Below are 71,009 nucleotides of genomic sequence, written 5' to 3' on the forward strand. Positions count from 1 at the left end.
CATGAAATTAAAAGACGCTTGCTCCTTAGAAGAAAAGTTATGACCAACCTAGACAGCATATTAAAAGCAGAGATATTACGTTGCCCACAAAAGTCCATCTAGTCAAAGCTGTGGTTTATCCAGTAGCCATGTATGGATGTGAGAGTTGGACCATAGAGAAAGCTGAGCACTGAAGAATTGATGGTTTTGAGCTGTGGTGTTGGAGAAGACTCTTGAGAGTCCCTTGGACATCAAGGAGATCCAGCCAGTCCATCCTAAAGGAAATCAGTCCTGAATGTTCATTGGAAGGACTGATGCTGAAGCTGAAACGCCAATTCTTTGGCCACCTAATGGGAAGAACTGACTCATTTGAAAAGATCCTGATGCTGGGAAAGATTGAAGGCAGGAGGAGAAGGGGACGACCCAGGATGAGATGGCTGGATGGCGTCACCGACTCGATGGACGTGAGTTTGAGTGAACTCCGGGAGCTGGTGATGGAAGGGAGGCCTGGTGTGCTGCAGTCCATGGGGTTGCAAAGAGTCGGACACGACTGAGGGACTGGGCCGAAGAGTAGGAAATGACTTTCTTTTCTGTTTTTTTTTTTTAAGTTTTCTTGGAGTATAGTTGGTTTACAATGTTGTTAATTTCTACTGTACAGCAAAGTGAATCAGGTATGTGTATATAATACATATATCCCCTCTTTTTTGGATTTCCTTCCCATTTAGGTCATCACAGGGCATTGAGCAGAGTTCCCTGTGCTGTGTAGTAGGTTTTCATTGGTTATTTATTTAATAATATTTTGTTTTCAAGAGAAGAGGAGGAAAAGAAGTTTTCTTTTCCTTTTCTTGAGGATTCCTGTTCCTGTGGAATTACTTTCTTTTGGGATTTCTGCTTCTCACACATTTTTCATCCTTTTATTTTTTTTATAGGTTGCCAAAGTCTCTAAAAGCTCCACTATTATTTTTTTGTTGTTAGTAACTCTTGCCTGCTCTACTAGCCTCACTCTAGGCTTCATTGTTCGGACAAACATAGTAATCGTGTTTCATTAATACTAGGCACTATAAGTAGAGCTAAGAATCTTGACTTTGGAACCAGAAAGCTCTGTGACCTTGGACATTTTCTCTAAGCCTCTGCTCCTTATTTGTTAAATGAGACTAATAGTAGTTACTATCACACAGGGTTGATGGGAGGATTAAATGAGAGAATGCACAGGAACCCAGGCCTGGGGCCTGGTACATAAGCACTTGGTATTAGCTATTAATAGCAAGAGTAATGTTAACAGTTAGATTCTCTCTCTCTCTCACTGTCAGGAATTCCCATTGATTTTGGAGTGCAGTAAGACGGGGAAAACTACCAAATTTTAAATTAATGTAAGTAAATGAAGACCAAAAAGGTCACTTAGATTTATCAGAACTGGAATGGAATGTAGAAGTCATCTAATTGGAAACTGCTAACCAACTCTTAATAAACATCTATGTGGAAGAAGTAATATTTATAGAAGTGTCTGGAAGAACAAGTTGTCTACCTGGTCTTAGTTTTATCCTTGATTTAAGTTGGGCCAACTGAAATCTGCATGCTTGGGCCATGTTAGCTCAGCCCCACCAGAATTACTTTCACTGAGATGAACTTGAGATGGGTGTCCTGCCCTTTGCTTTATGGACTGATGCTCTCCAAAATAGCTTTATGTAACTTGCTACTATATTTCTTGTAAGAGTTCATAGTTGAAGACAAGCTACAGCTTCACTTAATGTCTCTGTTAAGTTAATTGGAGAAATTTTCTTTCAGAATCTGGTGCCAGGAAAAGCTTTGCTTCTCCCAGGGAACTGGCATGACTTTCTTTTGTGGATAGTCGGGTGTAACTGATCATGTTTCTCTTTTCACTTTGGCTGCCAGGAAGCAGAGAAACAAATTTGTGGCTTGACTTTAGTAACTGTCGGGCCCTGTATCCCAATTTTTTCCAGTGGTAACTTTATCCTCTTATTTTCCCTGCTTTCAAGCTGATGGTTTATAACTCTGTATTATTTAGATATTTGCTGGATTGGGCATTCAAATCCTTTTTAGGTGTTACATTTTAGAGACACAAACGTTGAGGCTCAAACAGGCAATAAGAACTTGCTTATTAATACACAGAACTAAGTAGGGCACAGGATAGACTGTAAACTGTATCTTTTATTTCTCAGGTCCGGGCTCTTACAACTCCTGTGCATTCTGGAAGAGTACCAACTCCTGACTTAAACTCTAAAGAACTCATAATGTCTCAATACTAGGCCAAGCCTTCCTTCTCTCTTGGGATGGGGCTGAGCAGCATCTGCCAGTGAGGTGTGGCACTGCCACCTGAATCCCTGTTTCCTGGCTGGGTCACTGACCTCTCCGGTCTCCTGTGTTACGGGGCAGTCAGGCCTCCCCCGTGGTCTTGGGAATGCAGTATGTCCAGACTTAGAGGGCTTTAGCTGAAATGAGAGTCCCTGCTCAGGATGAAATCATCCTCTAGTGTCTGGAGTTCCCTTGGCTGTTTCTTGCCATGAAAGAAAGGCTTGATATTCAGATGGCAGATGGGTGCCTGATGCTGTTTACTCGCCAAGTCGTGTCTGACTCTTTGCCACCCCATGGGCTGTCGCCCACCAGGCTCTTCTGTTTTCATGGGATTTCCTGGGCAAGAATACTGGAGTGGGTTGCCATTTCCTTCTCCAGGGGATCTTCCCCACCCAGGGATAGAACCCATGTCTCCTGCTTGGCAGGTAGATTCTTTACCACTGAGCCACTGGGGAAGCCAGTTATGTTGGAAAATTTTGATTCCTTTTTTGAGATAGAGAAAAGGAACCTCTGGTCTGGGGCTGTAATTCAACCTTGGTTTTATTTTTCCCTGGGTAATCATCATTCAACAGATGATAAGACCTTTGGGAGAAAAAGATAAGTTATAATATGGCCCCTAAGAGCATATCCTCAAATAGGAGTGATTAAGGCATCTCTGTCAATAACCAGGGTACAAGGTAGAAAGAGTTTAAAGTCCTTACAGCGATACAGAAAGAAGGGTAGGCATTTTGGAGATAGGACTGGGAAGAGCGAAGGGGATTTCAACATGCAGAAAGAAACATGCCAGGGGAAAAAGTATGAGCAAAGGCAGGGAGGTGTGAACATGAGAGGTAATGTACACGGAATGCCAGGAGGCATGTGTGATACAAGGAGAAATTGCTTAGGCTGCCATTGCCGTCGAGTAGCTCCACGGAAGTGGACTGTGACTTACATTCACAGTAGAACTCTGGACGATGAAGATCTGTGAACAACGGGCTGCTGCTCAGTCACTTCAGTTGTGTCCGACTCTGTGCAGCCCCATAGACTGCAGCCCACCAGGCTCCGCCGTCCCTGGGATTCTCCAGGCAAGAACACTGGAGTGGGTTGCCATTTCCTTTTCCAATGCATGAAAGTGAACAGTGAAAGTGAAGCCACACAGTCATGTCAGACCCTCAGCGACACCATGAACTGCAGCCTTCCAGACCCCTCTGTCCATAGGATTTTCCAGGCAAGAGTACTGGAGTGGGGTGCCATTGCCTTCTCTGGAACAGTGGCCTAGCTGACATAAATAATTGTCAGTTGTGTCTGACTCTTTGCAACTCCATGGACTGCCACACTCCAGGCTTCCCTGTCCTTCACAATCTCCCTGCGTTTGCTCAAACTTCTGTCCATTGAGTGCTATCCAACCATCTCATCCTCTGTCACCCCCTTCTCTTCTTGCCCTCAGTCTTTCCCAGCATCAGGGTCTTTTCCAATGAGTCAGCTCTTCGCATCAGGTGGCCAAAGGATTGGAGCTTCAGCTTCAGCATCAGTTCTCCCAATGAATTTGATCTCCTTGCTGTCCAAGGGACTCTCAAGAGTCTTCTCCAGTACCACACTTTGAAAGCAGTTCTTCAGCGCTCAGCCTTCTTCATGGTCCAGCTCTCAGCATCCATACATGACTCCTGGAAAAACCATACATAGGTAATCGGCATCCTCAAAAGTGAAACTGTCCATAGGGATTCTCAACCTTGATTGTCCTAAGAATTCCTGGCCCAGCTAAAGACCTATAGAATCAGAATTTTCAGGATAGGGAATCTAATAAGAATAAGCAAATAATACCCTTGCATATCCCCATTTCCTAGATTTTTCTACACAGCCCATCTCACTCTGTCTGGAAATCACTAAGGCAGTTGGTCTCCCAGGCAGAAACCAGCTACTAAACCTCCTTAACCTTTGGCCCCCTTTCCCTGAGTTTCTGTTTGCCTCTTCCTAATCTTCTTTCGTCTGTATGTCCCTGTGTATCATCCATTGTATGTGTTTCCCCTTAATCGTTCTCTTTGACCACTTTCGTCTTTGTTGGTGTGTCCCTAACTAAACTGACCCACCTCCAAAGGGAGCATAAGGTAGAAAGGATTCGCTTTCAGTATTAGCTGTGCTAATGGTATAAACGTGTATTATGTAAATATATATTAGATAGGGCTTTTGGTTAGTTTTGCTTACATGATTCTTAATTTGTTTTCTTCAGGATTTGAGGGGAAAAGTATTTCCACCCGTGACTGCAACCTGAAAGCTAAATATCCCGTTAGCTTGAAGGGATGATAAGAACTGAAAATGAGCTTTTCCTGCCTAATCTGTTGTCCCCAGAGAAGGCAATGGCACCCCACTCCAGTACTCTTGCCTGGAAAATCCCCTGGCCGGAGGAGCCTGGTGGGCTGTAGCCCATGCGGTCACTGAGGGTCGGACACGACGGAGCGACTTCACTTTCACTTTTCACTTTCATGCCTTGGAGAAGGAAATGGCAACCCACTCCAGTGTTCTTGCCTGGAGAATCCCAGGGACGGCGGAGCCTGGTGGGCTGCTGTCTGTGGGGTCACACAGAGTTGGACACGACTGAAGTGACTTAGCAGCAGCCACAATCTGTTGTCCCACCTTCTGGTTCAGGTTATTCTCTGCCCTCATTTGTTTTCTCAGGTTGCTGCAATTAAAGGTTGACGTATTGGGCCAACCCTGGGAGTCGGAAGATGTTTTGAGAGAACTTGACATCTTTGTTTCCCGTTGTCATTAATTGACTTAGTCTCTCTCTCCGGGAGGTATTGTCTTAGAGGGCTCAGGACCAAGAATGAACCTCTTCAGATGACTTTCTGTCATGTCTTGGTTGAAGGATCCCTTGGAGGCGGGGTGGTTCCCAGATTCAAATCTCAGTTCTGGTACTTTCTATCTAAGCCACTGGTGGCTCAGACAGTAAGGAATCTGCCTGCAGTGCAGAAGACCTGGGTTCGATCCCTGGTTTAGGGAAGATCCCCTGGAGAAGGAAACGGCAGTATGTTTGGTTGAAGAATCTCATGGACAGAGGAGCCTGGGGTCCTGTGGTCACTGGGGTCACAAAGAGTCAGGTACGACTGAACAGCAAACACTTTGAGTTCACTTTTTGGTACTTTCTAGCATAGTGACCTTGGAGAAGGCCATGGCACCCCACTCCAGTCCTCTTGCCTAGAAGGTCCCATGAACAGAGGAGCCTGGTGGGCTGCAGTCCATGGGGTCACTAGGAGTCGGAGCCAACTGAGTGACTTCACTTGCACTTTTCCCTTTCATGCATTGGAGAAGGAAATGGCAGCCCACTCCAGCGTTCTTGCCTGGAGAATCCCAGGGACGGGGGAGCCTGGAGGGCTGCCGTCTATGGGGTTGCACAGAGCCAGACCCGACTGAAGCGACTTAGCAGCAGCAGCATAGTGACCTTGGGCAAATTGCTGAACTTCTCTTGGGCTTTTTCATCATCTTTCAACTAGGAGTAATCATAATAATACCTGCTTCTCTGGGTTGTTGTGAGGATTGAGATAATACATATCAAGTGCTTTACCCCTCATGGGCCCATAGTAAGAAATTAATAAATTGTGGAGTTCTGGAGAGTTTCTGACAGTTGCTGAAAGGCCTCAGTGACTCTTCCTACCTCCTTTGCTCATTTCCTACCTTCCTACTCTGAGCTCTTAGTGCCAGCAGGGCTTTGGGCTAGCTATGACAGATAATGAACCGGATATGGTTCCTGGATGTGGTCGGGAATGACAGACAATCTAGTGGGAAGGTTAACCCATAAACTGGTAGCTTTGTGGAGGCCTCTTAAAGTATATGAGAAGGCTGCACCAGCAATAGGCTTGGCCCCCCTTAGTATGCCAGGCTGAAAAGGAGATGAGGCTGTCGTTCTTACTAAAATCTGCCATTTCCATAACAGGAAGAATCCAGAAATTTGCTCTAGATGAATCTGTCTCCCCTACCCTGTTCTTTTCCATTCCTTCAATAAATGGCCACGCTAGGTGACAGTTTAATTCTTAGAACAAAATGCATCCATCTTTGGGATGGTGATGGCTGAGACAGGCAGCCTTTGGAAAGCGCCTCTGCCCTTTTTTTCTCCTGAGTTTTAAGTCCAGTTTCCAAATTCCAGTCGTGGAAAGGCAGGGAGCCCAGCCACAGATGTCAGAGTCGAGTTTTGGATTTATTTGAATTGGGAGATTAAAGTGAGAAAGCCAAAGGCATGCTGACAGTGGAACAATAGAATGGTATTGGCAGATTTGGGATGGATGGTTTGTAGCTAATTGGGGCCCCAGCTGTGCCCTAGGGGAGCAGCAGTTAAAGAGAAATCAAGGTCACACAGTGCCTGTGTTCCAAAAGACATTCATTTATTCAGTAAATAATATTGGACCTTTGAGTGTATGAGACACAGGCGACAATCAAATAATCATCTCAAGTGCTATCACGTGGAGTTGGGGGCCTGTCCTTGTGGTGATTGGAGGAGTCTAAGGTGAGGGTTCCCTTGGGAAGTAATCTGAGGACTGGCCATATCTCTTATTCTGCTTTCTAAGACGTTTTCTTTACAAATCTTCTAAATGGCTGCTTTACATAGCAGTTCACGTGTAGCCTTGTCTGGGACAGAGGAATGGGCTGGATCCCTGTCTGGGCCCCAGATCATGGGAGGAATGCATTCATTTTGTTTTAACCAGGATTATCCTCTCTGAGCATGGCCAAGCACAAAACGAAGGACTGACACTGAAGGTAACAGCCCCTGGGGACTGGCAAGTGGGTAGATCTGGTTTCTTTGGAATGTGGAGCAGAGGCAAGGTCAAAGGACCCTTTTCTTCTTGGCCTGAACCAAGTCTGACACTGCATTTTCTCTGACTCATTCTTACCAAGTGCAGCAGCTCAGACTGCCCTGGGATGTTAGTGGGGACCATCCTGAAAGAGAAGGTTCCTGGGTGGGAAGTCTGGGGGTTTCTCTAGGGGTCTGGAAGCCACTGCCAGCCTGGGGAGGGTGCCTTAGGAAGTTTCCCTAGGTGGGCAGTGGTGGGAAGGGCCAGGGGAGGCTGAATGGGAAGTATTTCTGCCAGCAGACAGCAGCTGGGTAAAACCATCAGAGGTTTTTATGGTGGGGCCTATCAGAGATAGGGCTCCACAGTCCTGAGTTTCAACCTGCCTGCCCAAGTGAGTTTACATCAGAAGAGTTTGTGGAACATTAATGGTGTGTGAGTCCCATGTAATGCCCAGAATTCAGTATTTTAAATGTACTGGATAATGGCAAAGTAAGGAGACTATAAAAAAATCAGCTTTATAGGGTAGCACAGAGCCAATGACAGTCATTCATTTTACTCGGTTAATTAACATTTATCAAAAATCTCCAGTGTGCTGGATACCAGGAGTCCTTGGGAACCAAGGAGGGTGGGTAGAGACTGGACCTCTGATTGCAGGAAGTTTCCAGTCTGAGAGTGGAAAGGTCCCATTCCAGAGAACAGTTTTTTTGCATGCTGGATGAAGGGGCCCCCTAGCTCTGCTTAGGCTCTCTTTTTCTTTTGGCCTGTGAGACACGTGAGATCGATCCTAAGCTCCCCAACAAGGGATCGATCCTGCGTCCCCTGGATCGGCATCACTGGACTGCCAGGGAAGTCTCTTTTCAGGGTCTTATTTGAGCTGGGTATTAAGGGATGAGTAGGTATTTACTGGGCAGAGAAGATAGGTTAAGGCTTTGCAGGAGGCTGAAATAACTTGAGAAAAGGTAATGAAGGAGCTCGGTCTGATGGGGAAACAGGTTTGCAGCAGTGTGGGAAGCTGACGAGAAGATACAGAGAATTGGGCCCAGGTTTCAGTGCCACCTAACGGGGGTTGAACCTTGTCTTGCAGGCTGCTAGGAAACCGCTGGAGGTTTGAAACAGGAAAGCACTGTGATCAGATTGTGCTGTATAAATAGAGTTCTAGAACTGTTGGGTTGGCGAGGTAAGAGCTGAGTCAGGGGGCCTAGTTCAGGAAGTGCAGGGTGAGAGAGAGCCTGGCTCGCAATGCTGCGGCTGTGACTGAGGGCAACAATGGGAGGGTGGGCTGTCGACGCAGGCAGCTGTGTAGGGGACAGACAGGGTGTGTGTGAGCGACAGAAGGGAGAGAGAAGAAAGGGTGTTTCCTGCCTGGGCAGCTGGGCCTCCAGGAAGAGGGGGCAGAAGAGGGGGACAGGGCGATGGGATCCGGGGGAGGGGGAGAGATGGTGCTGGCTTTGGGGATTTGAAGCGCTTTCCTAGGAGCCAGAAAGGGGTCCCCCTGTAGAGAGGAATCCTCGGACTTCCCTGGTGGTCCAGTGGCTAAGACTCCACGCTTCCCCTGCAGGGGGCCTGGGTTCAATCCCTGGTCAGGGAAGTAGATCCTGTAACTGAGACCCAGTGCAGCCAAATAAATAAAAATAAATAAATATTAAAGAAAGAAAGAAAGGAATCCAGAGAGGTATTTAGAAGGCTTGAGTGTGGATGAGAATGCTGGAGGGGGTGGGGGGAGGGCAGGCAGGTAGGCATATGGTGGAAGCTCCTCCAAGGAGGAGGAGGATGGAAGAGCTGCCAGGGAGACGGGCTCAGAGAGGCAAGAGGAGGCCCGTAAGGGAGAGTTTCAGGGGAAAAAACAGCCCAACGAGAGAGCTGAATGCAGCACCAGGGCCAAATAAGTGCTAGCATTCAAAAGTATTAGTGTTTGGACTTGGCATGTTGCAGGCTGCCCATATTTTTGTTACTCAAAAGCCTGGTTGTGATAAATGATATTCGTGGAGCGCTGCCAGAAGGCTGTGTAGCTCTCCCATTCCTCCGGAGAGTCGATATCGCTGGATCCAGCCAGACCATCCGAAAGCCACGTTCTTGGGCCGCCCTCATTTGACCCCGTGTAGAATCCCAGTTACTGAATCGCCCTTCAGTGTTCCTTACGCTGTCCATTTTCATGGAAAGGCCTCTGAGAAAGTCTTGCAAGAGAATTCCAGGGTGGAAAGGGCTGGTGCACTGGAGCTCTATCCCCTGGCTTGCTCATTGTCTCCTGTGACCACCCAGGAGAGAAACATCTCTCAGAGAATCTGTATCCTGAACAACCAAGATGCTTTTATTTCATAGAAAATACAAAACATCTAACGGCTGGTATTTTCTTTTCCTGCCTTGGTTCCTGGGGAGCTCAAAGCCAAATTTGCAGTTGAAATTCAGTAAATCTTTAGCAATTTAATAGCGTGTGTTTGTGTCCTAACTCTCTTTGTGTTAATTCTTCTGACCCTAATTTCTTAATTTATTTTAATAGCATTGTATGATTTGTGCTTTTGTAAAGCCCCCTTAAATCCTTTTTGGATCTTGGTGTTGTATAAGAAAAAGAAGGAAGCCATCAATGAACCTGAGCCAAATGTGCTTGGTAAGGAATCTTCAGACAGATCATATTTGGTTGGAACTGTAGAAACAACCCAAAGTAATATCTGATCTCTTCTTAGCCAGCTAGCAACAGCTATTTGTATGTAATGACTAGTAAATTACTTGGAAGTTTCAGAATATTCAAGAGGAAGTGCCTCTTCTCTATGGAGGTGTTCTAACAGATGTAAGCCTCACATGGGGGCCTCCCAGGCAGAGTGCTGAACTAAGGGCCGTGTGGTAACAGATGTTGCAAAGCACTGTCCAGCCAGTGGACTCTGTGAGGCTGGTGTGTTTCTGTGACCTCACGAAACAGAAGGTTGGCGGGTGGGCACTTTCCTCTGGGGGCAGGGTTCAGCTGGCAGAGACATCATTGCAACATGAAATCAGGATTTTAAGAGCTGAAGGAATCCTAGAGATCATGTAGGATTATCATCTGACAGATAATCCCCCTGAAATCAAGACTAGACCCTGTATCCAACATAGAGATGAATGGTTGGTTTTACTTATGAAAGAGTGTTTTCCTGAATATATCCAAATGATTTGTTTATATATTTATTTTTTTCATCAACTAGATGGATTTAAAGTACCACCTGAGTTTAGAGGTATAAAGGGGTTAACCATGAAGTGATAGCATTGTTTTTCCCACGTGCCTTGCACATCAGCTTGTGGCAGTTTTAATGCAGAGTTTCAGTAAGGTTTTCAGTAGCAGCCCCCTCCTGGGATTAGTAGAGTCAGTGCAGACGGCAGAGGTAACTTCATTGCATGAAGTGATGGAGTGGTCTGTTGTTCACAGTGACACAGCAGTAATGTCAGATCCCCGGCTAAGCCACCAGAACCTGCTTAAACCACAGTATACCTTTAAGTGGATTAATTTAGGCCTAACCCTCTAACCACCGTGAGTCAACCTGGCAGACAGGAGTACCGCTCATTCGGGTCTTGTGGACAGGAAGGGTTCCTGCGTTTTTTTCTCTCTTGCTGGTGAGGATGATCGCAGCTTATCAAGGTTACGGAGTACCAGCCACATGCCAGGTGCTCTGCTGAATGCTTCGCTTGCATTATGTCATTTGATGCTTTTGTCTCCCCCACGAGGTAGGCACTGTCAGCCTCTTTCAGGCAGCTTGCCCAGTGGCGATGCAGCTAGTGAGAAGAACCAAGACAGAAAATCCAAGTCCATCTCTGATCCTGTCCTCCTCGCCAGGGGAAGGTACCACCACCCACTTCTCTCAGGTGGCAGCCCAGGGAAACTGGGCCCCCCTGCTCCCGGGTCAGGGTCGAGGATTCTGCTGAGATCAGGAAAAAGGGGAAGAGAGAGGAGTATCTCCTGGGACAGAGGTTTTCCACAGCCATTCTGTCTCTTCGTTTTCTCTGTCTCCAGTCCCAGAATGGCTCACCTGTCCCCTTTCCGCTGCAGCCTATTTATTGCCTCCAGTTGGGTCTTCTCTCTTTCCTCCTGGAACAAGCTAGTCAGTCATGCGCCTACCCTCTTGTCCTTAAAGCCAGCATGAAATCCTCCTTAGGATTCCTAATAGTTGCTACAATAAGTGCATCCGTGCTTAGTTGTGTTTGACTCTTTGCGATCCCATGGACTATAGCCCGCTAGGCTCCTCTGTCCATGGGATTCTCCAGGCAAGAAGACTGGAGTGGGTTGCCATTTCCTCCTTTAGGGCCTACAATAACTATAAGATGGAAAAGCTGGAAAATGGTTAAGCTGTAACCTCAACAGATATATATATATGTATGTATATATGTATATATGCATTTATATATAGATAGACAGCTTCCGTTGGTGGCTCAGTTGGTAAAGAGTCTGCCAGCAATGCAGGAGACCCGGTTTCAGTCCCTGGGTTGGGAAGATCCCCTGGAGAAGGAGCGACTGAGCGACTTCACTTTCTTTCTTTCTTTACTATGTGCCAGGTACATATGTTAAGTACTTTATAGGTTTTAGCTTAGTTAATTCTCACAAGACCCTTATGAGGTCATTATTAGTGTTCCTAGATTTTGATGAAGAGAGCAAGGTCCAGAGAGTTAAAGGTCACACAGCTAATAAATTATTGGACTGAGATTTGAAATCCTCGGAGTCTGGTTCCCAAAACCCTTTTTTTAAAATAGGGTTGTAATTAATTACATATTGCACAATATGATATTAATTTCAGGTATACAACATGGTGATTTAATATTTTTATACATTATGAAGTGACCACCACAGCAAGACCTGTCACCATACAAAGTTATTACCGTATTGTTGACTGAATTCTCTGTGTGTACATTTCATCCTCATGACTCATGTATTTTATTGCTGGAAGTTTGTATCTCACCTGTTTTATTTGTGCCCCCACACCTCTCCTCTTTGGCAGCCACCAGTTTGTTTTCTGTATCTGTGACTGTTTCTGTTTTATTATGTTGGTTCGTTTGCTTTGTTTTTAGACATATAAGTAACATCATATGGTGTTTGTTTTTCTCTGACTTATTCTACCTTGCACAGTACCCTCCAAGTGCAACCATGTAGCTGCAAATGGCAGGATTTCATTCATTTTTATGACTGAGTAATATTCTATTGTGTGTGTATATAAATAAATATATATATTATATATACACCACATCTTTATTCATCCATCAATGAACACACTTTGCTTCAATATCTTGGCTGTTGTAAATGCTGTTGCAGTGGACATAGGGGTACATAGATCTTTTTGAACTAAGTGTTTTGGTTGTTTTTTTTTAAAATTTCAGTTAAATACCCAAATTCATCTGTTCACCCACTGCCTCGTATTGCCTTTATGAAGGACATGAAAGTGGTGAGGTGGTCAAATCTGCTTTTTAAATACTTAACACTGGCTGAAATGCAGAAGGTGGGTTTAAGGGGGAAGGCGACTCAGCTGCCTGCCAGGGCTGTGTGCATCAGTGATGCTGTGTTCCTGGCAGTGCTTTAGGGCCTTTGAGCATGGCCACGAGGGAAATCGCCCCTCTAGGGGAAGGAACACTGCTGCGGTTCCTCCAGTGTGCTCACCACCTTGAGAGGAGATTTCTAGTTTAGAGAAATGTCGTCCCAATGATCCCAATGATACCATCTACCTTGCTCGAAGACAAGCTAGACAGTCCTAATGAAGCGGCAGGAAAACCATGTCTGTCTCTGAACTCTCTGGCCTCCTTTTTCTTTTTCTTCTTTTGAAGCAGCAGCATCTTTTTTTTTTTTTCCCTAATTCATCAACCACTAAAAATAGTAATAGCTGCAGTTTTGGTGTTTTGTGTGCCAGCACTATGCATGTACTTTGATCCTCTCATTTGATCCTCCTCACCCTGAGTATGTCGGTTTTATTAGAATTGGGGAAGCTGGGGGTAAGAGGAGTTGAATAACTTGCCACAGTCACTCAGCTACAGTGGAGCAGAACCAGTCTCTCTTTTTAGTTTACCATTTTCACGATTTTATTTTTAGTTTATTAAATTTATATTTTTGGCCAGCCTGTGGGATCTTAGTTCCTCGACCAGGGATTGAACCCACACCCACTTCATTGGAAGCAGGGAGTCTTAACCGCTGGACCACCAGGGAAGTCCCCTACCACCGGTTTCTGATTGCAGAGCCCACTTCTTTTCCAGGCAGTCTTTGCCTGCCTTCCTCCAGAACAACACCCCACGAAGAAGCGACAGCACTGACGCACACCTCGGGGTGGTCCTGTCCTGTGGCTGGGAGGGGAGCAGCCTTGTTCGACCAGAGGGCTCGGGACCTCCTTCCCCTCCCTCCTGGGGACATGCAGAAGGTTCTGTTTTGAGTTCCACCTGCAGTTGTGGCTTCTGGTGGAAAAGCCCAGTCCATGAGGTGGGATGTCTAGGTTCGCTGTGTGCTCCCTGTGAGTTTGGCTCTCAGCGTGGTGTATCTGAGGTCTTTGTTTTTAATCATAATAGTTCACATCTTTTCTTTCCACACCGACCAGCAGGGGCCAGCTGGAGGTGGTAGCAAATCTCCCTTTAATTTCCACTGTGATGGATTATTACTTCGCTTAAAATGGTGTTTAATTTGTACGCGTGCCCTGAGGCTTTTAAATATTGAGCTCATTTGATTATTGTTGGAAATCAATTTAAACTCCACAATGTGTTCAGCAAGGTGGACTCAGGAAGCCCCATGGAGCCTGTGGCCCCATTAGCAGATACTGGAGTCCAGAGATTAAAATGTGGTGAGCTCTAGAGCCCTGTAGCCTTAATTTCTTCCTTAAAAAAAAACAAAAACAAAGCTATTTCATCTTCCTTCCTAACAACTGACTTCTTTTTACTTCCTTTTAAAAAACTGACTCCTTTTTAAAGAAGCAGCTTTTAATATTCGGCCTTAAGAGGGGAGGAGACAGTAAGTGGTGATTATTTTTTGGTTTCCAGCTCTTCACTTTTTCTGACTCAGCCCATTCTTTCCTTTCTTCTCAGGCTCAAGGACCCAGCTCTTGATCCTCCTTCACCTTGCTTTCCACTTTCCCCCTCTTATTCCTTCTCGTTTGCCCTGCAGCAGTTGAACAAGGTTCATATTTCAGCAAGCCACTTTTTCTTTCTTTCTGTCTTGGGGAAGGAGTCACCTTTTGTGGGTTCCTGTCAATTCCTAGGAATGAGTGGAGACTTTGCAAGGAGCAGAGCAACTGTAGAGCAAAGTCCAAGGCTGTTCGGGGCTTTTCCAGCACCAGGCAGCCTGTGATGTTGCTTGCATAGTCCATTTTTCTCTTCTTAAGTTCTGTGCTGGATGAATGTGTTCGTATGTGACGCATGCCTGATTAATGCAGACCGTGAATGCCAGTTTCTCCAAAGGTTTGCGTAAGTTTTGAGATTCACATTTGAAGCTGAGCAAAACCAGAAATCCCTGCCTGTGAACTTTTTTGGGGGGGTTTCCTACAGAAGAGAAGTGAGAAAAGAAATAATTCTGCTCTGGGGAAATGCATAATTCAGAAGCCGTCTGCGTGTGTAAGGAAACAGACTCTGGGGCTGCTCTGTAAACCCAGACTGGCAGCCAGGGCTCACTGTTTCCTCGCCTTCCCGCAAGTTTGGATAAAAGGCGGACAGGCCAGCTGGTGCTCCTCCTGCTCTCCACTGGGCAGCGGGGGCCCTGGCCTTCAGGAGCTCCTGGCCTGGGGCAAGCCTCCCGCCTGCTTCCCCTGCCCTGGCTTTCCTGTTCCTGACCCCTACCCCCTGACCTTTCACCACTTCCTTTCCTGGAAATGCTGCCATTCCTGAGAACGACACAGGAGTGTTGCAAAGTTCTAGGATCTTTCAGGGAACCCCAAGCAGGGTCCTTGGCCCTTTCTACCCCCTGTAACACTTCAACAGCCAACAGCCTTGGTCCACCGTGGGCTTTGGTTTGGACCACTCACCTTAGCGTTTGCAGAGTAAGCTTAGGGTGAGATGCGGGGGCTCTGATCCAGGGGGTCGTGTTGTCTCCTGTTATGGCCAGGCCGCACGCCGAGGCAAAGCTGAGGTGAATTCTGACCGCCATCCATGCACGTGTGCTGAGTCGCTTCAGTCGTGTCCGACTCTCTGCGACCCCATGGACTGTAGCCCACCAGGCTCCTCTGTCCATGGGGTTCTCCAGGCAAGAATACTGGAGTGAGTTGCTGTGCCCATCTCCAGGGGATCTTCCTGATGCTGGGATTGAACCCTCATCTCTTACATCTTCTGTGTTGGCAGGCAGGTTTTCTTTTTCTTTTTTTTTTTTTAACCACTGGAGCCACCTGGGAAGCCCCTCTTACCCCTGCCCCTCCCATATTCTTCAAGTATTTCTATGATGCTGTTTAATCTGATGACTTTTTTTTTTTTTTTAAGATTTATTTGGCTGTGCCAGGTCTTAGTTGCTGCACATGGGTTCTTTTTAGTTGCGGCATGTAGGATCTAGTTCCCTGACCAGGGAGCAAACCCAGGCCCCCTGCATTGGGAGCGCCAAGTCTCAGCCAGTGTCCTGCCAGGGAAGACCCCGATTACTCCTCTTTAAAATTAGCGGTGGGAGACTCAAGCAGCCAAGACCCTGTGCCTGGGCCCCTCTAGGTCTGAACCCCTTCAGCAGTTGGACATTTCAGGTGACCACTTGGTCACTCTGGATGTGGAGCTTACTTGGCTCAGCTCTCAAGGGACATGCAGGGCGAGAGATGGTGACCACTGCTGTCCTTGAGCCTAGTGCTGGCCCGGGGTGTTAGCCACTCAGGAGGCTATAGAGTGCCCCAGGGGCATAGAGGCCTGCAGGGACGCTGCAGCGGGAAGGATGCCAGGGAGGAGGGCGGCTTTCCTGCTGAAGCTTTGGTTCCAGTGGAGGTTTAGAGGGAAAAGACTGTGATTGGCGGGCTTTGTCCGAACATCCAGATGGATCCCAGGCATAATGCAGCAAGGAAGATCTGAGATTGTTTGTCTTCCTCCCCCGTGTCTCTAAATAATTTTATCTTCAAAGCATGACGCAGGCGTTAATTAACACTCTGGCTCTCCTGGGAGGTAGGCAAGTGGGAACACCACCCCCGTTTGTGAAGAGTGTTAGCCCAGGAAATAGGTAGATCCAGAAGCCTCAGGTATGTGAGCCACAGAGAAGCAGAGTGGGTCTCAGAGCTTGGGGTTTGCCCTCAGACCTTTAACTGGACATACCCCGGGAGCCACCCCTCTTTGTGTCCTTGTTCCCCATGAGAATCACAAAGCTGAGGCTGTGGTAGGAGAAGTGCTTGCTACTGTGTGGTGAGTAATGGAAAGTTTGAATGTTGAAGAGAAATTCTGGTCAGATTCACTGTTATTGTAAATTTGAGATGCAGGAGTCTGATTCTGCCATTAGTTGCCGTCATTTTACTTGGTTAAAAACAAATGCGCTGAGCATCTCCTTCTGGGCAAGGTATTACAAAGAGAAGCGAAGCTAAGTGAACTCGCTCAGTCGTGTCCAACTCTTGGAGGCCCTGTGGACTTGTAGCCTACCAGGCTCCTCAATCCACGGAATTCTCCAAGCAAGAATACTGGAGTGGGTTGCCATTTCCTTCTCCAGGGGATCTTCCCAACCCAGGGATTGAACCTGGGTCTCCTGCATTACAGGCAGACGCTTTACTGTCTGAGCCACCAGGGAAGCCCTTATATTACAAGGAGAATCATTTCTCAAAAGGACTGCCTGGCCATGAGGGATCCTCTTGGTTGGGAACTTGATCCTTTGTATCCTGTGTTTCCTTTATACGCAAAAGAGACTTGGGGTTTGTTGCCTCTTCAGATGGTGATTTCAACTGCTGGAGGACTCCTGGCATTTGGAGATGAATACAAATCTGTTTGTGATTGTTGACTGTAGGAAAGTCATTTATCTTGGTTGGATCAGGAAAACGGGACTCTCGTGGGGCTGTAGGTGGCATGTCTTTAAGCCTGGCCTTTTCTATAGCTGTGAGTTTCCCTCATCAAAGAATTCGCCTACAATGCAGGAGATGCAGGTTTGATCCTTGGGTCGGGAAGATCCCCTGGAGAAAGGAAATGACAACCCACTCCAGTGTTCTTGCCTGGGAAATCCCATGGACAGAGGATCCCAGCAGGCCACAGTCCATGGGGTTGCAAAAGAGTCGGACACAACTTAGCGATGAAACAACCACCATGTCTAGGGCTACCTGGGGGGTGGTGATCGTGCCAGTTTGCTGGACATTGGCAGGGTAGCTCCTGAGAGCCCTGAGGCTACACTGAATCTCCAGCGCTAGAACTGCAGCAACAGTGGGATCTCCCCTGGTTTCTTTCTTACCCACTGGGCATCTTGGCACAATGTAAGAACACAGAAGGGGGATCATTTTATGCTGTAAGTGTTGCCCTCTCTCAGGTGGCAGTTGGACTCTGCTGGCTCTAGAGGAAGCCCGGCTCCATCTAGCTAATGATGGTTGCTTATCTTGGCCCTGCAGGCTGCTGAGAACCAGCCCAAGACCTCTGCTTGAGGGTCCTTCCTCTGAAGACATCACCAGTGTGTGGAGCCTGCCGCACACCCACCCCCCGCCAAACCACGGCCTTTACCTGCGTCTTCCGGTGTTTCCCGTGCGACCCGTCCTGTGGGAGTGCCTCGTGGGCCACCCCAGAGTTCACCCCCGGCTCAGCGCCAATGGTGAAGATGACCAGATCCAAGACTTTCCAGGCTTATCTGCCTTCTTGCCACCGGACCTACAGCTGCATTCACTGCAGAGCCCACTTGGCCAATCATGACGAACTTATTTCCAAGGTACATGTTCGCTGGAGGCCTTCCTTGCCGACCTCGGGGGAGGGGGCTTCCGGGTTTGCAGACGTGGACAAGCTCTCCCAAAGGGCCCGGGACGTTCGTATTCCTCCTTTTGTCCAGGGAGGGCAGATCTGCGTGGCCGTCTCACTCAAAACTAAGAAAGAACTCGGAGTTGGGGGGATACAGTACTAGTTTAATCTGTAACTGTGGAAAGTGGGTGTCATCCCTGTTGACATCCCCAGGTCGTGGGGAGAGGGGCCAAGGAGTGATTTGAAGCCTTGCACCCAGGTGGCCTGGCCTGGGTTGGCAGATGAACTCACCGTAGGGGGCTGCCTGCCTGGAAAGGACTTCTAAGAAAAGTGGTAGGTAGGAGAGAGAAAGGTAAGGGCAGTTAATGGCTGAAATGAGAGAGGGAATATTGCTTTTTAAGCTCCCAGGGACAGTTACCAGATGATTTAGTTACTAAAGTGGGTGACCTTTGGGTGAATCACAAGTGGCTTGGTGAAGAGCTGACACACTGGTTTGTGGGTCCCTGTAAGGCTTCTACATGAGGTAACATGGCATGACATTTGATCACAATCAGAAGAAAGACGGGAACCCCATTTTCCCTGAGGAGCCTTGGCAACCGCTCCCTAAAGCTGGGGTGGGGGATTATTATTCATAACAAACAACCGAGTGTCCCTGTGGTAGTCCAGACCCCGGCTCCTGCAAGCAGCATTCTCAGGGTGCTCCCTCCCTCCTGGCTCTAACTTCCCAAGGGAGGAGAAACAGCTTCGCTAGGCTGCATGAAAAGGAAGAGGAGCTCAGGGGGGCTTGTCCCTTTGTAGGTGGCCTGTGGGAGCTGGTTCCGTGTGTGAGGCAGGGACCCCAAAGCCAGTGTTCCTGGTAACCTCGAGGGGTGGGCTGTGGAGGGAGGCGGGAGTGGGGTTCAAGAGGAAGGGGACATACGTGTCCCTGATGCTCCTACATGTTGATGCGTGCCAAAAACCATCACAATTTTGAAAAGTAATTAGCCTCTAATTTTTTTAAAAAAAGCATTCTTTGAGAATGGCTACCCACTCCAGTGTTCTTGCCTGAAGAATTCCATGGATGGAGGAGCCTGGTGGACTACAGTCCACAGGGTTGCAAAGAGTCGGACACGACTAAGAACACCACTTTCACTTTCACACTTCTAGAACATAGACTTCATATCCTTGAAGTAAAAAAAAAAAAGAGCAAAACTTTTGTGCTAACTCAGACTAAGTAAAAAGGAAAAAAAAACAGTGTTTTGATCTGTTTCCAAGAAGTGCTAGAAAAGATGGCGCCCCGCTCCCCGCCTCTGGCTCGGTAGCCCCTGCCCGAGGGAGGGAGGGAGGTCCGGCAGGCACGGAGCGGTGCCGTCCAGCTGGCCGGCCTGACAGGAAGCGGAGGAGCCGCTCCAAGAGCTGTGTCTGGTGGCCACGGTCCTCAAGTCAGGGCTGCGGCCAGAACTGCTCCTCGAGGCCCCTCCCAGGCTCGGGGGTCACCCCGGAGCCCTTGGAGGCCAGGCCCCGGGCCCACCTGCTCTCCTCTAGGTCTCTGCTGTTCACGCTCCTCGGTGCCCCCTCGTGTTCTGGCCAGTCTATAGCTTCCTCCCCTGTCAACCGACTCATCTTCTCTCTGATTCCTCTTGGATCTTCTGGGAAGCCCCTGAGTCTGGAGGTTTGGATGCGGGGAGGCTGTGTCACTGAGAGGAGAGAAAAGTAGTCAGTCCTCTTTGCTTTGGAAGGGGGCCTGCAAGCTTGGAGGGGGAAAAACATGTGAGTTGTCCTGTTCCTGGAAGTCTCCAGAGAAAGAGGAAGCCAAGATGTCTTTTTAACTTCAGGGAGAGTTGCTGTGTGTCCTAAGAAATGGAGGTAACTGTGTGTTAGATACCTTCAGAGTACAAAGGACTGCTGCCTAACACTGTATAAATAGTATCTCACTCATCCCTCCTAAGACGCCTTTGAGGTAGGTGATGCAAGTCATATATTATATGGATGGAGAAGTTGAGATGCATACTGGTTGTCCAAGAACTCAAGTCTTGAGTTCTCAAAGAACAGAGGACAATGACTTTGAGCGTGTTCAGGAAGAATTTCTGGAAGAAATTTGAGCTGGGCCTTGTAAGGTGAGCAGAAGGGAGTCTGTGGGGGTGGTAATGGCCTTCAGAGTTGATGTCTTACCTCTTTGGCCTGGTGCACATGGCCTTAGATGATCTGGCAGAGCCTAGCTTTAGAGTTAGGGTTCCTTGCTTAATGTTCTAGTTCAGTCCAGTCGCTCAGTCATGTCTGACTCTTTGCAACCCCATGGACTGCAGCATGCCAGGCTTCCCTGTCCATCACCAACTCTCTTAGTTTACTCAAACTCATGTCCATAGAGTCAGTGATGCCATCCAACCATCGCATCCTCTGTCATCCCCTTCTCCTCCTGCCCTCAATCTTTCCCAGCATCAGGGGCTTTTCCAATGAGTCAGTTCTTCACATCAGGTAGCCAAAAGTATTGGAGTTTCAGCTTCAGCATCAGTCCTTCGAATGAATATTTAGGACTGATTTCCTTTAGGATGGACTGGTTGGATCTCCTTGCAGTCCAAGGGACTCTCAAGAGTCTTCTCCAACACCATTCAAAAGCATCAATTCTTTGATACTCAGCTTTCTATAGTCCAAGTCTCACACCCATATATGACTAGTGGAAAAACCATAGCTTTGGCTAGATGGACCTTTGTTGGCAAAGTAATCTCTCTGCTTTTTAATATGCTGTCTAGGTTGGTCATAGCTTTTCTTCCAAGGAGCAAGTGTCTTTTTAATTTCATGGCTGCAGTCACCGTCTGCAGTGATTTTGGAGCCCCCCAAAATAAAGTCTGTGAGTTTCCATTGTTTCCCCATCTATTTGCCATAAAGTGATGGGACCAGATGCCACGATCTTAGCTTTCTGAATGCTGAGTTTTAAGCCAAAGGGTTATCGTTGATTCCTTTCTTACTACTGCCCCCCTTTCCCCCCTCCCCCTGCACCCAGTCCCCATATCTAATCCACAGGTAAGTCCTGTTAGCTCTGCCCTCAAAAAAGAAATTTCAAATCTGGCCAGTTTTCACCATCTTCCCTTGTCTGGACTCCAGCAATGAGCTCGTTAGCTGGCCGCCTTACTTTCACTCATGCACCTTACAGCACATTTTCGAGAAGAGCCACAGGGATCTTTTCAAACTGTAAATCAGGTGTTGCAGGTCCTCTGCTTAAAATCCTGAAGTTAGAATAAAGTTCAACCTTCAAAGCCTTACTTGCTTGCATACCTGCAGTCTCACTAACTTTTTTCATGGCCTTAGATGATCTGGCAGAGCCTAGCTTTAGAGTTAGGGTTCCTTGCTTAATGTTCTAACCTCTTCCATATCCAGCAGCATTTCCCTGGATATGCGGATAGGGGTATTTCAGGCCTCTGGGCCTCAGCCAGGAGCACCCATTTTTCTTTTTTTGGCCATGCTGCACACTATTATGCGATCTTAGTTCCCCGACCAGGGATTGAACCCATAACCCCCGCATTTCTGAAGCATAGAGTCTTAACCAGTAGACTATCATTTTTCTTTACCTCCTTCCTCTCTCCCAGGAGCTCTTACACATCCTTTTCCTCCTGGAGCCGTATCCTACGAGCTTTGTATCTCTGGGTCAGAACCTGGCCCACGTCAAGAGCTCAATAAATGATCAGATAAACAGAGGGATGGCTCTTGTTGAGCCTTGGGAGAAGACAAGTGATGAGCAAAAAAGACTTGATGTCCTCTTTCCTGCCCCGTTTTGGGGCAGAAAGCCTCCTTCACAAGTCCAGGCCAAAGTCAGCAGCACAGGCTTCAGTTTCATTGGCTACAACCGGTGCACAGATGGGGCGCATTGGGGCTTGATGATTTAAAGAGCTGGGTTAAATTCCTGACTGCGGGGAGAGCGAGGGAACTGTGGCTGGCATCGCACAAAGATTCCTTTATTTCATTCCACAGCCACCCCCGGTGTTAAATAATCTATAGATTTCTTATGCAAGTCTGCTTAACGGAAAGATCATTGCCCCAGCCCCCTCCCTGGAAAATAGGCCTTTCTTTTCATTTTGTTTCTCTCTTCCATTTAAGAAAGTTCAGGGAGAGAATGTTTCTCCTGTTCTCCCCTCTTGACATAATCTCCTATGCGGTTTCAGAATCCACCCAGTGGGAGTTAGGAGCTGGGAAGCAACTAACTGGAGCAGCAGTGTAATTAAATGATACTTTGTCCTTGAAATAGAGCCTTTCATCTGGAAGCTTGACATTCCATTGTTTGGGTTTTTGTTTTGTTTTAAGTGAGTCTGCCTTCATTATGGAGAAGGCGACACAAAGGTACAGAGAACTAAAGCTCAGGGGCTAGCGGAGAGCTGGGAACAAAATCGGGACTTCAGGCTTCCTTCTTATCAACGTAGCTAAGCCTCCATGGGGATGTGTAGTTGTCAGGTTTTAAACAGTTAGGGTCTGTATTGATACGGTGGTGGAAAGACTCCTGCACTAGGCTTTCTGACTTCCCAGCTCTCTCTAGATTCCTAGAGGCCTCATTGCCTGGAATCAGCTGTTTAACCTCTGAGTCTCAATTTCTCACCAATAAAATGAGTAATATTTGCTGTGTCTATGGCCAGTAGTTAGCACTTGTTGCGTGCTTCCTTCGTGCCATGGCCCTAACAGCCCTAGGATGTAGCCCTACCTTATTTGAGTGTTGGGGGAGCAGGTTTACCTCATTAGGTTGTTATGAGACTGGATGAGATCATGGATGTGTGGGTGGTTTGCAAATCACAAAGCTCTATGCAAATATAAAGTTGTCCCTTTGCTTCTCTTGGCCTTGATATCCCCCCAAAAAACAAAAAAAACTAAAAGGCAAGGAGATGGGTGGACAGGATTGTTACTGCCTGACACTAAGCAAATTGACTTTATACCAAGATAGTTTTGCTTTAGAACGTGGAACACAGGAGTTGGATTTGCAAGGCTAAGAAGAGGACAGCAAAGCTGTGTGTGTTGGCAGAAAGGTAACAGCATTTGCTCTGTAGGATGCTGGGGGTGGGGGGGGGGTGCCGGGAGGGGGTGCTGCTTCTTGAATCGATGACAGAGCTATCTAGGGAATGTGCTGAGGCCTCCTACAATTGCTTTCTTAGGGGGTGTTGTGGTCTAAATGCTGAAGTGTTTGCACTCATAGGTATTTTGAGTTGGCATGAGGAATTGCTCACGCTGTTGTTTCTCACTTAATGGTGCAAGTCACAGTATAAAAATACACTTTGGTTATAAAATAATAATAGTTTCCATCAGAGCAGTTGCCCCCCCATTGAAAACAATCTAATGCTCACTTCAGTGGGTACTATCTATTCCGGCAACCTGGATCTTCACAAAGCCTTTCCTGAAAAACTCTTTCGTCCTTCCCTCACCTCCTTCCTGCTGGCCCTTGGATGGCCTGGCAAGGAGGCCACTTAAGAATGATGAATTGGACTAATCTCCCGTGAACCCACTTTGGGCACGTTGACTTCATTCCAGGACATAAGTTGCTCTTAGCGCCCTGGGTCCTTAGAGGGAAGGTGTCGGAAGCTGGTAATTCCGTGACCAGCCCAGTCTCCACCTCACCCCCGTCCACTGCTCTGCATGTGAGCAGCTGGGCCTCCGTGTGAGGCTGCAGCCTAATTAGGAGGCAGGTTCTTTTTGTTCCCTGTGGGGTTCCTTTGGGCTCACAGTGGTGGCCTTTGGGTTTTTCCTTCCTGCCTAGACACTACATGCAGCATCACTGAGAAAAGTGGCAGGGACGAAGATGCTCTGAAGTCCTGTATCGACCTGGTGGCAGCTGAGAGGCCCACTCAGCCACCGCCGCTTCTCCGCACTAGCATTCTACACCAGTGACTCCCAAAACACAGTGACGACTTAGAGATTGTGGACAAAAGCGGGGTACCGTCCAGTCCTATAACTCTACCTGTCAAGGACATGTCTCTCTTCGTTCCTACCACCCGCCAGCTTGTCTTCAACATGTAATAAAACTAACTCTCCAAAATGTTAATGCAGTTATTTTTGTCCTGAAAACCTCATGTGAAAAATAAATACAGGAACAGAATTTCTAAAAAAGAAAAAAAAAAATACACATTTCTTTTTCTCTAAGTGCCCTGGAAAATGTTATAATGAGCAGTGGATTGCATGAGTTGTATTAGTGACCGCGATGTCACGTTAAATGGCATAATTCCTAAAGAACACGTGCAGTAAAACATGGGTCTTGAAGATATTTCTGTGAGCTTACCTAATTTGCAAAATATGTCAAATTGTAATTTTATTAGTTAAGCAGTTTTGGGATCCAGGGATGACAGTTATTTTTGACAAAAAAAAAAAATTAGTAAAATTTGTTTTCCATTCTAGCAGGAGGGGGAAAAGGCAGATTGCGTATAAACATGTAAATGTCTGTCTCATTAAAAATGTCCTTTTTTGTTTCTAAAATCGTGGAGACCCAGGGCCAGAGTGATTGATGGGTTTTAAGAAACAAAAGGGTTGAGAACAATCGCCATTTCGGGACCCATGCCAAATAGCAGGTGCCTTTGCTTCTTTTGCAATGTTTGCAAAACATTGTCACATGTTTGTCAGTTTCCTAAAGAGCATTTCTGAGGCGCAGTAAAGGCAGAAGTGATAAATTATGGAAGTGTTCCAACATACACCAATACCCCAGTTTAAAGACACAATCAATTTTGCTTTTGTAAAGAGAATCACATATCCAACCTAAAGCTTCTTTTGCTCAACTATTTGATCTTTGAAAGCACTAATCTCCTACTAATGAAGTGTTAGTACTTGCAGGGGTGGGGGGTGCGGGAGGAGGGGCGGGGGAGCTGTGTGGGGTGGGGGTGGAGTTGCAGATGAGCTGTTGACCACCCAGGAAGGGGTGACAGGTGAACCATGTCTATACAGCAAATCTCCAAACAAAGGAACGTGGTTATAGTGTTTCTTGGTGGAAAGAGATTGTAAAATATAATCTCTTACCGTATCTTCTCCCCATGAGGCAGAAATTGAATCAGTTCAGGGTAAGATAAATCATAAATTAGGCTGGTATAATTTGTATAGCATAATTGTTCAGAGTTGGAACCACCTTCACTGGATATCAGAGGCCTCTGGTACACGTGGGTGATGGCAGTGGGGGCTGTGCCTGTAACTTGGTCATCTGTTTCATTGGCTGTGTTCTGTTATTGCATGAATACAAAATATGTATTGTGGGGTGGTGGCACACGGTACTAGTTATGGAGGGGGTGTGTGTGTGTGCGCGTGCGTGCGTGCATGTACGCACGTGTCCAACTCTGCGACCTCATGAACTATAGCCTGCCAGGCTCCTCTATCCATGGAATTTTCAAAGCAGGAATACTGGAATGGGTTGCCATTTCCTACTCCAGGGAGTGTTCCCAATCCAGGGACTGAACCTGCATCTCCAGTGTCTCCTGCATTGGCAGGCAGATAAGCCATTCACCCCCCCCCTTTTTCTCCCCCTTAGAACAATTTAACGAATTATATATATATAGCGGGCTTCCCTGGTGGCTCGTAGCTCAGTTGGTAAAGAATCCGCCTACAATGCAGGAGACCCTGGTTCAATTCCTGGGTCCGGAAGATGTTTAAAGTCTTTATTGAATTTGTCACAATATTGCTTCTGTTTTACATTTTATTTTTTTGGCCACAAGGCACATGGGATCTTGGCTCCCCAACCAGGGATTGAACCTGTGTCCCCTGCATTGGAAGGCAAATTCTTAACCCCTAGACCACCAGAGAAGTCCCCAAACTCCTTATCATAGGTTCCAACTTGAATCTACTAGTTTATATGCAAATACTGTGCCATTTTTATATAAGGGACCTCAGCATCCGTGAATTTTGATCTGTGAGGTGGATTTTTTTTGATCTGTGAGATGGACCAGTCCCCTTCAGATACAGTAGAATAACTGTCTTTCACCTTATGTTTATCTTAGGTGCTGTTTCTCTCTCTTATCTTTTTGGCTGTGCCTCAAAGTTTATGGTATATTAGCTCCCTGACCAGGGATTGAACCTGGGCACCAGCAGTGAAAGTGCCACGTCGTAACCACTGGCCCACCAGGGAATCCCACACCTTATGTTTATCTTAAAGCATTTATCATAGTGTAATGATTCATACCTCCCAGTAGCCTGTGAACTACTCATGAAGATGATTGTGATGTCATCTTTGTGTTTCTAGCCCCTGGCACAGCTCTTAAATACTGGCCAATTTCCAGTGAATATCTGTGCAAATAACTTGTTAGTTCTCTCAGAGAAAGACAGAATAAGGGGCTCTACATCTGGGGTCTCTGGACTGACTTCAAAGGGTCCCTGAAATTGTATGTTTAATTCTGCATATGTGCATGTTTTTCTAGGGAGGGTTCCATTGCTTTTATTAGGTTCTCTAAGGATCCTTGATCAAAAAACCACTTGAGGTCTATCTTTCTAGAAACAAAAGTTCTGGGAAGACTTGGTAGGAGTGACACTGAGATGTCCCTTGAAGCAAGAACTTAGATGTGTGGAAGTGGATGGGGAGGGACTCGTAAAAGGAGCGTCGTGAACAAAGAGTTGAAGGCCCTGGGTGTGGCGGAGGACCATCCTTTTGGGTAACATAATGAGAAACTATGTGAATACGACTGAAGCCAGGTTGTTGGGAGAAGTTGGGACTTTATTCTGCTGGCAGTTGGGTGCCATTGGAGGCTTTTGAGCAAGTAATGCCCTGACCAGAGCCTTCAGATATCATGGTGTCGTAGCTGAACTACTGAAGAAGAAACTAGACATGGGAAAACGCGTGCACACGCACCGCAGTGGACTGCAGGCGGTTCGTGCACATGGTGATCATCCGGTGCAGACTGTTGACCACTGCTTGGGAAAGAGCTGTGAGCATTCTAGGGCTTAGAAAAATTCGCTCTATCCTTTATAGCCGCGAACAAGAGGAATTGAGTTCGGGAAGTCACCCACTTTGGATGGAAGGCAGACCTGTCCTACACTCTGTGAAAATTAATGATCTGGGCATAAGCAGAATTGCTCACCAATTTATTATGAAAGGAGCCGCTGGAGATCAAGTCAAGTGAATCATCTTGTGTTGTTTGCTGCAGACTGCAGGCAGCTGGAGCACAAATCTGCTCAAGTGCGGTCCTTTCTGTGTGGTTGCTTTAAATACCAAAAGGAAATGTTGACTTGAGCTATGAGGCATACCCTGAAAATTAACTCTGTGGTTTGCAGATGCCTGTAAGGTTCCAGTCCTAAGATTGGTCTGTGCATTTGTGTGTTGGCCTTCAAGAATGACACCGGTGATTACAAGCTTTGTTCCTCATGAAAATCCAAACTCTTCATCAGGGCACTCTCCCTGGGAAGCAGGCAGTGGATGCAGAACCCCATCCCCATGGTTTTTTGTTGGAGCGCCCACACTCCCGAGGTCTCTGGAATGGTAAAGCTGCACCATTGCTTCTTTGGTCGTTTGTATTTTGGGACCTGACTGGAATCCACCATCACATGCTGATTGTTCACTTCAGTAATATTTTTTGTGTTTCAGATGACATGCCGGGCCTAGGCTGGGTGCTAGGGATAGGGAGAAGTCGTCTACAAAGATCACAACATTCAAGGAGCCTGTGATCTCTGGGGTGCATGGAAGTGTAAGGCTCACTGGGAGGGCACAAGAATGTTACAGATGAGGTTGTATTGGTGACCTAAAAAACACAGGATGGAAAATCTACATTGTTGCTGTTAACTATTATTTATTGAAGATCTACCATGTGCTTGGGACTCCTTACTTTACAACAGCCCTTCAAGGTGGGAATTAAGTGACTTGCCTAAGGTGATGGGGTAGTCCAAAATGGGATACCGGTCTAGATGAGTCTATGCCCTCTTAACCATGGTTTGACCTAGGTAGCTCCTTTGTCACTGACTATTTTCTGGGTCTTGCTAATATTGGTGGTCAATCCTATTCCTCTTCCCCTCCTGTCATTTTTCTTGCCTGGAGAATCCTTCTTTTTCTCTAGTGTCTGCTCATTCTTGAATACCAGCTTAAAGTGTTTTCTAGGATGTCTTCCTTGACTATAGGATCCTCTCCCTCCACTGAACATCAGTAGTACTCACTGCCTGGTTGTTCATTCAGCAATTAGTCATGACTGTCTTGTAATAATATGGTCTGAATTTTTGTGGTTACCTGTACTTTTATGTGTAATCCTCTGGTTTCCTAATAAGATTCTAAATGACCTGGAGTCATAGACTCTCTGAGTATTAGAGGCTTTGAACCGGGGTTTTTCTAGTTCTACTCATCATGCTACAGGTTAGGAAACCAAGGCCCGGAGAAACCGAGTGAGTGCCTCTTGGCTCTGCACTTTGCCACCTCCTCCCTGCCGCACACACCACCTACCACCTTCCACATAACCGGCGCTCGAAAATGCTAGAGGCAGCCCTGGAGGAGAGCGCTGGCAGCCGGGAGGACAGGATCAGGCCGTGCAATCTTGGGCAAGACTGTTCTCTCAGGCTCTCCTTTTTCTTCATCCATCCAAACAAGGCATTAGATCAGAAGTTTCCTTCCACCTTCCCCATCATCTGATTCTATTAATAAGATAGCAGCGGGAGATGATGCGAGGCAACACAACTCAGTGGTTAACAGTGTAACATTTGAGTCAGGCTACCCAGGTCCAAACCTGGCCTCCTCACCTAAATAGTTATGTAGCTAAGCAACTCCTGTGTGTCTCGGTGTGTTCATTGAGAAAATGGGAATCATGTTCATCTTAGATGTCTCTAAGATTGTTTTGTGGACATTAAGTGAGGTGATCAGTATAAAGTACTTCTCATGGTGCGTGACCTGTCAGAAATGCTCGGTAAATGTTGTTATCTGCACATCACTAAGCAAACTGAAAGCGTTAATTGCTCAGTGGTGTCCCACTCTTTGCCAACCCGTGGACTCTAGCCAGCCAGGCTCTTCTGTCCATGGGATTTCCCAGGCAAGAATCCTGGAGTGGGTTGCCATTTCCTCCTGCAGGGGAAAACTCTGAGACCCAGAGATAGAACCCAGGTCTCCAGCATTGCAGGCAGATTCTTTACCATCTGAGGCATCGGGGAAGCCCTAAGCAAAAACCAAACAGAAAGTGGCACTGAAAGAGATGCAGGTCCTGTCACTGTCACCTGTCACTGTGCTGAGCTGACAGCCACAGCAGCAGCTTCCATCCTGCCCTTGGTGGGGTTTACCTGCAGGTTGCTGGGAGGCCTCTCTAGAGTTTAAACAGAAAAACCAGCCCCCTGCCCCCTTCCCCTCCAGTCTGCACGGTGGTGTGATTTTGTCTGTGAACCTCACATCAGGCAGTTTCAGAGACCTCGAACTACCGCGATAACAGCAGCAGCCCAGGCAGCTGGGAGAGCATTCGGGGCCTCAGTGTGTGAGCAGCAGCTCAGAACTGCTCATCAGCTGGGGTCACCTTGTAATGCTTCACGGTGGGGGTAGGGTGAGATGCTGTTTTTCTTATCTTTCAAAAACAAAACCAAGAAAACCATCTCTGGTACCTTTTTTTTCCAAAGCACTCAGCCAGCTCCCCGGGGGAGGATTTGACCCGGTGACCCAGAGTACCATCTCTGGGGTCAGGGCTGTCTTGCCAAGGAGAACCTCAGCTCCGGATTCCCTCCCCTCCCCGCCTATTGCTGGTGGCTGGACAGTGACTCAGAGGAGGAGGAGGTGGGGAGGAAGAGAGGAGGAGACGGCTCTGCCAGCTGCTGCAAAAAACAACATCTCATCAGTCCATCACCTCCCTCCCCTCCAGACCACAGTGATGACAGGGGGCAGCGCAGATGGCCCTGACTCTCCCCTACCCCTCACTCCTAACGCCTTTGGGTTTTTGAAGGGACCATTTACAGTTGTTGAAAGGGAAATCATCTACTTTGGAAGGCCCGGGAAATTCCTTTTCTTCCCTGTTAGAACTGGTTCCACCAAGAGCCTTCACTGTAACTTCAGCTCTTACGATTGACGTGCTCAGAGAAGCATATCCCCTGGCTGGGGAAATGACAAGCCAACTCCAGAATTCCTGCCTGGAGAATCCCATGGACAGAGGAGCCTGACGGGCTGTGGTCCATAGGGTCGCAAAGAGTCGGACACGCCTGGGCACACACAGAAAAACAAAAGGGCTCGGTGTGAAACCTCCTGTACTAAGTAAGCCCTGCCAGTTTGGAGTTCAGTGAGCTCCCCCGACCTGTTAGATACTGGGGAGACAGTGGCATGTAGACGTATGCCTTGCGCTCACCCAGCTTGCACCCAGAAAGCTTTGATTCCTAACAAGCCCCCCGTCTGAAGAAGCAGCCGGTAGCAGCGCAAGTGGGGAACTCCGTCCTGAGGGTTGTCTGGAGCAGCTGAGAAGCCAGCATTTCCATATCATCTTCTGTCCCGTTTGCCTGGTTTTCAAGAGATGCCAAATGTGTCCAGCTTGCCCTCCGACTGCCCCCACTCCCCGCTGCAGTGGGGACCCAAGCTGTAAAACTGCCGCCTGGGCTCTCACTGGCAGTATGAGGTGGCCACTGAACCAGACCTGGCCTTCTCATGTGTCTTTGGAGGAATGTCTCCTCTTAGGATCAGGCCTCTCTCTCGCCCTGGGGTGGTGGCTGCCTTGCTCGCTTCACCCACAGCCGGTCCCTCCCCTGTACGTGTCAGACGTGCCACTTGGCAGGCGGGGCTCCGAGGAGTCCTTTGAGGTCCATCCCAGACAGATTCACCCAGGAAACCCAAGGGGAGAGGAAGTGAGAAAAACCAGACTTCCCGGAGCTCCTCTAAGCTCCAAGTCTCCGTATATCTTGATCCTCCCCTTTGCAGGAGAAAAAAAAAAACCAAAGTATATCTGTGGGGAAGGCGAGAGGTCCTCCCAGTCTCTCCCCTTCTCTATAAAAACACCAGGCCAGGCTGCCCTGGGCACTGGGGGGGGGGGGGGGGCAGGTGCTGGGCAAGTACACAGGAAGGAAAGCTGATAAGATAAAGTCTGACAAATCTAGGTCGCCAGGCTGCTGCCAGACACCTGTGTGACTAGTCACCTTGAAACTGACAGGAGGGAGGGTGGGCTTTTGTTCATGTGTAGGGGCCCAGGCTAGCTGGACTTCACAGGCCTTTGTTTGTCTGTTTGTTTAATAAACATTGCTTGAGCACCATTAAACCAAGCCAAGTCATGTGCTTGGGTGCCCCGGGCCCCTGTGTGTGTGTGTCTGATAGGGAAAATCTCCTCCTGGATCCCAGGCCTGGAACCAGAGCTAAAAAAAGCAATGACATCATGCAAAAGCCAGTCTGGTCCACTGACTTCCAGAGTGGGGGCAGCCAGTCCCTTGGTAGCAGGGCGAGCCTGTTTGGAGTCTTCATTCCCTGTTCCTTCAGCTAGATCAGGGGTCAGCAAAACTTTTCCTGTAAAGGCCAGGTGATACATATTTCAGGCTTTGCAGGCCTTCTGGACTCAGCTCTATGTGTGTGCATGCCAAGTCGCTTCAGTTGTGGCCGACTCTTTGCGACGCTCTGGACTGTAACCCACCAGGCTCCTCTGTTGATGGGATTCTCCAGGCAAGCATACTGGAGTGGTTTGCCATTTCCTTCTCCAGGGGATCTTCCCACCCAGGTATTGAACCCGTGTCTATTGTGTCTCCTGCATTGGCAGGTGGGTTCTTGACTACTAGTGCCACCTGGGAAGCCCCTCAAGTCTGCAGTCATAGAAAATACATGAACGAGCCAGCCTGACTGTGTTCCGGTAGCACTTGATTTACAAGACAGGTGAGAGGCCCCATTTGGCCCCAGAGGATTGTTTGCTGACCCCTGAGTTGATGATTGGAATGACCGTTATGAGATCGGTGTTGGGAAAATGGGTCAGTGTGATTTCAAGAGGTGTCCCAGATCAACAGGGGGGCTCCATTTGGTAGGGATAGTACAGGAGTTGATGGACGCTGTTCAGTGGCATGGTCTGATTGGTGCCAGAGAATTCCTCTGCACAGGCCAAACTGCAGCCTCAGCCATCTAATGTGCCGGTCCCCACCAGAGGTTACACGGTGCCCGAGCCAGACAGTGCCGGTAGTTTCAAACAATCTCATCACTTCCATGGGAAAACAGTGTGGGGCCCTGTGGACAGCGAGTCATTAGCATCCCCTTACGAGCCCTGAATGAAGATCCGGGCCGCCTCTGCCCTAGGGCCTGGCTTTGCCACTGAATGTCGAGTGTGGCCTTGGATAAGGCACATGACCTCTCTGACCATTCAGCGTGTCCTGAGTACTGCTGTATGAGGCACTGGGGATGCAGAATAGGACACGATCAAATTTTTGCCCTGAAGCAGCTCTTGATCTAGTGGGAAAAAGAAAGAAGTTAACTATTACAGGATGTAGTGAAACACAGGCTTTGAATAGGTGATTATTTAGGCTGCTTACAGGGGCAGAGAGCAAGATTAGTGTTTACTAAGTGAACAAGGAAGGGGAGTCCATTCCCAGCAGAGGCATAGAGGAGATCCAGCCTGAAGAACCACAGGTAAGAGGTGGAGAGGGCAGGTAGAGGGAAGCAGGAAGTCAGCATGGGTGGATCACATGGGCCCAGAAGGCCAGGGAAGGAGTTTAGATGCAGTTCTGCATTTAGCCACGGAGAGTTTCCAAGCAAAGCCTTTGGTTCCACTCCGCTTCTCTCTAACTGCTCTAAACCGTATGCCTATGAGCTTTGTGTGAAGAGGAATGTTGATATTGTATAAAGTTAATAAGTGCTGATAATTAAGCCAGTGGCTGTAATTAATAACCAAGCTCAGTCCATTCCTGGCGATGCTGTCAGCTAAACGGCAGCCAGATAAATCACTGGCCAACACCCAGCACCCGTGACTCTGAGATGAAAGCCTCTCAAAGTACTCTGGGACCTGGGTTATCTGGTTCGCTGGGTGAGATGCTCTCTCTCATGTGAATATCTAGCTTCTTGAGCTCACTCACTGAGCAGCTCACTCACTGACTAAGCAGGCAGTTGCAGCCTGCATGTATGGATTTTTTCCTATTACTTTCAAGGGAGAACTGAGTTGCAGAATTCAGATGACTTTGGTGTATGTAGTTTTGAGGTATAGGCCAGGGAAAAGTGGAGGAGATTAAGTGGCTTCTACAACCTTCATGTCTTTGGCCTGAGAGTAGTTGAAACTGGCTTTGGAAAAGGGAGATGCTTGGGCAGTGATTCCCAAGTCAGAGAGTACATCAGAATAACCTGGGATAAAATGGCTCGTTTCCAGGTCCCAGAGATTCCTATTCTGTCGGTCTGAATGTCACTGGGAAGCCCCTACTAGGGGAAGGAAACAAGTCTCCTAGGACACCAGGTTTAAGGAGGTACTCTATTTGGGCTAAAGAGTTGGAGACGACTGAGCGAGTAACACTTTCGCTCCGTTATAGGGTATTGTAAGATTGAGTATGGTTCTCTGTGCTATACAGTAAGTCCTTATTATTTGGTGGTGGTGGTTTAGTCACTAAGTAGTGTCCGACTCTTGCGACCCCGTAGACTGTAGCCCGCCAGGCTTCTCTGTCCATGGGATTTTCCAGGCAAGAATACTAGAGTGGATTGCCCTTTCCTTCTCCAGGGGATCTTCCTGACCCAGGAATCTAACCGGAGTCTCCTGCATTGCAGGTAGATTCTTTACCAGCTGAGCTATGCGTGAGGGAAGCCCTCATAATAGGTTATTGTAAGATATTGAGTAGAGTTCTCTGGGCTGTACAGTGAAGTCCTTATTGTTTACCCATTTTATATATTCGTATGTATCTGTTAATCCCAAATTCCTAGCTTATCTCTCCCTGCTCCCTCACCACCACCCTTTAGTAACCTTTCGTCTGCTTTCTGTGTCTGTGAGTCTATTCCTGTTTTGTAAATACTTTATTTGCATCATGTTTTTAGATTCCACATATAAGCGATTAGCATGGTATTTGTCTTTCTCTAGTGCCCTTCAAGTCCCTCCAGGTTGCTGTACATGGTGTGATTTCATTATATTTTAATGATTGAGTGATATTCCATTGAACCACATCTTCTTCATTCATTTGGTATGGACACTTGGGTCGCTTCCATGTCTTGGCTCAGATGGTAAATATGGGCTTCCCAGGTGGCGCTAGTGATAAAGAATCTGCCTGCCAGTGTAGGAGTCAGTCTTGGGTTCAAGACTTGGGTTCAGTCTCTGGGTTTGGGAAGATCCCCTGCAGGAGGGAGGGCATGGCAACCCACTCCAGTATTCTTGCCTAGAAATCCCATGGATAGAGGAGCCTGGCGAACTACAGTCCATAGTGTTGAATCAGACACGGCTGAAGCGACTCAGCACACACATGAACATGGAGGTGCATGTATTTTTTCAAATTAGCATTTTCTCCAGATACATACCCAGGACTGGGATTGTTGGCTCATATGGCAAATCTCTTTTTTTAGTTTTTAAAGGAGTCTCCGTACTGTTTTCCACAGTGGCCCCACCAGCACATTCCCGTCAGCAGTGTAGCAGGGTTCCCTTTCCTCCTCTCGTTTCCATTTTCAGGTGAAGAAAGTGAGGCTTGGGCGAACTGAGTTGACCAAAGGGGACTCAGCTAGGAAATGGAAGTGGTAGAACCAGGGTCGGAATTCAGATGGGGTGTGCACCCCATCCCCAGCCCACTCCCCTAAGAGCTCTACCTTGAGCCCTGTTTCTTGCTCTGAATTAGCAGAGGAACTGAGAACCCAGCCTCCTCTCTTGGTCCTTCCCTGGCTGTCTGCCTGGCTCTGAAATCTCCAGGTAACTTCCTGTTCCTGGGGTTTAGCCCTTGGACCAAACCCAACACCCCCTGTTTCCTTGAGGTGTTTTTTCATTTGTTTCTGGGTTTCCCGGTACATACACAGTTGTGGCAAACTGGGGAAGGGGCAGAGGAAGGGCACCAGTGATGCTCAGACAGGCACAAGAAGAGTTCTTTCTTAAGCTGTTTGCCGATTAACTCCCTTTGCTCCTGAAACCAGAAAGAAGAGGAACTCAAGAGTCAGCAGGGCTCAGAAGCCCTAATTAATTTGTGGTCCAACTGGGTCAGGGGGAGTGACCCTGGGCAGTGGCCTTTTTTTTTTTTTCCAAGGACACGTCTGCTGAGGCTCACTGGCTTGGGTTCCCAGCCCTGCTGTCTCCCCACCCCCCAGCCTGGGGGAGTGAGATCTCCTGTGAAGCTCACCTCTGCCTATTCCGTCCCTTCCTCCCCAGCCCTCTGGCCGGGCGCCTCCCGGTGTTAAGTTGCCCCAAATACCCAGTCTCTTATTTCACATTCTCAGGCAAAGATCCCACAGCCAAGGTGCCCTTTCAGCTTAGCTTTCCCATCGGCTGCTCGCTGACAGATAAGCTCCTAAGAGGAGGGCGGGGTTGGGCTGGAGAGGCTGGTAAAACCAGCGGGCAGACCCCGTTGTGCCCTTTGTCATGGGGCACACTGGGCCCCACAGTACCACTTGAGGGTTTGATGGGGTGAGCCCTGGCTGGGGCCCCCCGGCCTTCGTTGGCAAATGGAACTTGACTTGGCTGAGGCACAGTCATACATACACTTAGGTTTTACCTTCTGCTGGAAATCGGAGGCAGAAAGCCTGAGCGTCCAGAGACAGGGAAACTCTGTTCCATGTATGCGCAGGCTGGGAGAAGCCCAGCCTGTTTGAACCTCCTCTGCCATGGCTGTGCCAGACTCCCCGTCCAGGCCTCGCAGAAACGTCTCGTCCCTCGGGCTGGCGGGAACTGAGACACGAGTGCTGCTGCGGGTCGTGGGGGGAAGAAGCCAGTGGACAGAATGTTCCTGCGCCTGGGCGGGCCAGCCAGCCACGGCACAGGCCGGGTCCCTGGGAGGCGAGCTGAAACCTTGCTCCTTTCTGTAGCCAGGCCATATCTTGAGTCATGGTCGAGTCCCTGCCAGAGGAACTGGTGTTAGTGTAGCTTTCTGAAGTGGTAGATGGACTGAAAAATGAGAGTGACGGGGAGGTCTGCCCTGTTAGCTTCGTCAGTCTCACTGCTCTGGGAAATGGACATGGATGCTGGACTTAAGCTACCATTTGCTTCCCCCTTCATTTGCAGCCAAATCAAATACCTGGAACCTGGTTGTAGGGATTGCTATGGTGTGTGGAATTAGTCCATCCTTCGAACAGTCCCAGGGAATTTTCCCAAGAAGGGAGAATACAGGCCAACCATGGCCTCCTTGGAGGTAGGTGTCAGTGTGAGAGTACCCAAGAACTGGGCCTCTGTATATAAGTTGGTGTCCAGAATTTATTTAAAACAATACCCCAAGTATCCAGAGACAGATTTAAAAATGTGTTCAGAAAGGTAGCAATTTAATGTTTCTCTTGGAATAAGCCTGGCCTGTGCATTCTCCCAGGAGCCTTTGCCTAGGGAATATGATTAAAAATAGATCTGAGTAGCACTTCCTGCTTGGCAGATGGCTGATAGCAAATGCTAGGGCTTGCAGCTGACCTTTCCTTTCTGAAATCTGCTCTGTGTTTCCATGATGCTAATTGAGTCCCTCACTAGACCTAATCAAAGAGCTGGTTGCAGAAAAACAGGGCTTGCTGTCCTGAGTAGACTCTGTTCATGGAGCAACTTGAAAGCACTGGAATTTGCATGGGAACACCCACTCCGTGGTCCAACTGGCTGGTCCTTGTTTAAAAACTAACAAGTTCTGCTTTCAGAGTTGCTGTCCAGTGCTGTTAAGGATCCTACACCCTCTCTCCACCCCCATCAACAGGAAAGATCAGTGGGTAGGGGAGTAATGTGTATACAATAGACCAGGCTCACCAGCACTTCCAAACAAAGGAGCTGCCCCTGGGGCGGGGGTGGAGGGGTGCTTTTGAGTTTAACTTCTGGGTGTGGCTCTGTCCTCATCAGTTTATCTTTTAAAAAATTATTTATTTATGGCTGCACTAGGTCTTGATTGCCGTGCAGCTTCTCATTGGGGTGGCTCATGGTCCTTGCATGAGTAGGCAGATTCTTTACCACTGGACCACGAGGGAAGTCTCCATCAGCTGTCTTATAAAACAGGGATAATACCTGAGACAGTGCCCTGAGGTGGTATCAAACTAGGGGAGATACAAGATACTGTTGTTTTTCTTATTTTGTAGCGAGCATGTGGGGTCTGCTGCTCACTGAGTTATTATCCAACCCTGGGAAAGAGGTGCACATAGGCAGGTTGTGCCGCGGCTGTTTCAAGTCCTCTTCGTCATCTTCACCTTGAAGGAAAGCCCTCTGCTGGAGTTTAAGCATCTTCGGGACAGACTGTTTATACCCTCTGGGGCTACGCAAGGTCTGGGACATTAAATATTTGTTGATTTAAAGTTACAGAGGTGCAGCATTCTTTCTTTCTTTCTTTATGGCTCTACTGGGTCTTCACTGCTGCACAGGCTTTGCTCGAGTTGTGCAAGCTGAGCCTACTCTCTGCTTATAGTGCACAGGTTTCTCATTGCAGTAGCTTCTCTTGCTGCAGAGCGTGACCATAGGGCACATGAGCTTCAGTATTTGCGGCACGTGGCCTCAGTAGTTGTGATTCCCTCTCTGGAGCACAGGCTCAGTAGCTGTGGCACGTGGCCTTAGTTGCTCTGCAGCATGTGGGATCTTCCTGGACCTGGGATCGAGCCTGTATCTCCCACATTGGCGGGCTGATTCTTTTTTTCTTTTTTGCAGGCAGCCTCTTTACCACTGAGCCTCCAGGGAAGCTCTCAGCCATGTCTATATTATTGAACAGTTAGCTCTCACCCCACCCCATGTCTCCTATTTTTAAAATATCATAGACTGTGTTACTGTGGGAAAATCTCTTGGCCCAGGAGATGATTTTCCAGCGCCTGATATTTCAGTGGGCCTTAGGTTTTTCTGTTGGCCAGGGAAGAAGGTTGAGCACCAGAATATGTGGCAGGGATTTAAGTCTCTAAGTCTTGAGGATGAGTCTTATCAGGAACTAGATAAGATAGACCAGCTGATGAGCAGAAAAGACCTTTTATCCAGATAAACAGGAAGTTGAAAAAACACCAGGAAAGAGGTCTGACTCGGAAATGTTCGTTCACTGTGCAAGGCGTCTACTCTCTTGAGAATATGGACTCATGGAATATTCACCCTCGTAAGAAACCTCAGTCAACCCCCTCATTTCACAGATGACGCAACTCCCAGTGCAGAGGGGCAGGGCTCTGCGTGAGGAAGGCATGGAGTTGGAGGCAGATGAAGCCTTGCCTGGCTGGGGCTGGGAGCAGGCCGGCTGGTTGTTCTGACCCGCTGGTATTCTGTCTCTAGACGGAATACTGAGAATCTCCAGTGCCCAGCTTTTGCATTTTGGCAAGCACGTTGTGCACAGATCTTTTTAATATTTGTATCCGCGAGTCTTTTTCATAAGAGCTCACTGGCTGTGATTTCTTCAAACCCTTTAAAATCACATTGTCTCTTCCTTCATAACTGTTTCCCTAAGATGAAATGAAAAAATCAGGTTAAGAAGACAGCGAGAGACTCTGTGAGAGTAAAACCGTGCCGCGTACAGGAAATTTGAAGGATGCTCCCACTTCTCAAGGGCCTGGCTTATGCTAGTCTCTTTATTCTGCAAGGTGGGTACTGTTACCCCACTTGACAGGTGAGGAACTTGAGACCAGAAAGGGGAGCATCTTCAAGAACACACAATAGAGAAAATGCCAGAAATGGGATTTGAATCTAGTTCATCTGCTAAGCTGGGAGAAGCTTAGCCCATGGAAGGAAACGGCGATGTAAAGCTATAACCAGAAGTATTTTTTGGCACCAAAGGATGTAAAGATGAAGGATTATCAGAGCGGCTGGCAGCAGAATGGGGTTCCTCGGGAGGCAGGGTGTTCACTATCCCTGAAAGTATTTAGGCAGAAGTTTGGTGGGAATACGGCTTCCCAGGTGGCGCAGTGGTCGAGAATCTGCCAGTCAATACAAGGGGACAAGAAGAGACGCAGGAGACAGGAAGATCCCCTCTAGTAGGAAGTGGCACCCCACTCCAGTATTCTTGCTGGGAAATCCCCTGGACAGAGGAGCCTGGCGGGCTACAGTCCATGGGATTGAAAGAGCCAGACATAACTGAGCACACTTTAGTCTTTAGTGGAAACGTGGACAAGAGCTGTGCCTCAGGTGAGTGGTTGACCCTGGGGCACCTCAAAGCCCAGTGATCTCTGAAATTAAAACTGGATAAAGTCTACATATATTTTGTTTTGTTTGGAGATCCTCTGTGGCTGTGGAGGCCTTTTGCCACTATCCCTAACCTGCAGTCCACTTCGTGAGATTCCTACTGACTGTGATTAGTTAATTCTCTTTTTGAAAGCTCCCCGAAGCATTCTTTCAGCTTCCCTGCTCATTCTGCATCATGAAGTCCAAGAGCCCAAAGAAAGGGGAGTGGATTTTTAAGGACTTCTTTGCTTTTCTTTTTCCATGGTTTGTGAAATGAGAATCATTCATTCACTTGTTACCTGGGAGGCTGGTTTCAGGCTAGGTTGCAGAGAGCAGTCTCTTGGTGGCCCTCAATCAGCCTTAAGCATTGTTAAATTTACAAATTAAATTTTATCCATTCTCCCAAGAGTGACCAAGCCCTGGTGAAATGATTCATCCTAACATAACTCACAGGAAGCTAATTGGTAGACCAGAATTCTAATTAATTTACAGTGGAACAGATAATCCCGAAAGCTTGGATGTGTGTTATCTTCCTTGAAGGTAAACCCACTGAGCAAATGAATTAAATTTAGGCAGTTGCTGAGTAAATATGGAATCAGAGCAGAGGAGGGTGAATAGCTTAAGAGACTTTCATCAGTTTTGACAGCTTGATCCATCCTTCTTTTTCAAAGAGACAGATTTTCCAAGTGAACACGTTCTAGAAAAATCTTGGGACCTGGAGTCAGAAGCTGTAGGTTTATGTATTGACCTTGACTTACAAGCTTTGGGAAACTGGGTAAGTCACTAGAACAGCTCTGGACCTCAGATTCTTCCTCTGTTGTTTTGGAGGTAAATCAATTAATATATGTGAAAGATCTTTGTACATTCAGAGGTCCTTTAAACATGTCAGTATTAGTCTAATTCTGTTGAGCTCCTTTTAGGAAGTCACTTGGACAGCACTCTTGTCATCCCATCTTCATTTTTCCTTAGATTTTGGAGCCAGGCTGCCTGGGTCACTGTCATCTGTTGGAATTTGACCCTGTGTTGGCATGTTTTAACCTTTCTTTGTCTTGCTTTCCTCATCCGTAAAATGGGATTGATGAAAGTACCTCCCTCATTAGATTGTGGACAGGATTAAATTACCTGGCTTATGTAACCGATTTTGAATCCTGTCTGGCATATGTTGGCTTAGTTGCTCAGTCCTGTCTAACTCTCTGCGACCCCACCTACTGTAGGTTAGCAGGCTCCTCTGTCCATGGAATCCTCCAGGCAAGAATACTGGAGGGGATTGCCATTCCCTTCTCCAGTGAAAGTTGCTTAGTCGTGTCCCGCTCCTTGCAACCCCATGGGCTGTATGGTCCATGGAATTCTCCAGGCCATAATACTGGAGGGGGTAGCCGTTCCCTTCTCCAGGAGATCTTCCCAACCCAGGGATTGAACCCAGGTCTCCTGCATTGCACGCGGATTCTTTACCAGCTGAGCCACCAGGGAAGCTCTGTATGGCATACAGCAAGCGCTATGTAAATACAAGCCATGACTATTATTATTTCACCATTTCCAATTTATTTTAATGAGCCATCTCAATTTGGGCTTCCCCAGGGGCTCAGTGGTAAAGAATCTACCTGCAATGTAGGAGACACAGATTCGATCCCTGGGCCCACCACCCACCCCCATAGCATGTGGCTTCAGTCTTGCAGGGAACCCTTTCTGTCTGGATTGGCTGCAGGGGAAGTCTTGCCTTGAGAGTCTGTAAGTTTTGCCCACTGGCTTTCCAGAAATCCTTTGTAGTGTCAGGACGTTTTCGTTTGCCAATGTCCAGTTGGCTTTGGGAACTGAAGGGTATACTGAAACCTAAATCCAAGAAACTGATCATGTTCTTCCTAGATATATTAATTTGCTTTCTTTTTAACTTCAGGGGCTCATAGTAAATTGTTTTTAAAGGCCTGAAAAGTTTCACACACATGATTTCATATGATCTCAAAATAACCCTTTAAAAAAAAAAATCCGTCTCCCCCTATATTGCCCCTCCCTGCATTCCTCTTCCCACCAGTAACCACTAGTTTGTTCTCTATGTCTGTGAATTTGATTCTTCTGTTTTATTCTCTAGTTTGATTCCACATATAAGTGATATCATACAGTATCTGTCTTTCTTTGTCTGACTTCACTTAGAATAAAAGTCCATCCATCTTTCTGCAAATGGCAAAATTTCATTATTTTTTATGGCCAAGTAGTATTCCATTTTATATATGGAGAAGGCAATGGCACCCCACTCCAGTACTCTTGCCTGGAAAATCCCATGGATGGAGGAGCTTGGTAGGCTGCAGTCCATGGGGTCGCAAAGAGTCGGACACGATTGAGCGACTTCACTTTGACTTTTCACTTTCATGCATTGGAGAAGGAAATGGCAACCCATTCCAGTGTTCTTGCCTGGAGAATCCCAGGGATCGGGGAGCCTGGTGGGCTGCCGTCTGTGGGGTCGCACAGAGTCGGACACGACTGAAGCAACTTAGCAGCAGTAGCAGCAGTATATATATAAATAACGTCTTCTTTATCCATTCATTTGTTGGTGGACATTTAGGTTGCTTCTGTACCTTGACAAGTATAAATAATGCTGCTGTGAACACTGCGGGTAGGGAGGGGTGTGCACGTATCTTTTTGAATTAGTGTTTTGTTTTTCAGATAGATACCCGAGTGGAAGGACCTGATGGTTTTCAGAGAAATTTGAGCTCCATTATTTTAGCCCGCTTAGAAGTTTTATTTTTATTTATTTATTTTTAGGTTACACTATGCTGTACGTGGGACCTTAGTTCCCCAGCCCGGGATCGAACTGGGGTGCAGAGTCTTAACCACTGGACTGCCAGGGAAGTCCCCCCTCCAGAAGTTTCAGTTTTATATTTGAATTGCAAAGGGCCCAGCTTTAATGACTGGCTGCCATTGCATCCTGATTCCACCTGTTATCTCTCTGTCTCAGAAGCCATCCGCCCCCCAGCAGACATGTCAGGCTTTCTTCTGTAGAGGACAGGGGCTGGTCTGCTCATAGAAACCCCCCTCTGTATCCTTGTGGAGAATGGAAGTGTCCCAGGCCTTCTTTGTGGAGAGAGAGGAAGAGTACAGGTTGTAGCGAGCTGCCAGCATCTGCTGAAATTGAAAGGTCTGATCATCAAGTAACTTAGATCCTGAAGTCTCCACATTTCAGCAATAAAATGTGGTACCCAAGCCCCACACCACCTTTTGTTTTTGCCATTCAGTTCATTGTATCATGTATGCTCCCATGCCCTTGGAATTTCATGACTCCACACTGCAGATATTTCCTCCTCTAGAGCCAGTCCCTTCCCTGCCCCTCCCTTCATCTGGTTCAGGAACGGGAGGACCTCCCAGAGCTCAGAGGCAGCCAAGCTTCTGCCCCTAGGCAGCACACACATTGCTTTTTACCCCATGTAGACCTCCAGACAGATGTGTGAAAACTTTCTGCAAACTATAAACACATACAAATGGCTTTATTCTTTCCTAATCTTTCCTGGTGACCTGTGTCCCAGTGTGGAAGTCCTACACAGTCAGGAAATTCTTCCCTTATAATGAACCCAAGTCTCTCTTATTTCCGTATCAGTCCGCTTTCCTCCTTTTTTGCAGAGAAAAGGGAAGAAATCCCCTTTGATTGTCTTTCCTCTTAGCTAATTGCTCGGAGTCTTTAAACTACACTTGGGTTCTAATTGTGGAAGTTTTCATCATTTTCATTGTTCTTTATTATTACCCTTCCCACTTTCTTCATATGCTTCCTCAAGGGTGAAATTCAGACAAGATTATTTTGCTTGAGTTTCAGCTCTTTGGAATGGAGCCTGTGGTTTACTTTGACCCTGAATAGCAAACTCCACCAGACTTGGATGCAGAAAGGAATGAGAAAGGAAAACTGACCTGACCTTCCCCAGGGGAATGTTGAGGTGGAGTGTTCAGCCAACACCCAAGGGAGGAGTTTTACTTATCCTTTATTGCGTCTCTATCTAATACCTATGTTACCTTCTCCCTGACAAGGTACAGAGTACAGCATATAATACCATGAGCAAATCCGTAAAGACAGAAAGGAGGTTTGTGGCTGCCAGGGACAGGGAAATGGAAGGTGACTGGTAATGATGCAAGATTTCTTTGTGGGGTGTGAAGATGTCCTGGAATTAGATAGTGGTGATGGTTGCACAGCCTTGTGAATATAGCAAGAGCCCCTGAATTGTATACGTTAATGGTGACTTTTATAGTAAGGTTCTGTCTATCATGCCATGAAGTGTACACAGTATTATTTATTTCTTATACAAATCTGTTGTGAATGTGAATACAATTTTACTGTGCTCATTTTATAGATTAGGAAGTTTAATCTCAGAGAAGTAAATTGGCTTGACCAAGTTAGTAGCATTGTGAATGTATGGCCACGCCAAGGCTCCACCTCTAGCAGTTCCATTTCTTCAAAGCCCATGTGATGGACATTGTGGCTATGGACGGTACTGTAACTGGTAAGGGTCATCGGCAGCTGCGGTGCTATCCCTGTATTTTTATGGATTTTGAAGAAGCAGATCGAGTCAACCTTCTCTCTGCTGCAGGCTCCTGCAAAGGCCAGAGAGGGAAGGTGGGGAACTCATCTCTTTTTCCCTCTGCACTTGGTTTACCTTGTTTTACTTCTTGTTCTCAACAACTTAGGACATGGGCATGTTTTTCATCCACAGGTGTAAAAGATGTGGAAGCCCAGAGGGTAGATAATTCTCCCACAGTCGAGTAGAGCTAGTAAGTTGAAGTTGTGAAGCCAGGATTTTATGCTGAATTTCTGAGATGAGATCCTCTCCTCATGTGAGGATACCCCAGGGCAGCTCCGGTTGTTACAGCTGAGTAATCAGGTGGGCCTCTGCCTGCCTCATCCCTGGGCACCTCCTGGGGCACCAACTCAGTTGATCATGGGTGACCTTCCCAGAGAAAGGCTGAGAGGCCCTCTTTATGCTAGGAGGACTTCACGCCTGAGCCTGTTTGAGAGAAGGAGGAATCCGCATGTTTGCTCTGTTGCCACCTCCCCCGACAAATATTCGTTTTTTCAATGGTCCTCCTGCGTTTGAAAGGAATTGCTGCTTTCCAGACTTTCAAAGGGGCCAGAAATCAGTGGTTTTGGCTACCAAACAGGAAACTCAAAGCCTTTCCGTTCCTTTGAGCTGGCTGGAAGGGCTGGGTCTGAAACTATAACTTTCCTTTAAGGACAGAAGAAAAGTTTGGGGTAATTTTTTTAAACAACAACAACAACAAAAAACCCTTTCCTGAAGTCCTGAATACCAGCCTTGGTTGATGCACAACATGGAAAAGAGCTGCCTTGTTGCCTGGCAGTCACAACGGCAAACAAATGTGTCTGGCCGTCTGTCTGGGATCTCCTGGTCTGAAATCCTGTTTGCCCCATTCTGATTGCTCCCTTCACTGGCTTTCAGTCTCCCCACCTTCGGCACCACCCTCCCTCAAGGGAGCACCAGGCCGCGCCTGGCCGTGCCAGGCTGGGCCAGGCCCCACAGGATACAGCGACCCAGCCGGGCTATTCTTGTCTGTGTCTATTTGCAAGATGCCTGTTGTTCTCCGTGAATGTTTTTCTCATCATAAATGTTGGCTTGGCAGCGGCCCAGTGTGGAAGCCATGGCGGAAGAGCTTGCAGAATCTCTCTTGTCCTCAGAGACTCAGCTGGTCCCGGGTGCGGGGCCGGGGAGACAGGCTCATCGATGCTGTCGCTAGGAGGGTGCTTCTGTAGGTATCGCCGCCTGATGGGTTCAGCCGTCTTTGCAGAGCATGGGCCGCTGCCAGCACACCCTCCGGAGAAGACCCCTGGAGGAGCCAGGGTGGCCTTGGGAGGCGCCTCTGGGTCTGATTGAAGACTCTTCTCCATGTGCCCTCCCCCACCCCGCTCTCTAGAAATTCAAATGTGTGTCAGTCTAGAGAAAGCCACTCTTTTTTTTACTTTTCATATGATGTTTTTTAAATTAATTTATTCTTGCATTCCTATACAGTTAACAATGAGAAAACAGAAAGAGAAATTAAGGAAAAAATTCCATTCACTGTTGCAATGAAAAGAATAAAATACTTAGGAATAAATCTACCTAAAAAAAACCCAAAAGGTCTAGATATGTAGAAAACTATGAAACACTGATGAGAGAAAGCCAGTCTTAGGCCCTGCCTTAGAACCCCCAGAACAGTCACCTCCGAGTATTTCAAGTCACATACACCTACCAGGAAAGTGTTTTGAGCATGTACTCCTAATATGTCTGTTTATTTATAAATGGTATACATGGGGTTGCTAATTTGTACATCATAAACATTTACTAGAAATTTTTAATAATTTCTGCAATTTAAAAGGATGGAAGAAAACACAATTATAACTTTTTAATCTTATTTTATTGAAGGTATATATGATCGAATATGCTCTCTTTTCGGCGGGGGAGTGGGGGGAGTCTTGATTTATCACTTTCTGATTCAGTAATTCAGAAAGTGAAATTGTTAGTCACTCAGTTGCTTCTGACTCTGACCCCATGAACTAGGACCTGCCAGGCTCCTCTGTCCATGAAATTATGCAGGCCAGAATACTGGAATGGGTAGCCGCTCCCTTCTCCAAGGCGTCTTCCCAAACCAGGAATCAAAACCGGATCTCGTGCACTGCAGGCGGATTCTTTACCATCTGAGCCAGCAGGGAAGCCCTCAGTGATTCAGAGGTGTGTCCTAAAGACAGTCCTCTTCAGTACCTCATTTTAACTGTTGCCCTTACTGAAAACTTCTTTACAAAGAAAGGTAGATTCAGGTGGAATCTTTGTGGGAATTCCCTGGTGGTTCAGTGGTTAGGACTTAGCACTTTCACTGCTAGGGGCCTGGGCTCAATTCCTGATTGCGGAACAAAGATTCTATTGGATTTCACTAACAAGAGTATATCTTACTGTATGTAAAAATAATTTTTTAAAAAATCCAATGAGTTTTGACACATGTGTAGTCTTACGCATCACAAAAATCAAGATAAGAAAATAATTGCATCTCCTATGTTACTCCTTTGTAGTCAATCTCACCCCTTACCCATAACCTCTGGCAACCACTGATCTTCTTAGCCTAAAGCATTTCAAGCTCATCCATGTTGTTACATGTATTAACATAGGTTTTCATTACATTTGAGTAATTGAAACTGCCAAACTCTGTCCAGATGTTGCCATTTTGCAGTGTCCTTGAGAGCACTTGGTTTTGTCAGTTAAAAAAAAATTTTTGGATCATTCTAATAGGGCTACGTCAGTTGTTTTTCATTTGCATTGATTTTATTTTTGGGGGCTCCAAAATCACTGCAGATGGTGATTGCAGCCATGAAATTAAAATACGCTTATTCCTTGAAAGGAGAGTTATAACCAGCCTAGATAGCATATTCAAAAGCAGAGACATTACTTTGCCAACAAAGGTCTGTTTAGTCAAGGCTATGGTTTTTCCAGTGGTCATGTATGGATGTGAGAGTTAGACTGTGAAAAAAGCTGAGTGCTGAAGAATTGATGCTTTTGAAGTGTGGTGTTGGAGAAGACTCTTGAGAGTCCCTTGGACTGCAAGGAGATCCAACCAGTCTATCCTAAAGGAGATCAGTCCTGGGTGTTCATTGGAAGGACTGATGTTGAAGCTGAAACTCCAATATTTTGGCCACTTGATGTGAAGAGCTGACTCATTTGAAAAGACCCTCATGTTGGGAAAGATTAAAGGCAGGAGGAGAAGGGGATGACAGAGGATGAGATGGTTGGATGGCATCACCAGCTCAATGGACATGGGTTTGGGTAAACTCCTGGAGTTGGTGATGGACAGGGAGGCCTGGTGTGCTGTGGGGAGTTGGTGGTGGACAGGGAGGCCTGGTGTGCTGTGGTTCATGGGGTTGCAAAGAGTCTGAACTGAACTGAACTAACTGAATTCATCCAAGGAAGTTGTTATTTGCACTTATGAAATTGGGCCAAAATATTGAGTTTTCATTTTCTCTTGTTGGACAATCTTATTTAGAATCATGGATGACTAAAGTAAAACAGAATCTTAGACATTATCTGGGTCCAGGGTTCTCAACTCTCAGTGTGCATCGGAATTAGCTGAGAAGGAATTCCCTGGTGGTCCAGTGGTTAGGGCAGTGTGTTTCCATCTCGTTAGGACAGTGTGTTTCCATCGCCTGAGACCCTGATTCAGTCCCTGATCTGGGAACTAAGATCTCACAAGCCACAGGGCAGCCAAAAGAGAAAAAAATTGCCTAAGGAGTTTAAAAAAATACCCATAGTCCCACCCATCTAACTCAACCGGTCTGACATGGGGCACAGCATCAATATGAGTGCCTCTGTGTGTGTCTGTGTGTGTGTTAAATTGTACAAAATATGAAATTCACCATTTTTAACAATTTTTAAGAGTACAGTTCAGTGTCATTAGGATATTCACATTGTTATGCGAAGATTCTTGAGAGTCCCTTGGACTGCAAGGAGATCCAACCAGTCCATTCTAAAGAGATTAGTCCTGGGTGTTCATTGAAGGAATGATGCTAAAGCTGAAACTCCAGTACTTTGGCCACCTCATGCGAAGAGTTGACTCATTGGAAAAACCTCTGATGCTGGGAGGGGTTGGGGGCAGGAGGAGAAGGGGACGACAGAGGATGAGATGGCTGGATGGCATCACCGACTTGATGGACATGAGTTTCAGTGCTTTTTCAGAGCACAAGTTTAAAATTTTGATGAAATCTAGCAGTTTTTTTCTTTTATAAATTGTACTGCTGATGTAGTATCCAAGAAGTCTTTTCTAATGCAAAGTCACAAAGATTTTCTCCTGCATTTTTTTTCTTAGTAGTCTCCATTTTGAATTAGTTTTTTTGTACAGACATTTCAATTTTGAACTACAAAGATCATATAAAATGAAAACATTGCTAAATACCAGTTCTCTCTGTAGTACAAGTTTCTTTGGAAAAGGAGTTAGGTTTCCATTCCCTGTCAAAATGTTGCCTTTACTTTGAAGGGGCAGATTTAGTGTGTGTGTTTTTGTTTTTGTTTTGTTTTTTAAATATTGCCAAGTCAGTATTTTGTCAGCAACTTTTTGTTCAGGTAGTTTGGAATGTTTCTTTGCAAAGGAAAAATGCATAACTTTACATTTTTAAGTACTTGGGTATAAATGAACCTCTTTGGGCTACTCTGAAAGTGAAGTCGCTCAGTTGTGTCCGACTCTTTGCGACCCCGTGGACTGTAGCCTACCAGGCTTCTCCATCCATGGGATTCTCCAGGCAAGAATACTGGAGTGGGTTACCATTTCCTTCTCCAGGGGATCTTTCCAACCCAGGGATCGAACCCAGGTCTACTCGCATTAGAGGCAGATGCTTTAACCTCTGAGCCACCAGGGAAGCCCATGGGCTACTCTATCCCATTATAAAAAATTGCAAGGATCCTACTGTTTAAGATCCTATTTTTATAACATCAGTCTCATTATTGACGTCTTAAAGCACAGAAGCAGCAATCTTTTTTTTTTAAAGGAAGTTAGAGGCAATTGACTCGTGGGATATTTTGTAAATGATGCCAGATTTTTCATGCTATGTGTTGCAGGTTCAGAGAGACATTAAAGACACGGTTCATGTCTTCAGGGAGCTCACAGTCTAGTGAGGGAGTTAGTCAGACAGGCAGTTGAAATCAAGTGTGCTGTGAGAGCTAAAAAAAAAAAAAAAAAGAAACAGGCAGTGAGCAAGATGGGTCCCGTCCGTGGGTACCAGTGGGTGCCTCTTCTTGGGGAGGTCAGAGAAAGCCTTACGAAAGAGAGGAGGCCGAGCTGAGGCTTGAGATTGGTCAAGTGAAGGAACCTCCCCGTCTTAGGGAGGATCGTGGGCAAAGTTGGTGAAATTCAAGTTCCAGGAATTGCACATGGTTTGGCCTGACTAGAGGAAAAGACAGTGGCAGAGTAGGGAGAGAAGAGACTGCAGGGGGTGGTGGGGCCAGATGGTGAAACTTTTGCCATCCTGGTGGTGCTTGGGTGTCTGTGTGCTCCGACATGGAACTAACTGGTTGGCCAAATCTATGATCTGTTTCGCTGAGACATTGTCGCATCTGAGCATGTGGCATGGACTTCCAGGTTCCAGGTCTCGAGGCTGTAACACTTGTATTCATGCTCAGTTCTAGCCTGGAGCTCATGTGTTCCCCAGAGATGCTTCAAGACCCAAAGGAAAGAGAGCTGGTTTTGCCCGAGCAGCAGCTGGGAAACACCTGCTTGCTCTTTGGAGCTGCACCCGGGAGCCAAGGCTTCTGGTGCATCTGCACGTTGGAGGCAGCCAACCATCCAGCTGCCCCGAAAACAGTTTTTCCACAAGTCAAGAATTTTAACCCTTCTCTGTGGCTGGTGGCGCCGACCCCTAAAGTCCGTTGCTTCTGGCAACAGCTCTCTTGGGCGCAGTGATCTGTGTCCTGTCTGGTTCTCCGCTGCCCTCTGGTCATCTGTTAACCAGCCAGCCCTGGATCTCTCCAGCCACTGAATAACAGAGGTCGCAGGAGAGTCCTTATTTTGTCTGGTTGTTTCTTTTCCAAGTGGTCTTCAGAGCAGACGAGGATGTTTAATTCAGGGTACAGTTGTCAAGCCACATTAAAAAATGCAGGCAGCCGTGCAGGACATGGCTGGCTCATGTCAGCCAGACATTCCAGTGCAACCAGAGGAGGAAACACGCACGGGGCCTGTGTTAGTGGAAGTATCGCACTGTGAGCTTTCGGGCTCCGGTTTCTCCCAGTCCCTGCCATCCTCCAGCCAGAAGAAAGACACTCCTATTTGTTGTTGTTCTTGTTCGGTTACTAAGTTGTGTCCAACTCTTGTGACCCCATGGACTGCAGCATGCCAGGCTTCCATGTCCTTCACTATCTCCTGGAGTTTGCTTAAACTCATATCCGCTGAGTCAGTGATGCCGTCCAACCATCTCATCCTCTGTCCCCCTGCTTCTTCTCCTGCCCTCAGTCTTTCCCAGCAGCAGTCTTTCCAATGAATATTCAGGGTAGATTTCCTTTAGGAATGACTGGTTTGATCTCCTTGCAGTCCGGCTCCTATTTAAGCTAGAAGTTAAAGTGGGATTACCCTTTAGTGGGCATTCCTGTGACCTGGAGATCAAGTTGCCTACACCTCAAAAAGAGAGAACTCCCGCACTGCAGGTTTTTCTGTTTGTTTGGCTGCACAGCGTGTGGGATCTTAGTTCTCCAAAAAAGTAAGACCAGTGAGAAGTGTGGGTTTGGTGGTTCATTCTTACCTTGGGGATTCTTGGCTGTCTCCTGAGGATTGTACCAAGAGGGCCTGGAGAGATACTTGTGCCTGTGGCTGTGCCCTGGCCGACTCGAGGAAAGCTGTGGGCAGTACAGATGGCCAAAATCATATGGGTCCAGGAGAGGCCAATGTGGATTAATGCCGTCTCCTTGCCAATCCAAGTGTGTGCTGACCCGGGTTCCGCAGCTCTGTTGGTTCTGCCATCTGCCAGCTGGACAGTTAACTGGCTCACTGCTCCCTTGTAGCTGTGTCAGTCCTGCAAGGTCATGATTGTTGTGCTTTGGGGTTGGTTTCCCCCCTGGGTGGGTGAAATGCATCTCTAACCATCGATTTGTCTTCTTGCATTTCAGTCGTTCCAAGGAAGTCAAGGACGAGCATACCTCTTTAACTCAGTGTGAGTGTCTCTGAATGGTACATCCATTGTTCGGTGCAAATTTTGAGGGATGGGGAAAAGCAACACTCTGTGATGATTACACAATGGAACCTGTCCTCTCTGACACACACACACATACGCACAACCCCATGGAACATTATTTACCATACGTGTTAGCCAGTCATCCTTGGGGAATTCGGTGGGGGGGCATCATCTTGGGCTAAAAATAATGTAGGCAGTACTCCAGTAAGCACAGAGGCCTATAGGCTCCTAGCAAAGAAGCTGGAGCGCTTCTCCTGAAGCCTGACCACGAAGGTCTCAGAACTAGACCTGAGACATGTCTCTGAGGAAGAGAGGAAGATGAACAGAAGACCCCGGGATCCGCTGGAGGACTGAGGCTGGAGGAGGCTTTGTGAAGTGGAATGAGCTAAGAGCCTCCATCCCCTTGTATGGTCTGCCACAGCCCTCAGCATCATTTACAGCTTTCTCTGGGAAAGCAAGCCTGATGAACTGTGAAAATGGAAATCTAGCATGTCCAGCTTGAAATCATAGGTGCTCCATGTGGGAGTCTAGAGAGCTGATGGATGGGGCTCATCCATCCCTGTGATGAGGACAGGACTCTGCTGTCATGATTGACATCTCCGGCCACAGTTGGTCCTCAGGAAGCTCTGGGGACCTGTGCTCATGGCTGTGGGCTTTGGTGTGGTTATCAGTTTGTCCCCTTGAATCACAAGCCTAAAAGCACTTGTTAAGAAAAGCTCTGAAAAAAGAAAAATTCTAAGCAAAATCTCAACCATAAAAACTATTTTGAGTCAACTCAGTGAATCAGAACTTTCAGATCTGACAAACAGCTCAATGGAGATGTTTCCATGTGGCTGCCTTTTGGGAGTTTGCTACTAGTTTGTTAGAGATGATGCTCTCAGCGTTAGCTTCCCTTGGGGCAGCCGTCTTCAGTTAATCTTTTGCTGGAAGTTCAGCTTCAACAACCGATGGGCATTTGCCTGACTCCCCGCTCTCTCTCTCCCTGTCCCTGGCACAGAGTTAACGTGGGCTGCGGGCCGGCGGAAGAGCGTGTGTTGCTAACAGGACTGCACGCCGTCGCAGACATTTACTGTGAAAACTGCAAAACCACCCTGGGCTGGAAATATGTAAGTACTGAGGGGTCTGGTTGGTGGAGAGTGTGCCGTAAAGAAACTGAGAGTCGGACACTGGAATGCATTCTCCCACTTGCTTCCCCTGGCCTTGTGGGATTATCTTCAACAAGGATGGGAAACTGAGTTCAAAGAGCAGTTCCTGGCACACAAGCGTCCTCTTTGCATTGATAGTCCACTCTTCCTACTCAATCCTTCAGCTACTCCTGACACACAGACACACAGTCACGCACCCTCTCAGTGTAATAATAGTGGAAAGTGAAGTCACTCAGTCGTGTCCGACTCTTTGCGACCCCGTGGACTGTAGCCTACCAGGCTCCTCAGTCCATGGAATTTTCCAGACAAGAGTACTGGAGTGGGGTGCCATTTCCTTCTCAGGGGATCTTCCCGACTCAGGGATCGAACCTGGCTGTCCCACACTGCAGGCAGACACTTTACCCTCTGAGCCACCAGGGAAGCCCAGCAGTAATAGTAGTAGTAATGACAATGGCTCATAACATCTCCTGACCGCTTACTGTGTCCCAGGGTTATGTTATTTTATTTACTCTTCACAGAATCCTTAGAGTGTGAGCCATATTTTAACCCCTAGTTTACAGATGAGGAAACTATTTTTATTCTTTGACCATGCTGTGCAGCATGCGGAATCTTAGTTCCCTGACCAGGGACTGAACCCACATTCCTGGCACTGGACGTGCAGTCTTAACCACGAGACTGCCAGGAGAGTCCCTTGACAGATACTTGTAATGTTTCCCGGCAGCTAGGAGAGTGTGCAGAGCCTTGCCAGGGAGAGAAGGGGTATGTGTGTTCAGTGAAAGTCAACTTGTATTATTATTGTTGTTGCTGCTATTATTATTGGTAGATCTTTTCACAGTGCTTTTCTCTCCCCTCTCTATCATTGTGGGGATGTTGAAAAGGCAGTCTTCCTGTTTCTGGGAGAGAACTTTATTCCATGTTGTCCCAGAGGGTTGGTGTGGGGCTGGCTCATAGGACCTGCTTAGGAAGGAGCCTGAAGGAGCAGTCAGAACCTCCTGGAGAGTGATAAGGATGTGTCATGTAGGTTTGTCGATGGCAGCACAGACACCACTCTGCAGGACTTTGCTGGTGGAGGAGCTTCTGCATATGTGGGAGCAGGGAGCATAGGGGAAATCTGTGTCTTCTGCTCCTTTTTTCGATGAGTCTAAAACTGCTCTAAAAATACGAGTCTGTGTGAAAAAAAGATGTTGAGCAAGAGAAGCCAGCCATGAAAGTATGATTCTGTTGAAATAAAGTTTAAAAATACTCAGATCATAAAAGCTGCAGCAGGTTGAGTCCAGGGAAGGAGTACAGCCTTTAGAGTCTGTCTTTCATGTCTTCCTTGGAATGTGCAGAATGAGAATGGAAAAACCTAGACACTGTGTTTCACGATGCTGAGAAGGATTAGCCACAGATTCATCTGGGAGAAAGGGCCTTGGCCATTCTGATTCCTGTGTGGCCACTGGTCCCCGCTGTGTGCTCTGGGGGCCTCAGTTCTGGTTTTGATTACCCAGAAATGTTCTGCCCCTTCTTTGTTTCCCAACTTCTTGATTATCTTACTCCTTGAAGTTGTGCTGGATCATAGACAGAAAATAATCCTGAGTTGGCCGGCTTGGCTCCTGATTAAGTCCTGAGGACTTCCCTGGCAGACCAGCGGTTAAGAATCCACCTTGCAATGCAGGGGACATGGGTTGGATCTCTGCTTGGGGAACTAAGATCCCATATGCCACACAGTGGCAAAAAAAAAAAAAAATCCAGTCCTTTGACAAAGCTTTATTTATTAAGAGCCTTTGTGTTAGATACAAAAGTGAATGAGAGACATTCCTTGCTCTCAGGATGCTTATAGTCATGATACTTGGGAGGAAAGCCACAGGTGACTGTCAAACGGCTGGACAGGACAACAGAAAAACATCCATCTCCCCAAACATTCCCTGATCCCCTCTCACACACCAGGGCCAGTGCTCCAGCCTTTCATTCTATTATTCCTTCTGATTCTTACAATGACCCTGTGAAGTACTTGTAATTATCCCAACTTTGTAAATGGAAAGTTTTAATTTTGCAAACTATTACTGGAAAGCAGATGCTTAAATGATGCTTTTGATGCTGGGAAGCAGTAGGAGCGGGGTTTAATCTGCGATGTCTGTGTCCATCCCAGATCCTGTGCTCTGTCTCCTGGAGTCCACTCGTGACATTTTGCAAGTGCCCTGAGGCTTGAGGGGTGGGCGTATTGGTTTTCTTTTCCCTCTCTCTCTCTCTTTTTTTTAAAATAGAGACACACTGTCACTTTCCTAGTTTTATTTTTTTCCTCCCTCTGTATTCTGAACACACTATCATGGAACAACAGGTCTTGTTCCTAAACCATATTCCTGTGTTGTGTACACATCACACTCATGCAGACGGAGCTGGGGAATAATGAGTGTCAGGGAAATTACTGCTGAGCCCACAGCTCTTGTGTGTGTGTGTGTGTGTGTGTGTGTGTGTGTGTGTGTGTGTGTGTGTGTGTGTGTGTGTGTGGTGTGTTTGCACTATCTCTTGGCGCCCCTCCCCTCTCTGCTACGGGAAATGACTCCTCTCTGAATGAGAGACTCAAGTCCGAACTCGCATTCTGAGACCCAGAGCCCCTGAGCTCTAGAACAGAAGATACAGTTAATACAAATGCTGCCCAGCACCTTTCAGCAGTAGGATTTAGCTCCTTTTCGATTTGGGGGGCCCAGAAGGGAGAGTTTTTCCACTGTTCTGCCCATTGAGCTTTGCCATCTGATGACTCTGACACCCACTGTTTTTTTAGATAACACACCAAGATGGCTTTCTGTATCTGCAAACAGAATATCACCTTGATGCCACACCAACGCAGGACTTATTTCTGTGGGGCTTGTTAGCTGGGAGAGCCTGTGGAGCTGTGTTTCAGATGGGCATCTCCCAGCTGGTTTGTGCTGGGTTTGCCCTCTGGAGGCCTCGCAGCTGAGTGGGGCGCAAGGGCTGGCAGGTCCTTCAGCCTGCAGTTCATACAGCTCCTTTCTCCCTGGAGAAAGGCAGTGATGGAAAAACAAACTTAACCCATCTGACATGGAAATAGCAAGATAAGAAATAAAAGAGAGACCTGTTTGGCAATACAGTACACTTTGTTCCTCTCCCCCAGTGCCTTTTCTCTCAGCCTAACAAGCACGGTTTAAAATAATGGCACAGTGGGCATTCCCTGGCTGTCCAGGGATTAGAATTCCATGGTCTCACTGCTGAGGGCCCAGGTGCAATCCCTGGTCGGGGAACTAAGATTCCAGAAGCTGCTTGGCACAGCCCCCCAAAATAATAAAAATTTGACACAAATTCTATGGATACCTCCATAGGACAGATTTCTGGTTAACATCAAAAATGAAGTGCCCATAAGATTTTACAAGGCGGACAAAACACAAAATAGGTATACAATGAACAAGACGGACAGACACAAAATAGATACAAATTATGCTGTATGTTTGAATGTGGTTTAGTGCTGTGGAGAAAAGTAAAGCAGAAAGTGACAGGGGGCAAGGGGGTGGCTGCAGGGGAGGTTGTGGTTTTCAATAAAGACCTTACTGGGATGATGATGTCTGAGCAAAGATGCTAACGGAACTCTACTGCAAAACTGAGAAAATATTTAGAATACTTAAATTTAAAAAATTTAAATTTTATTGTAAATATGGAGACAGCCCTGGTGATGCCTCAGTCCTGCAGTTAAGCCAAGGGGGCATGGCGTGCTTGAGCGGTGGGCCTTCTCAGTGAGGCTGGGGCCAGACTTCAGAGGCCCCGAGGCCTGTCATTGGCCCTGCCTTTGCTCCTGTACACCAGAAGTCACCTGCGCATCTTTGGTCATTCCATCTTCTCTTCCTTTGTGTTTCTGTAGGAACACGCCTTCGAAAGCAGCCAGAAGTATAAGGAAGGCAAGTACATCATTGAGCTAGCACACATGATCAAGGACAATGGCTGGGACTGATGGGAGAGCCTCCAGCCAACCCAGCGTCCACGTGAATGCCATCCAACCGAACATTCTACCCAAGCGTGAGAGAGTGACTGAACACGTGGTTCCATCCATTTAGGGGCCTTGCCATCTGGGGCATTCTCCCACCCTGACGCCGTCTTTCTGGTGACCGGCCTCTAAACCGCTGTCTCTCTGTCTCTTTGCTTTGTATCTGTTTGTGAGTTGATCCTGGCTTCTCTCTCTGTTCTAGTGTTGGCTGAAAAAACAAAACAACAAAAGGAACAGACGCCTGCCCGCGTGGCGGCAGCCCACTTGGACGAAGGCCCCAGGGCCCCTGCAGAGCTGCCCGAAGGCCGCTGGGCGGGAGCACAGTGGCCCAGCCCGGGGGTGTGAGGGTCCCAGGTGGGCAGGGGACGGGCGGGGAGAGGTAGGCACAGACTTGTGCTGCTCCTGGAGACCTGGGAACTTAGGCTTGAAATAATCGACTTGTCTAAGAGGACAAAGAGGAAAAAAAAAAATACCTCATGACTGCATTCTCTCTGATCAGAAGCTTCTGTTCCTGCCACCAAATGTGCCAGGTTAGCGAGTGAGGGCACAAGAAGGATGGCCCCTGGTCTTCGCTGGCGGGGCAGGGGGCCGGCCTGGTTCTCCCAGGCCGAGCTGGCGGGGGGAGCAGTGTGTCCTGGCAGCAGGGGATGACTTGGGAAAAGCCCAGAAGGTTTTGATGACTGATGCCTCACTGCTCCTGTGGGTGATCTCTGCCTCTTCAGCCACTGTAGGTGACAGGAGAGGGGAGTGTCATTTGCAATGTGCGCGAGATGCAAATATCCCAAAGGCTTTGACCAGCAATCAAGTAAAAAAAAAAATCAATGATTGAGGATAACAGGGAACACAGTGGGGGAGGTGCAGTTGGGGAGCTCTTGCAGAAATGGCCTTGATCTTGGGCCAGATAAAATAAAAAAATAGAACCAGTTAGCAATTCCAACTGACCTTTTTTTCTGAACCTTCATAAGAGGAGAGCACTGTGGCAAGGAAGTGGGGGTGGGTGGGGCAGAGCCTGGAATAGTTTAGGTCTGAACTGTTACAGGTTAAGTGCATCTTTTTTTTCCCGGTATGCATTGGCTTCACTGAGAACAGCAGTTCTTTATGTGTATGAGTTTGGGTGTTTTCCTCCAGTTCTGTCATTGTAGTTGCGGAAAACAAAATCCCAAGGCTTCGAGTTCAGTGATAACCTGGCCGGCAGATTCCTCATGCCCCTAGCTTGTTCTGTTTGTACTTGAATGTTTTTGTGTGGAGAGAAATCTGTCTGTGTGATCCAGCAATGAGAAGGTCTTCAATTTGATGTCAGACGGCAAGTTATAAATTCCAGTGTTACACCCCACCCCGGACCTCCCCATCCAAAGCTCATTATATTAGGGAAATGGGGAACGCATCTCTGTGAGGCTCATGAGAGAAGAGTTTGTTGCATTTAATCAACACTGTGAAGTCTGTTCTACAGCAATTTAACCAGTATGCAGTGCATGACCGAAACTCATTTAACTGAGATAATTTCTTTGCTTAGACTGAAAATATTATCATTGCTAAGATATGTGTAGGTTATGTTAGGTAATTCTCAGCATCTCATTCTCCCAGTAGGCTGATCCTATAGGAAAATTCACCTTAAAAGTCACAAAAGAGTGAGTTGAAGGAGACGAGAACCTGTAAAATTGTTAAGCAAGATTAAAGCAGCCAACCCGGGACGTTTTCAGAATGGAACCAGATTCCCAGGGGGTGAGTCTGTCGTGGAAATGCCTTTTTGTGTCTCTGTGGGCTGCTAGTGAAGCGCGGGGCCTGAGATGCTCATGGTCCTGCCCTGGCAGTGCTGGGCGGAGAGCTAACAGGAAGCCAGGTAGCCCTGCTTTTAGCAGCAGACAGCATCCGTGAGACAAAGAGGATTCTGCAAAACCAAATTTTGTTCCCACAAGCTTCTTGGCCCACATCGTTTGGTGCTTTAGCAACCCTGGGAGATTAAGTTGTTGTCTCCACGTTACTAAAAAGCAGACCGAGATTTAGAAGTCTTTCATTTCCAATCCCAGAGAAACAGTTCCTCTGGCTCCCAGGCCCAAGATCTCAATTAAAAAAAAAATCATTTTCAACTTTCACATTCCTAAGCTGGTTTGCCAGCCCAGAATTCATAAATTCCCTTCTGCATCCCTGCTGAAAGTAGTGGCTCTCATTTCTGTGTTTTGATTCGCCCCTTTACTCAGGGAACGTCCTGGCTATTGATAATCCTTTCCAGGAAAAGAAAACAGGCAGGGTCAGGGTGGGGGGACATGTAGGCGTGTAAAAGCCGAGCATGGTCGTACACTGGATGTGAGGGCCCTACAATGTTCAAGGGGCAGAGGAGACTGGAGTGCCACTGTTCATCTTTGGGGGTGGGGCCTCTGACTCTTGCATGGATCAGAGCAGGCTCCAGTGAGACCCAGGTTCTGTTGTTTTGTTTTGCTTTAATTTAAATTACTATCCATTGAGCATCCAGTGGGCACATGGTGCAAGAGAGCTGAACAAAATGCTGGTTTTTCCATAATGACAAGGGTAAAAAAAAAACCCAACTCATTAGGCTTTCCCGAAGAAGAACCAAAAGTGCTTCTTATAACTTGAGCTCCATTCTTGGCTTGCCTACTAATGTCTGGCAGTATCGTAGAGACTGCAGCTGAGTGAGGGAGATGCCTCAGTCGGTTCATTTTTTAATTTCCTCACCAAATTTTGGACTCAGAGCATAACCAAAGACCTCATCCGTTCACCCCTGGTGGGTTTGGGGAACTGGAGTTTGATGGTAAAGCTTAGGGGTGCCCGGAGTAGAGAAAGGGAGAAGGAGAAAGGAAAAAGGCATGACGTGCTAGACCTCAGCCAGCAGCTGCCTTCCTCTTGAGCTGAAGTCCAGCCGGCAGATTCTAGTTCCATCTCCCTCGTGCCTCCCCAGGTCATATGGCGTGGGCGGCCCTGGATTACACCCAGCCCGCTGGGATATTAGTCTTAGCCGCTGATGGGTTGATTTGATGTGTATCCAACCCAGCCGAGCTCAGTGTCCACGGAACGTCAGCTGGGCCTGCCCAATTCCCCGGACAACAAGATGACAGAGATAAGATAGAGTCAGTCTTTACTGGTGGATCAGTGTGTGAAAGACAGGTGTCCCCTTTATAAAAAGATTTTCAAGAGGATATATAAGAAACAGTTGCTTGTGAAATATACTTTTGTAAATAATATTTAATTTTTTAAATAATATATTTGGTGCTGTTTTCTCAGATCCCCTGAGAGCACTTTTTATTTTCATTTTTAAATTCTCTAGTTTCCTCTGCATTTCTTGAAGTATATTTTAAGGGAAACAGTGATCACCAGTATACTCTTGCAAAAGAAAAGGAAAGAAAAAAAAAAAAAACCTCCATCACTTTAGTCTGGACAGAGGCAATAAATGAAGCAATGTCTCTGTATTTCTTCCCAATGGAACAGACTCTGCAGTACATTACCAGGTTGAGAACTGAAATATTTTCTTGTACCGCTATTGGCCAGAAAAGAAAATAAATCAAATAAATTTAGTAACAACTTAGAGCGATTCCTCTTGTTGGAAGAATTTCCAACAGATTAGAATCTTATTTTTAATTGTTTGTGTAAGTGTGTGTGCACCCATGTGTGCGTGTGTGTGCGTGCGTGTGTGCGTGTAAAGCACTTTGCATCGTGCCTGCGGTTTTCGTTTTTGGGGGGGACACTATACCTACAGTTTACACCCTGGGCACAGAAGAGTTTTCTTCTCTTTCTCTCTGCTGGCTTTGTTTCTGAGTGGACCAACAGCACAGCCCTCGAGGAGTTGGTTTCCCCGAGCACGGAGCTGTTGCGTGTTTGCTCCTTCAAGTGGTCAGCTTTTACAGACTGTAAAGGAAGTCTGTTGTTCGTGAAGAGCCAGCAGTCACAGCTGTGTCCCTCCCTGAGAGGTGAGGGTGCTCATCATGGACCCCGGGCTCCAGTTGTTGTGGAAGCCACATCATGTTAAACATTAAACTCGTTTGGGTTGAAAAGAATGTCAGTAAAATAATACACATATTTTGTAGGTAAATAGCTTTTTTTTTTTTTTTTAAGGTCGCATTGCCTCAGGTTCGGGAAGAGGCTGGGAAATCAAATATTGATCACAATCAACTTAAATATTTTTTTAAAAAATGAGTCTGCCTCAAATGAGAAAACATGCTAGTGGTCTAGGTCGAGGAAAGAGATATATTAATATTTAATATTTAAAATTAAGAGAACGTCATGAAATCAGCCAGCAGTGAAAGGTAAAGGCCAAGAAGAAACAAGCCGTTCTCATAGTATCAAATTCTACCTGCCCGTATGTTTTTGTATAACATGTGGGTGAAAGTGAGAGTCAGTTCCCTTTTCCAACCTGCAGAGACTATCTTTCAGTACAGACTCTGCCTATTTATGCTTGTGTTTACAAACTGTATTTGTTGGGTTTTGTTTTTCTTTTATCTTTATTATTTTTTTTAGTGGCATTTTCAGGTCACTTTGCTTCAATAACAAAGAAAATTATTTTCAAGTAATTTGTCTTCACCATTTCCTGTGTTTGTACATAGTGACTCAGTATTAGAGAAAAGCGCGTTTCTGTCATATTTCCAATCTGTGTTGGTGCTCATTTGAGAAAATAAAGTTTTCAAATATGAATTCTTTGCAGGGCTCCTTAATTGACCCAACATGTTTTATCTCGACATTTAACACATAAAAGGTCAGAAGGAGGTCATCTGTCTAAGGCCATTCACAGATCTGTCAACTGAGGCCCTAGGGGGTTATTTTCTCTAAGGACACTTAGCTAATTAATGAATAAAAATCAGGTCTCCTGCTTATCTATAAACACTTCTCCTGGTTTTGGAGATCAGAAGTGCAGGAGTGACCTTTATCGTTTCTGTCTACTAAGCTCCATGTTAGTCTCTGCAACCTTTTCTGTTTACACCAGTTTTCTTTGGAGAAAGAATTGCATTAGGCCAAGGGGGAAAAAAACAGGTGAATCAATAAAATAATGTCAAAAAGAGGCAACATTACCTCTGAATGGTTGACTAACAAAGGGAAATAAGCATAGTTACAATATATGGAAAAGCAAGTCTTCTCACCCACTGAACAAATAATAAACATCTATTCAGTTCTAGGCAGCTTCCCTGGTGGCTCAGACTATAAAAGCGTCTGCTTACAATGCGGGAGACTGGGGTTCGATCCCTGGGTCGGTTCAATCCCTGGGTCGGGACGATCCCCTGGAGAAGGAAATGGCAGCCCACTCCAGTATTCTTGCCTGGAGAATCCCATGGACAGAGGACCTTGCGGGCTACGGTCCATGGGATCATGACTGAACAACTTCACTTTCACATTCAGTTCTAGGGACTGGGTGAGACAATTCAACCATCCTAACATTGCAGCTGTGTTACTTCCCAAATACGTTTCCCTCTAGTCTTGTCTATATGCACACACAGCCTTGCATAGCCAGTCATTATAAGTACAGTTTTAACAAGGCTCTTTTTACCTAAACATCATCAGTTTATTCTGTATTTTAAAGCATTTTTTCAGAAGGTTGCATCCACAACTTACAGAGTTCCCACCTTGTGCAAGCAACCTAAAGAGCAAAGAGGATATTAAAGCCACACAAGTATATGTGATGTATGTTTTCACATTGGTAATAATATTTTAAAAGACTATTCCCTATTAAAATAGATACCATCTCTACTTTCCTGGACTTTTTACTTACCTATTCTGGCCCCAGCGACAGTTGACTTTTATTTGTCCTTGAATGCATTATCTCCTTCCTGTGACCTGTTTTGCTTCAGTGGCTACCCTGTTACCATTTCATTTGTGTTTGCCTTTGGCAGCCACGGAGGGGAGAAAAGATAACATGTGCAGGAGAAGACCAGACTCAAACCACGGCAGCTGTCCAGGAGATCAGGCTGGAAGAAGGGATTGTTGTTTAGTCGCTAAGTCATGTCCAACTCTTTGCAACCCCTTAGACTGTAGCCCACCAGGCTCCTCTGTCCATGGGATTTCCCAGGCAAGAACACTGGAGTGGGTTGCCATTTCCTTCTCCAGGGGATCTTCCCGACCCAGGGACCTGAACCCGCTTCTCCTGTGTTGGCAGCACTCTTTACCACTGAGTCACCAGGGACGCCTCCCGAAGAAACGGAGGGGAAAGCAGGGATATTCATGGAGTGCCTGGTTTGCATGAGAACCTGTGTTGGGCTCTTTGCTTACATGACCTCATGTAGGATGTTCACAAGGAAGTGCTTCCTCATATCATCCTAGGAGTTCGTGGGAGAGCAGGGCAGACGATCATTCTCATTTTGTAGATGAGGAAACCAAGGTTTCTCACGACAGGGTGAGGAATTATAGCTCATCTGACCTTATGCTCTTGGTTCCCTACACCGTGTCCCAAATGTTAGCCTCTGTCTTCTGCCCTCATTCTAGCGTAGTTCACAAAGACACTTGCCCAGCCTGCCCACCATGACTGTTTAATAAATAAGGATTGAGGAATGCAAATTAGAAAAGCAGTGCAGACAAAGCCACAAAACTCAATTCTGCCTGAAAAGTATTGTGTATTCCATAGCTGAATATAAGCTGAGCTTTCTTGCTTCTTTAATACCCAGTAATGAATTACATATGTAATCCTTGGCCCTTTGATTAATAGGAGGTCCTTAATAAGTGCTTGGTGAACACTGAATTAATGCGGAGAATTAACAGGTTTTTTTTTTTTAATCTCTTTAACATGTTAGTTTCCGTAAGAGAAGAATGGAGGTTAGTATTAAATGTTCCATAAATTGTTACACCATGAACAATCAGTTTATTAACTTGCATTTATTTATTCAGCAAGCACTTTGGGGGCATCTATTATGTACCTAGTCTGGTCAGGAAACTAACCCCAGGGAGGAGAAGAGCAGGGGTACCAATTGTATTGAGTGAGAACAAAAGATTATGCATGGCTTTCCCTACCTTTGGCCAAATACCTAGCCACAGGGACCAGGACCCTCAGGCAGCTGTTTCCTGCAGAAGCAATTGCTCATAAATCCTTTCATCTGAACCCAGTAAATGGCTGTGTCCTAGAGCAGGGCACAGGACAAGCACTGGAATTAGAGCACCTGGTTTCAAAGACTGGTTTCCCTTCATTAAAAAAAGGAATCTATGGAAAGAGTTAGGCCAGCACCAGGGAGGAGTCAATGATATTAAAATAACTGTTATCATTACAGACTGCTTAAGTCCATTTTGAATTTGGAGTGGGGGGAAAAGGACTACTATTTTGCTCTTTATGTGTATTTTTTGTTTGATTTCACAACAATCCCATGAAGCTTCCCCGTTTTACAGAGGGAAAAACTGGAGGTTCAGTGAGCATAAATATATACATGGAAGAGCTCTGAACTGTTGTTCTGATTGTGAAGTCCATACCATATCTGGTCCAGCCTGCCGTTCAGGAAAAAGGAGTAACTACCAAATCGGAAACTCTGGCAGGTCTGACTAAGCACACACCCAAAATGCCATGCTATTTTGTTCTCTTATATTTTATTCTTTTTTCATGAAATGGAAACCCTGGCTTTTCTGTTAGAAGCCAAGAGCTTAGAACCGAGGAAGCGTAGTTTGTTAAACCTTTATTTCACAGGATTTCATGACTATTGATTTCACTACTATGACTTCTTATTTCTTTTGAGGGGGAAAAAAAAAAGTATTACTTTCAGTTCAGACTGAAAGAAACCCCAAAACTTACCCATCTGGACGTGACTAAAGTGTCCTAACATGTAACATTTCTTTGGAGCCATAGGGGGCGATGCTTCAGGCCTGTTTGAACAAGCCAAAGATTAAAAGTTCATGTTGCATGAAGATTCTTCTAATTCCCAAGTGATGTGGGATCATTTTAATGAAAGACAGGATAGCTAGAGAAGCTGGATTTTTCCAGGCCTGAGCAAATTATTTGAAAACTATGACCGAACTATTGAGTTATATTTATTTTGAATTAAAATCATATTAATGATTTCTCCCAAGCTGAGATATTAGCAAGGTCAAATAAAAAGATGGTTACTTTTGTAGTTGGACAGATGGGGGTTTGAAACCTGACCGCGTGCTTATAGCTTCCCTGATGGCTCACTTGGTAAAGAATTCACCTGCAATGTAGGAGGCCCAGGTTCGGTCCCTGGGTCAGGAAGATCCCCTGAAGAAGGAAATCGCAACCCACTTCAGTATTGTTACCTGGAAAATTCCATGGACAGAAGAGCCTGGCAGGCTACAGTCCATGGGGTCTCAAGAGTTGGACATGCATTGATCACTTTGAGGAAGTCACAGAAATTCTCAGGACTAGTTACCATCGTTTGTTAAGTTGGGGCTACCAGAAACCATAAGTTATTGTAGGAATCAATAATAGCCATAAAGTGTTCAGCACTTTGCCCAGACCAAGTAGGCCTTAGCAGGTGTCACTTGTCCTTTATTTGCTGAGTAATTGAAACTCACTGTGATGGGTACCACTAGCACATGGGATTATTATTATTATTATTATTGGCCCTGATATTATCTCAGCATTCAAAATCATCATTCTTCAACCAGGGTTCGAACCTGTGCCCCCTGCATTGCAAGGGCCAAGTCTTAACCATTGGACTGCCTGGGAAGTCCCAACACATAGGATACTTAAGGTTCAACAGTCATCCTTCCCATCTCTACCAAGGAGGCTGGCACTCAGGGAGGTTAAGTAACCTACACTTGATCATGGGCCTGCTATGTAGCCAGAACTGGAACTGGAACCCAGAACACCTAGGCAATCAGATTAGGAGTCCCTGTACCACACTACTTACTTTTACTTCGAGAGGAGAGTGTGTACCTTTAAAAAAGAAAGGGTGTCAGCTAGGAAAGCATCTTTGCATTTTAGGATCCTGTTTGAAATGTACCCATCTTTGGTCATCTTCCATACAGCAAAATTCGCTCGTTATCCTTACACCCAAGACTGATGTGCAGTCACCTTGTGGGGGAAGCAAGATGTCCTCAGACGGGCTCGCCTCCCCAGGACTGCCCGCCTCTGATTCTGCGCCACTTTTCCAGAGCGCAGCCACCGACTGAGCAGTTGAAGCGGGAATGTTTTATTTATGACTTTAATAATGGAGTCTCTTGGGAAAACTGGTTTCCCATTCCCAGAAGCGAAAAAAATCATCTACAGAATGTTCTTGAAATTTTTTTGCTGTTTACATTTTTTCTCCTACCACAGTCTTTGAGCCACCTTAATAGAGTTTCAAACATCCCTTCACAAAAGAAGGATAATTTGAGCTGATGTTCATTTGGCTGGTATGTTCTGTACCAAACCAGCACAGTGTCAGGAATGGAGGATATAGGTTTATAATGTGGCTGCTGATACAATCCTAAACATGGTGTTTATTACTAAAACTGCCACTAGGCCGACAGGGGCTTGTTTTAACTTTGTCTGGTTCCCAGAGCCTTATTTCCACACCCATTGGATGAATAGTACCCACATCTCCTGGAGGCACTCAGGCTTGAAGTTGTTTCCATAGTGATGAGACATGCCCAGGGCTCAGGCTTCATTCTGTTCTTATTTCTCAATGATATTATAAAGAAGTAGTACCAGAGAGAATGTTAACCACCTGAGGAAGAGAAGCTGAAAAAAGGAAGCATCACTGACCTTCTGGGGCCCTGGCTATAGGAGGGAACTCTGGAAGTTTCTGTTTAACCAGGGGGAGTTAGGGAGTCATCTTGGGAAGATCCCCTGGAGTAGGAAATGGCACCCCACTCCAGTAATCTCGCTTAGAAAATTCCATGGACAGAGGAACCTGGCAGGCTACAGTCCATGGGGTCGCACAGAGTTGGACACGGCTGAGCACAGACACAAGACTTGCAAAGAAAAGGTTAGAGTTATCACTGAGCTAAGTGGTTTGGACCTGTTGTGTCCTATACATCAGATATTTCATCTTGCCTTGGGTAGAGCTAGATTTAGCCTAAGGGAGACTTACCTGTAAAAGCAGATAAGGCAGGCAGAACTCAACATTAGAAAGCCTGTAAAGATCTTTTCTGCCTGTGGGCATGAGACTACCAGGCATCTGGGGACTAAAAAGCAGACTTCCAGGCTCTGATTAGCTGTGTGACCTTGGATTGGTTACCTTTGGAGGCTTAGTTGACTTATCTGTGAAAGAAGATTGTTGTAAGGACGAAGTGAGATAATATATCTTGAGTGCCTGGCACCCTAAAGCTAAAGAAATGTTGGTTGGATGGGTGGTTTAGTTCCTAAGTCATGTCTGACTTTTGCTACCCCTTGGAGTGTAGCCCACCAAGCTCCTCTGTCCTTGGAATTTTCCAGGCAAGAATACTGGAGTGGATTGCCATTTCCCTCTCCAGGGGATCTTCCTGAGCCAGGGATCGAACTCAGGTCTCCTGCACTGCAGGTAGATTCCTTCCTGACTGAGCCACCAGGGAAGCTGGTGTAATGTTGGTTATTGTTGCTTGAATAGTAGTAAAGGCAGAGGGTGAATGTGTTATTCAAAGTGGAAAAATGCATGTGCTCCAGTGGCCAAGGGTTACTGGTAGGCTGGCTTATAATTTTCCTTTTTCTTTGCATGCACTTTTTAAACATATTTTATTTTTCTTCATTTCTGTATATTTGGGCAATTATCCCCAAGGACAGTAATTTACCCATTCTTTCAATATGTCTTTTTGAGCCAAGCTTAGGGATAATTGCCCTGCCCTTGGGGGAGTTTTCTCAATCTCTTTAGGGAGTGCTTGTGTTACAAGGGGGAGAAGGGGTTGCCCAGCGTAAAAAAGGTCAGAGTTACCACAGCAGTTACTGGTTTAGACTAGACAGTAGAGCTCTAGAAAGGCTTCCAGAGGCCTCCTTGCTGCCTGTCTCCCACTGGGGCCTTGAAGCACTTAACTCAGGCCTCTTGTATGGTCCTTACCAGGTTTGCTGTCTGACTCCTTCCATAGGACTTCCTCCTGGGCAAGGACCCAGGTTCTCTCTCTCTCTTTTTTTTTTTTTTTTTGGCCTGCTCAGCATGTGGGATCTTCATTTCCTGACCAGGGATTGAACGCACACCCCCTGCACTGGAAGTGTGGAGTCTTAACAACGGGACCACCAGGGAAGTCCCGAACTCTTTATGGCCGACTAATGAACGTTTGATGAACAGATAATCGTGGGGAGTTCCCTGGTCGTCTGGTGGGTAGGATTCCAGGCTCTCACTGCTGTGGCTTGGGTTCAGTCCCTGACTGGGGAACTGAGATACCGCAAGCAGTGTGGCCAAAAAAAAAAAAAGTGTGGATGTAAGGGATGGTCAGTTAACAAAAGAATTATTCCTTTCAACCCCAACCCAAAAGGAAATGTGGTATTTATTGAATGCATGTGGAGAAAGGAAAGATTGCTTTAGCGTTTACCTTCATTCCATTTGAAACAATAAGGGAAATGAGATAAGCTGGTTTATTTTTTATTTATTTTTGGCCATGGCATATGGCCTGTGGGATCTTAGCTCTCTGACCAGGGGCTGAACGCAGGCCCTAGGAAGTGGAATTGCCAAGTCCTGACCACTGGGCCACCAGGGAAGTCCCCAAGAGAAGTTTGCCAGGTAAGGTAACTAAAGTGAGCATATTTTATATCTCTTGGTGGGAGTGAAGCCTGTCATATGGGTTCTTGCAGTCTAACCAAGTACAAGTGTAACAGGAGGGAAGGGGGCAGGACACAAATTTGGAAAGAACCACATAGCCCAAGGACACAACAGAAACCAGTTAGAATCAAAGGGATCCAAGATGGCAGACAAGGCGATTTTAATTAGACCCTGATCCTCAGTCAGCAAGCTAAATGACACACCCAGAGGTGCCATGACAGCTCCAAGGAAAGTGAAAGTCGTTCAGTCTTGTCTGATTCTTTACGACCACATGGACTGCAGCCTGCCAGGCTTCTCTGGCCATGAAATTCTCCAGGCAAGAATCCTGGAATGGGTTGCCATTTCCTTCTCCAGTAACAGTTCCAAGGCACTGTCCAAAGACCAAGGAATACGCAGTGGCCCAATTCCTGGAAATATCCATCCCTTCCCTAAAATGGGTTTCCCTGGTGGCTCAGACAATAAAGAATCCACCTGTAATGTGGGAGACCTGGGTTTGATTCCTGGTTTGGGAAGAGCCCCTGGAGAAGGAATAGCTACCCACTCTAGTATTCTGGCCTGGAGAATTCCATGGACAGAGGAGCCAGGCAGGCTGCATACAGTCCATGGGGTCACAAAGAATCAAACATGACTGAATGACTTACACTTTCCCCAAAATAGTTGGAATAATCCTCCCACACATTAGCATATGAATTTCAGCAGCTCAGTCATTCTCCTGGAGCTTGCTCAAACTCATGGCCATCTAGTCAGTGATGCCATCCAACCATCTCATCCTCTGTTGTCCCCTTCTCCTCCTGCCTTCAGTCTTTCCCAGCATCAAGGTCTTTTCAAATGAGTCACTTCTTCACATCAGTTCAGTTCAGTTCAGTTCAGTCGCTCAGTCATGTCCGACTCTTTGCAACCCCATGAACCGCAGCACGCCAGGCCTCCGTGTCCATCACCAACTCCCGGAGTCCACGCAAATCCATGTCCATTGAGTCGATGATGCCATCCAACCATCTCATCCTCTGTCGTCCCCTTCTTCTCCTGCCCTCAATCTTTCCCAGCATCAGGGTCTTTTCCAAGGAGTCAGCTCTTCGCATCAGGTGGCCAAAGTATTGGACTTTCAGCTTCAACACCAGTCCTTCCAATGAATATTCAGGACTGATTTCCTTTAGGATTGACTGGTTGGATCTCCTTGCAGTCCAAGGGACTCTCAAGAGTCTTCTCCAACACCACAGTTCAAAAGCATCAATGCTTCAGCTCTCAGCTTCCTTTGTAGTCCAACTTTCACATCCATACACGACTACTGGAAAAACCATAGCTTTGACTAGACAAACCTTTGTCGTCAAAGTAGTTTCTCTGCCTTTTAGTGTGCTGTCTAGGTTGGTCATAGCTTTTCTTCCAAGGAGCAAGCGTCTTTTAATTTCATGGATGCAGTCACCATCTGCAATGATTTTGGAGCCCCCCAAAATAAAGTCTCTAACTGTTTCCATTGTTTCCCCATCTTGCCATGAAGTGATGGGACCAGATGCCATGATCTTAGTTTTTTGAATGCTGAGTTTTAAGCCACCTTTTTCACTCTCTTCTTTCACTTTCATCAAGAGGCTCTTTAGTTCCTCTTTGCTTTCTGCCATAAGGGCAGTGTCATCTGTGTATCTGAGGTTATTTTTTGATATTTCTCTTGCAATCTTTATTCCAACTTGTGTTTCATCCAGCCCAGAATTTCTCATGATGTACTCTGCATATAAGTTAAATAACAGGCTGACAATATACAGCCTTGATGTACTCCTTTCCCAATTTGGAACCAGTCTGCTGTTCCTTGTCCGGTTCTAACTGTTGCTTCTTGGCCTGCATACAGATTTCTCAGGAGGCAGGTCAGGTGGTCTGGTATTCCCATCTCTTGAAGAATTTTCCACAGTTCATTGTGATCCATGTAGTCAAAGGCTTTGGCTTAGTCAATTAAGCAGAAGTAGATGTTTTTCTGGAACTCTCTTCTTTTTCAATGATCCAGTAGATGTTGGCAATTTGATCTCTGGTTGCTCTGCCTTTTCTAAATCCAGCTTGAACATCTGGAATTTCACAGTTCACATACTGTTGAAGCCTGGCTTAGAGAATTTTGAGCATTACTTTGCTAGCATGTGAGATAAGGGCAATTGTGTAGTAGTTTGAACATTCTTTGGCATTGCCTTTCTTTGGGATTGTAATGAAAACTGACCTTTTCCTTTGGCCACTGCTTAAGGCCACATGGAATTACCCAGCCTATAAAATATGAAATTACCCAGCCTATAAAGCCACATTTCACAGCCACACTCGCCCTCTGCGATGGCCCACACTCTGCCTGAATCTGAATCTGCTTCTCTCTGAATCTGGATAGATCCACTTCTTACCTATTTCTGTCTCTCACTGTATTCTTTCTGTAATGAGACATCAAGAAACTGAGCTTCATTAGGTCCGTACCATGTACCGTGGGCTTTGGCTGGGCTCGAGTCCCGGTCACATAGGTTCAAGTCCTAAGAATGGTTTTGGCTGTGTTTGAGTTCCTACCACATGGGTTCAAGTCCCAATCTGAGGTAAACAGTTTCACAAGTGGTAGGAGAATGGGGTGGCTGGCAGTCACTCCTGTAAAAGCAAGAAGGAGACTATCTCCACGGGGAGTAAGCTCGACAGAGAACTGGGCAACATCTTGGGGGAACAGACATCTCTTGGCCCCATTTATCCTTTCCTCTTCCTTCCTCTTCCCTAATCTCTCAGGATCTAGGGAACCCCTTTCAAGTGAAGGATAAGAAGTGGGGAAATCTTGCTTTTAATCATAGTGTTTTCTCCCACATGATTTGTTCTTGCCTAAAGTCCTCTTTTCTTACCCTTGGTGACCTAGGATTTTGAAACTCAAAAGCTAACGAAATACAAATGTTTTTTCAAATCAAATATAATTTGGGACTTTTCTGGCAGTGCAGTGGCTAAGACTCTGTACTTCAGTGCAGGGGGCACAGGTTCAATTCCTGGTTGGGGAACTAAGATTCCAAATGGCACATAGTATGGCTGAAAAAAAAATCAGATATAATTAATTTCTATCATCTCAAAAATTCCTTCTCATCCTTCTTTTCTATAATGAACTCACTTCTCCCATCCCTAGCCCCTTGACAACAACTGATCTGTTTTCTGTTCCTATAGTATTTCTGAGCGACTTCACTTTCACTTTTCACTTTCATGGACTGGAGAAGGACATGGCAACCCACTCCAGTGTTCTTGCCTGGAGAATCCCAGGGACAGAGGAGCCTGGTGGGCTGCCGTCTATGGGGTCGCACAGAGTCAGACATGACTGAAGCGACTCAGCAGCAGCAGCAGCAGCAGTATTTCATTGCATGGACGTACCACAGTATGTTCACCAGTTGATAAGTGTTTGTGTTATTTCCAGTTTCTGGCTCTTATTGGAAAAACTGCCGTTAACATTTGTGGACAGGTTTTGGTATGTATTTTGTATATACTTTCACTTCTCTTGGTTTTCTTAGATATGAGATTGCTAGATCATATGGCAAGTGGATGCTTTAAATTTAGAAGAAACTATCAGACTTTTTCCAAAGAGCCTGTGCCGTTTTGCATTCCCACCAGCAGTGCATGAGAGTTCTGATTGGTCCACATCGTCGTCAGCACTCAGAATTGTCTGTTTATTTTTCAGTTTTGTCCTTCTGATAGATTTAGACGCTCATTTATTTTTTTCTTTCTGATTCCTACTGACACATTTCTC

The 71,009-nt window shown here is 46.5% G+C and overlaps 1 protein-coding gene and 1 non-coding gene across 2 annotated transcripts; one reads left to right on the plus strand and one right to left on the minus strand.

Annotated features, from left to right (window-relative positions):
- Positions 1 to 16,638: 16,638 nt before the first annotated feature.
- Positions 16,639 to 16,710, minus strand: TRNAY-GUA (transfer RNA tyrosine (anticodon GUA)). The gene has a single exon. It is a non-coding gene; the product is annotated as a tRNA-Tyr (tRNA).
- Positions 16,711 to 17,656: 946 nt separating this feature from the next.
- YPEL2 (yippee like 2) lies at positions 17,657 to 55,944 on the plus strand. Its single transcript, XM_068978260.1, has 4 exons — positions 17,657 to 17,823; positions 50,515 to 50,558; positions 51,577 to 51,685; positions 55,578 to 55,944. The coding sequence occupies exons 1-4, from the start codon at positions 17,707 to 17,709 to the stop codon at positions 55,665 to 55,667; spliced, it is 360 nt and encodes a 119-aa protein (XP_068834361.1). The 5' UTR covers positions 17,657 to 17,706; the 3' UTR covers positions 55,668 to 55,944.
- The last annotated feature ends 15,065 nt before the right edge of the window (positions 55,945 to 71,009 follow it).

Source organism: Capricornis sumatraensis, chromosome 8, assembly GCF_032405125.1.
Source record: "Capricornis sumatraensis isolate serow.1 chromosome 8, serow.2, whole genome shotgun sequence".
NCBI lineage: Eukaryota > Metazoa > Chordata > Mammalia > Artiodactyla > Bovidae > Capricornis > Capricornis sumatraensis.

What these genes read in the sequence shown, in the direction of transcription:
- YPEL2 (XM_068978260.1), top strand. Translation starts at nt 17,707, where the DNA reads ATGGTGAAGATGACCAGATCCAAGACTTTCCAGGCTTATCTGCCTTCT. An exon ending in GCATACCTCTTTAACTCAGT is followed by an intron (nt 50,559 to 51,576) that starts GTGAGTGTCTCT and finishes TCCCTGGCACAG; the next exon opens with AGTTAACGTGGGCTGCGGGC. An exon ending in CCACCCTGGGCTGGAAATAT is followed by an intron (nt 51,686 to 55,577) that starts GTAAGTACTGAG and finishes GTGTTTCTGTAG; the next exon opens with GAACACGCCTTCGAAAGCAG.